Here is a 72089-nt window from a genome sequence, read left to right as displayed (position 1 = left end):
ATGCAAAGGATGACAAATGAGGCGCAGAGTTACGGTCGCGTTTTTCGAATATGGTTGACACTTCTGCCGTACGTTGTGCTCGTCGAGCCGAATGACATCCAAATGGTGCTCAGCAGCATGAAGCACACGCGGAAGATATTTTTCTACAAGCTGCTCGATAACTTTTTGGGCAAAGGTCTAGTTACGCGGGATGTCGACAAGTGGAAGGTACATCGGAGAATCTTGCAACCGGCCTTCCATCGCCACGTACTCGAGAGATTCGCTGGAACGTTCAGCGAGTGCGCCGATCGCTTAGTCGACAAGCTGCTCGAGAAGGACGGGAAAGATATAAACGTCACCGTGTTCGTCAATAACTCGGTCTATGATATACTGATCGGTACGTGATGTAAATTGCTTGTACATACACGAGGATAGATTTTAATGGTCACAAACTGAAAAACTTGGGTTTTATTATCTAAGAATTTCATCTTCGTACGATTACTCAAAAAAACGCTTACTTAGTTAAAAGTAGAAAATTCTTCTGCGTTTTATTTGTAAAATACTTGGAACGATGTATAGCATAGAAATGCTAATTGGCACTTACTTATTAGAATTAATTAATATTTCCAGCCTTTTCCCACTTTCGAAAAGAAGTGTATTTGACTTGCAAAACGAGTTAAAAGTCGAGTTAAAAGACCTTGTCGATTATATTTATATCTTTTGTTTTATAAATTGCAAACATGGAGTAAAGAAAAATTGATAACTGTGCGATAGTATACAAATTAGGATGTATGGTCCAATGCAATAATGAAAATGAGTGCATCACGCAATGAAAGTGTAAAACGCTTTCACTGATGGTATGCCGCGTAGAAATCGACGCGTACCTTAAATGGTGTATGCTAAAATACTTCATATTTTCATAAACACGGCGAATTAGCATGAGAATCCACGTCGAGACTTGTCAAAGTAGTAGCCTATAGTAGCGCGCATTCGTATATACTATGCCTTTGTTGATCTTCAGTATTTGCATAACGTTAATACGCCTTTAAAGAGATTAAACGCTCTTTCTCTCATAATCATACGTTTCGACATCTCGAAGGCAGCGGTACTTATCCCAAATATTAGCCACCTGACATAATAACGCTCACTTCAGAGACGATTCTGGGCACATCGGCGAGTCAAAGAAGCAACGACAGTGAAGACGACACGCCATTCAGAAAGTAAGTACAATCCAAAACGATACCAAACAGTAGTCGACCTCATTAGCAAACTTTGTTATCTCAAATTCCAAAATATTTAAAAAATAGAAAATTGTGTTTTAAAAATTGTAATAAAAACTACCATGTTTTATACTCTATAAATTATTCTAATAAATTATTTTTTATTGATATTTTAATCTTTACAAAATTATTTATATCTGAATTAAATTAAACTTGGCTCTTCAAAACTTCTTAACTTGTGCCATCGGTGACTTTGTAATTATCAATACATTAAGTAGTTTTACATTAAAAATTTTCCTGCCGAAGAATGATGCGTTTGCTCTTCATTTCCTTTCTAGAAAACTATGTATACTGCAACGGATATAACGGTAATTACTAACATCGATGTATCTTGGGAACAGGGGCCAAGTTATGGTGCCGTATAGATTTGCACGACCGTGGTTGCTAATCGACTGGATTTACCGATTGACAGCAGCTGGGAAATCGGAGGAACAACAGCAGAAGGATCTGTTCGACTTTTGCTTCCAAAAAATGAAGGAGAAGCGCGAGTTCCTGCAAAAGAACGGTTCCCTTATCACTGACAGCACGCCTAGAAAGACATCCCTGCTTGAGTACATGGTCGAGATCAATGAAAAGAATCCTCGGTTCACTGAGCGAGATATTATCGAGGAATGTTGCACTTTCATGCTGGCAGGCCAGGACTCGGTCGGCACCGCTACCGCGATGACGCTTTTCCTTCTGGCGAATAATCCCAAATGGCAGGAAAGATGCGTCGCGGAATTGAATGAGATTTTTGGCGACGACAGAAGATCACCAACCATGCAAGATCTCAAAGAGATGAAATGTTTGGACATGTGTATCAAGGAATCTCTGAGGTTGTATCCTAGCGTGCCGCTTTTCGCCAGGACACTCGGGGAGGACGTGAGATTAGGTGAGATCTAAAGAGAAAAAACTTCCACGATAATTATTTTATTCGATCCTGTGAATACCATTCAGTTTTACACACAATTTCTTTATAATTGTATTACTTAGTTATTTATATGTAATTACTTTTTAGTTAGAATAAACTAAAAATTTTTTTAATATTGTTTTTTAATATCGGATAATACGTCTTCAACGTGAATATTCAGTAGAATGTAGATAAAAGAACATCCGCGTCAGTAAAGATATTCATCATATAAATATATAAAAAAAATTGCTCTCAATCATTCTCGGAATAATTGCAAAATAAAAACGTTTAAATTAAAAATTATATAACGTTAAAATTATAACTTTTTGTCATGCAGGAAAGCATGTAATACCAGCTGGTTGTGGCGTGTTTATAGCGCCATATTGTACGCACCGCTTGCCTCATCATTTTCCTGATCCCCACGATTTTAAACCGGACCGTTTTAGCCCTGAAAACTCCGAGAGAAGACATCCCTACGCTTACATACCATTTAGCGCCGGACCTCGCAATTGCATCGGTGAGAAGAACAAATATAAATCAGTCCGATATATAAGAAAAAAAAAGAAAAATTCGAAAAAAGGAAAATAAAGATATTTTAGATTTGTTTACGTTCTTAAATAAAGGCACTAAAAGCTTCTTCAATATTACACAAGATAGATTTAACTTTTTTTTTAAAGAAAAATACCGTGTGACATATCGTCTCTTTTCCGTACCTTTTTAGGAAACAAATTCGCTACACTCGAGATGAAATCGGTCATCAGCGCCATTCTAAAGAAGTGTCGATTAGAGCCGATTCTTGGCAAAGAGAAGGTGATAGCCAAATTTCGAATGACGGTCAGAGCACACGGTGGACTTTGGGTCAAAGTGAGAGCGCGTGATAAGCAATATGAATCGAAACAATTGAATTAATTAACTATTTCCGGTCTTACGAACTACAAATAGCGATTATAATAATGATATTTCAAAGATTAATAATAATTTAATGGAAACAAAAAGTAACTATAACTATAACTATATTTCTATACTTTAATATAGAAATTTCAACACTTACATCCTGTTGAGGCTCAATTGCTCTTTTTTCCTTGACTGATTATTAATTTTATGAGCCTATTGACACATATAAATATAACTGTGTTACTTCAGCGTTGAAGAAAAACGAAATTTGTCAATGCATTTAGCGTTTCTAGCATAGAAATACTTTGATAGCGCGGTTTAAATAAGTCATATAAGAATCCTTTTTCTGTATAAGCAAAAAATGAAAAGAAAACATTGCAAACACTATGTTACAAATCATAAAAATCGCTTTTCGACTATCATTGTTCTAAATTGTTGGAACGAATAAGTTTACAGATGACTGAAACTACGAGAATATCATATCATTAAATTAATCTTTTTTTTAGTGTTTGTTAACTCTTTTAAATAGATATAGATGTAAACATTAAGAAATGCGACAAACATGTGTACCAACATGTAAAACTTTGCAGCAAACATCTTAAAATTGCGTTAAATAAAAAGTACGTATAATTATGTATATGTACAATTACAAAAAAATCCCGTTTCTCTATAAAAGAAAAATCATTTTGTTTTTAATATTTTTTATACGTTAATATTTTTACATGTTAAGAGTAACTTACAAGGGGACTTACAAGGACTTGGGGTTACCGACCCATACAGCACATAATATCATTCGAATGTTCTATACTTGTTCTGTAAATATACGTACCGTATATAATATACTTCAAACATTTCTATAACATCTCTAGTAGTATATTATTTCTCAGAAATTCTCAGGACGTAGGGGAGACCGGGGCGAAGTCGTCATTGCAATTATCTCGAAATCTGTATGTTGTGTGAATTCGCCATTAATACTGTAAACGCGGCTTATAGTGCCCACGTGACCAACGGAGTTTAGTGAGGTTATGTGCCATGTTGTGATTCTTATGGAGGTAAACGTGTTTTCGGAGGTTAAAAGTAAAATTTTTTGCGTGTCAAAAATTTGTAATATCTTAAATATTATAAAAATAATATATATATAAATATTATATATTAAATAGTGTCTCCGAATCTCTCTCAAAGTAAGTGATTCTAAAGAGTAATGCATGCTGAAAATGAATCCAGTGAAGTTTTTTTATTTTCATTAATTTTTAATATTTTATGAACGACTAAACTTGAAACTTGTGTCCGGGGCGAAGTCGTCACCAAGCCATATCATGGAGGCTTCCGAAGAAAATCAAAGTCAAAGAAGCAGCAATGGTCGGATTCCGGCAATGACTTGGATAATATGTGCTGAGTGTGCTCAGAGATGACAGAATAGAGCTGACGAGAAACGTGCAAGCGTAGGGCACATAAGTGTGTGCGCTTTTCTTGTAATTATTTTGTAATTATCTTGTAATTATTCGCCATCGTGTTTTTAATTAATGTTTTTATTTTTCTATCAAAAAATAATTAATAAAATGTATTCTATCATTTTTCATGATCTGAATTATGAATTTTCATTTAAAATTTAGTCCCAAAATGAAGCGACGACTACGCCCCGGCAATTTTGACATTTCAATTTTTGCACCTTTGTCGTTTTCACTTTATACCTGTTGAACAAAGCGACGTAGACCAAAAATGTCCGTATAAATTTTATAACTAAGGGTTCACTTTTTACAACAATATACCACATTTTACTAAAATTATTTGTTTTGTTGTCAAAAATCAGCACCGAAAAAATAGTAGCGACTTCGCCCCGGTCTCCTCTACTTGTAATATCTCACAGTAGTATATTATTTGTAAATTCAAAAATCCAACCTAAGTGGTATTTTTATTGGTTACATGTCTAAACATCCCGGACATAATATCCTAGCTGTAATATCCCTGAGACTAAATATACCGTGACAGTATACCGCATGACAAAATATCCCTTGGCAATATATCTCATGACAAAATATCCCAAAAATGCAGAAATCTAATCAATTTTAAACTTATGCACAAAAACTTATAATTTAGTAGAGCAATAACAGTTACATACATAAATACACATTAATCATTGAAATACAAATATAAATACACATTAATCATTCATTATTCATTAATGTTATATATAATATTCTCAAACAATAATTTAATTATAATTATATTGCATAATCTTAAATCTTACCTTGTTAAAAACTTCATTACCAAAGAGTTCGCCATACTCCAAAGTAAAGTCTTACAATTAGTGTAACAAAATTCAAATAGTTAGTATCTAAATAGAGAGAATCGTGTATGCACTCAATCACGAGAAAATCCATTATCTACTAGTCTTCAAATATTAGCAGAAAAAATCCTCTGATGACAACAAATATAAAAATTCGAGGTAAAGTTTGCATTAAAAATATAAACTGGTTTGTTCACTTCCAAAAACTTTGCTATTATAATTTATTATGTGTGATAGATATATTTAGATTAAATATATTAATTAATCCTTTTAGAGTCTAATCTTTTTTGTGTGTGAGAAGAACATATATAATTTAATTATTTTTTAAAATGTTAGAGATTGCTGAATATGAATATAAAATTTACCAAAATTTATTTTGTTGTTATTGCTTTCGTGAATAATTACTATTTCCAAACCCTAAGATATCAAGAGACACGGTAGTGTTTCGCGCCAAGTACGCGCGGAGCGAGACGCACCGTGACTCTTTTACGCGAACGCACGAGTTGCGAATACCCGAGATTTTGAGATCTCAATAACAAGTGAACGGATCAAGTTCTAAGTAGGTTTGATCGATAGCTTGGGTCGATTTACAAATAAGAGTGTTTTTATTTTTCCGCTACGAGCGGAGATATTACGATGCAAAGTCTGAAATGGTTTACAATTGAGAAACGTCGTCGTCGTCGTCGTCGTCCTACGGTTGTTTTTTTCTTGATAGATGGCATTTGAGAATATGTCTAACGTTCCCCCGGGTCTCCTTCATGACAGTGTTGATACACTGAAAAGAGGCGGCATATACGCGTACGTGTGCGCTTGTCGCTCAGTGTGTTCGCGCGGACAGCGTGCTGTCAGTCAGTTATCATAACCTAGTAATACATATCGCGTTCGCGGGCCGCAGGGGGAAGTGATCCGCGCAATTCCTTGGGCCTAACGCACCTACGGCATCCCGAGTCCCGAGTTCACCACATCGCGGACATAAACACACAGTTACACTTACACTTAAGTAACGCTTGTAAAATAGTATAGGTTAGGTTACCGGTTTCTTACCAAATTTTACATAAAACGCGAGATTCATTTATGTATGCAAGTTTAATGCCTATTGAGTTAATATGTAATAATTTTTTTGTGTAAAAATAACACGATGTTATATATGCAATTTGGCGTAAATATATACAGGGTGTCCCTGAATGTTTAATACTTTGCTGGTATCCAGATAGAGCGGACCAAACTGAGTCGAAAAGTCATGTACCATTTTGCAATTTTCGCAATAGTTGATGAGTTATTAATGATTAAAAATCGCCGAATTAGCCCGGCCCACCGTCGAATGCAAGCGCGCGGCGAGATGCGGCCGCCCGGCCGCCCCGCGATCGGCGCGCGGGCAATTGTTTATTACAAGCGGCGATGGCTACGCACGAGCAGCGCGTAACGCTGGACTCCCGTCCTGAGCGATGATAGTTTCTCGCCTTTTTTAAATAAAAATAAAATTTTCTAACAGCATAGAAAAATTGTTTGTGCGTACGTATATATGTACATACGTGTGTACATATGCATACACAGAAAGATATCAATTCTACTGCTTAAAAAAGCGATTACTCAATTTACTTTTTTTCTTTTAGTAAGTAACGGTTGTCTTTAAGAAAGAATATTTTTTGATAATAGTCTTAAAATGTATTCGTTACAAATTTTAGAAGAAGTCATTATCATGTACTCGAAAGAAGAATTTATACTTATTTAAAGAACATTATAATATTTTATCGAAGAAAAGTCAAAATAATAAGCAAATCAACTTTTTGTTTTAATTTTATATTTTTAATTGAAGAATTGAATAATTAGAATTCAGAATATTATTTATTTTAAGTAATATTATCAAAAAAACATTCTTTGTAAAGATCATCGTTACTTAAAAAAAGAGAAAACTGAGTAATTGGTTTTCTTAGCACTAGAATGATATTTTTTTTGCGTGTGCGTATACGGCACGCCGTTTTGCTATTTAATACCATCATAAAAATTTTACCAAATTAAATTGATAATAAAAAAAAAAAAAAAATTATTATTATGTCTAGACATACTTATAATTCATCGAATTATTATTAAGCTATAATTGAAAATGCAGAATTAAAATTATGTCTAAACAAAATATCAATTCTGAATTTATTTTATGTTATAACATAAAAAATTTTTGTACATTTTTATGTACATAATCGTAATTCCCGAATTTTACTTATGTACGCAATTTTAATTCTTGAATTTCTATTATGTATTGTCACGACTTTTTGCACTCCCGGACCGCTCCGGGACGTGAGCCGGATCAAAAGGACTTAGGAGAGCGGGATGGATGGCCTCTCCAGTGATTTCCTCGCACCTCCGATACTCCACGAAATGTTCCGAATGTTAGACGCGTACCTTCGCGTCCACGAAATCGCGAAAACCTAAACGAGACGCGAAACGAAGTGTGGAGGTGCGTGGAATCGGCTAGCTTGACCTAATCACGGGCGGGGTTAATGAAGGGCGGCACGGCACTCGGCGGGGTGACACGTTAATTTCATACTCAGTCAGATAACAAAGAATATAATATTTATTGAGTACTGGTTGTCGGGAAAATAACAACGTTTATCCATCCGGCTTCGATCAAACATAAGATAATTTCGATAAATAAATCAAGAATAGCCGGTGGCGGGGTGTCGAGATTCATTTAACAGAACTAATTTTTCTGCGGACGCGAGACACCCACGGAGTATTAATTGGGCCTCTAATAAACCCGCTGAAGGTTCTATTCTCAAACAATTAATAATATGATATGAATAATATGAATAATAATAAGACGTTTAATATCACTCACGAGAGTGAGGTTCAACACAAAATGTCGCGAAATAAGGGTACGTCACGCTTGGATTGCGTGGAAACCACGTCCGGGACCGTACGAAAACTCTGTCGCAATAATCTTAACTTAACGCGAGATATTCGACTCGGGCGCAACGGGGAGGCGCCGAGTCATTCAACCAAGCGAGTCGCGATATCGCTAATAATGTTGGGCGCCAGGTGTGGAGAAGGCCACACCACCTTTGACTCGAAGTGCTCTTCTAATATCCACGGAACGCCAGGAAGAACTACGCAATTAACATCTAAACGCACGAAGCGTGTGAACGCCGGTAATTTCTTAACGCGAGTATAGGACGCAACGCAAGTAATACCGGACGCAAAGTTTCTCAACGCGAGAGCACAATTATCAACCCGTAATAACGAAATTCGAACACCGATCGATACGCTAACATCGACGCTCGAACATCAGAATTTCCCGACGCGAAGAAACGGAACGCAATTGACGAACTACCGGCCCGTATGCGGCCGTATACCAAGGTCGCGAGGACAACGCAATATACTCGCGATACCGAACTCATTAACGCCTATCGCGATCTCCAGGGATTCGCCACAACGCTGGTACCACGGTTCCGCGGCCACGATACCATCCCGAGGCCCTTCGCTCTCGTTATCGATCGCGAAATTACACTCAATCTTAACGTACGTTATCCCGAGCGAGAGCGTGTACCGGAGGGCGGTGTCGTGGCTTTACATATCGCGATTTACGGGCAACCTCACCGGGAATACGCCTCCTCCTGGGCTCCTCGCCGTCGCCTTCCACCACGATCCTCGATCCTCCAGACGAATATCGAAATACCCGACTCGGGGTGGCTATCGCGTATCTTACAAAACGATTCTCGCCGACGGACGACCAGAGAGAGTGAGAACGCTAGACCCGCTCGATTGCGGAATCGATACGGTACCCCCTCCTGAGGGGCGCGCGAGCCAATCGGGCGCGAGCTTGCAAGCCCGCGGTGTCCCGGCGCAGTGCTGTCGATCCGAGATCCTTCGGGGGCGTGCAACGGTCCCTCGGCGGCGTGCGACTTCTCAATTCTGTCCTTAGCAGCGGACGGAATTCGGTTATCGCCGGTGTGTCTCCGGTTGGACCCTGGGGCGGTAATCAGTCACCCCGTAGGTCGATGTTTTGTAGAGATCCTTTGCTGAAGCCGGGTGTTCACCCATGCTCTTGGGGCCCCGCTATCGGCGGCCTCGTCCGTCGCTGCCGTACGTGCCGCCCGCCTGCCGCGCTGCTCTCGCCAGCCCGCGATCTCTGCTGCTTCCGCGTTTGCCACCCCTCCCGGGTCATCGATCGTCCTTGATTTTCCTCGCCACGTACTCCCTCGACGGTGTGCCGTGGTGTGGGTGAGGTGCCGCGCGTATTACATTGCAAAAAAAAAAGGAACGTCATCAGAACGTGGAAACGCAATTAATTATGACCCCTGGAGATCTCGCCGTTGCCTCCCTGGTCCGTCCCTGGGCGCGAAATTCCGCGTCTTGTGACGGCGGCGGGGCGCCGCGACGATGCGGCGAGCCGCAACGTCACAACACCCCACCCCAAGAAGAAGCATACCGGGCGCGGCTGCCCCGTTTAGCCACTCGCCCCCCGGGGGTGACCATAGGAACGCCACGCAATCGAGATCTCCAGCTCCGGGCCTCAGGACAACGGAACGAACACAAGTAGGACATCACAACAGAACTAAACAAAAAAAAAAAACTGTCGCTGGAAAAAAAGAAATTAATAGCTAATTCTATCCTAATAACCCTTCGGCCCACCCCCACGCATTGTAGAACCTCGGAAATCGCAATCCGGGAACGCAATCCATTATCTCCCCGTCACCCCGTTTCGGACCTGTCCACGCGGCGCGGTCGGACTCCTGTACGACAGCCTACGACGGCGAAATGCCTCCCGCTTGTTGTCGACCGTCTATCCAAAACCAAACCTAACACCAAGGCGGAGGAGTTACCCCCCTTTTGGTCGAGTAAGCCGGCAGTACTCGGCCATAACTGGCCGGGTCGTCTTTGACCAGCGGCCCTAGTTTTTGCTACGCCGCCCTCGGCGAGCATTCCAAAACCAACCTAACGCGAAATGACGTGTCGACCGCAGAACGAGAGCGCGAATATGTTCCATCGTGGCCCTATTACGTACGGTCGGACCGGCGCGGTATCTCGGACGCGACGACCGTTCACGGCGGGTTTCCCGCGATATGGAAATTGACGAAGGACGGAGGTGTTTGGGTGGGTTACGAACTTCGCTTACAGCTTGCTTACAGCGATTTATTTACACACAAAAGACTATTACGGCACTAGGTATCGCCAAAGGAAGATTATTCTCCCCCCCGACGCAACAAAAAAGAAAAGTCGGGTCTCTTGGTGTCGATAAAAAAAAGGAACGAGGACGAAGAAAGAAAAAAAAGGAACATGGAAAACTTTACATCTCGCGGTATCGCGAGTTTTGGGGCTCAGTAGCGCGGTGTTCCGGGAGGGGGTCCGCGCTTCCTCGGAGCCTCCTGGCCCAGGTCGTGGCCTTTGCCCTCTTTGTAGGGGCCTTCCAGCCTCCAGGCTGCGCCGCACTCAGGGCAGGAGCGCACCGTATAGCCTTTCTGGCCGCACCGAAAGCAGTATCCGGGTTTCCGGGGCAAGGGGCAGTCGTAAGCGAAATGGGAGGGAGATTCGCAATTCCAGCAAGCCTCCCTCGGGCTCGGGTCCCTCGGAGTAGACGGCCAGTCGACAGCCTCCATCGCCGGGCGGTCCGGGGACGACGTGGATCGGACGCCTTTCCACCCGGGGGACTGTTTTATCCACCAGAGCATCTCGCCACTGGAGGATCCTTCGTCCGAGTCGGAGTCCTGAACGATCCGCCCGCTTTTGGCTTGGGTCTCGACCTCCCTGGTCTCGGGCGCGGCCTGGGTGTCCACCTCCGTGGTCTCGATGACGGTCGGGGTAGCCGCCTCGGAGTGGCTTTGCTCCCCGTCGCCTCCCCCGTGTAGACGGGTGTGCCGACATATGTAGCAATCGCGCAGCCGGTCGATCCACTTACTCAACCACGGGTCGCGGGGATCCATCATAAGAGGAAACTAACTCTCTTTCGGGGTCTCTCCTTACCTCAGAGCCCGTTCGGTAGCCTACGGAAAGACACTTAAAAGCGTGAGCCCCAAAACACTAACAAAGGAAGAGCGCGAATATTATTCATAATAAGGTTTTAGATCCTTAATATGAATTTTTCCGATCGAGTTGCCTAATGAATCGGCAAGCTCGTATACAACTGGCGACAGAATTTTTCGTACGGAAAAGGGGCCATGGAATTTGGTAGACAATTTCGCGGAAACGTGCTGAGCGGCGGACGATAAGACGTGCTGTCGTTTCAATACGCGGTCGCCCACCACGAACTGGCGATCTCGCCTACGCAAATTATAATATTGGGTTTGTTTCATTCGAGCCGTCTCTAAATTTTCGACAATCCATGTCCGTAACTGTTGGATCTTCTCCATTCTTTCCCTCCAAAGGGTAGGATCAGAGGTCTCCACCGCGACAGCTTCGGCTTCCCGTCCGCGAGATAGATTAACAGGTTGAGGTTCCCTCCCGAAATTCAGAAAAGCGGGTGTCGCCTGCAGCGAAGTATGGTGTGCGGAATTGTACGCGAAACGAAACTCGCTAATATGTTGGTCCCATTCGCGGTGGTCCCGTTCCAAGTAAGCGGTAATCATCGTTTTCAATACGCGATTGACTCGTTCGACAGGGTTCGCTTGTGGGTGATACGGCGGTACCGTTGTGTGTTGAATGCCGTACTGTTCCGCTAACGTGTGCAATTCTCGATTCAAAAACTCGGTGCCGTTGTCAGTTAACAGGACGCGCGGGGCTCCCCAACGAAAAATAACGAGGTCTTCGAGAGCCTCTCTGATTTTCTTGCCGGTAGCCTTACGTAACGGGCAACACTCGATCCACTTCGTGAAAAGATCCTGCGCCACGAGAAGATATGCGTGCCCTGATTTACTGGGCGGGAGTGGCCCCATTATATCCGCGGCAACGACCGTCCACGGAGCCTCTATTACGCGTTGACCCATTAACCCCGCGGGAACATCTTGCTCTACTTTAGTCCGCTGACAAGTGTCACACCGGCGCACGTACTGGGCGATCTCTCTATACATCCGCGGCCAATAATATCTTGTCGCGACACGGCGGTACGTCTTCTCGACGCCCAAGTGTCCGGCCTGAGGCGGATCGTGGTTTTCCCGAATAACATCCCCCCGCGAGTCCTTCGGCACGACTAATTTCCATCGATTAAGGTCCTCCACGGTTTCGTTTATTACGGGGTGAGGTCGGTGAAAGTATAGCTGATCTTCCTCTACTTTCCATCCCGGGAATCTACGCGGTTTCTCGAGAACTTCTCGGAATCGCCTAACATACCAGTCATCGTCAACCGCGGCGACAGCGCACACCTCGACATCCTGCTCATATATTCGCGAAAGCGCATCCGGCACGTGGTGCATCGCACCTTTCCTATGTTCGATACTGTAGTCGTACTCGAGAAGTTTGAGGGCCCATCTGGCTAGACGTCCGGTAGGATTCTTTAGGTTATGGAGCCAGCGTAGACTGCTATGGTCCGTAATAACCGTGAAGCGATAGCCCTCGAGGTAGGGTCGGAATTTCTTAATGGCCCACACGACCGCTAGGCATTCCTGCTCGGTTGTCGAGTACTTTTTCTCCGCGTCGGACAGGGCTCTACTCGCGAAAGCCACCACATGCTCGCGACCGTCAATCTGCTGTGTTAGCACAGCGCCTAGACCCACGGAGCTTGCATCGGTTTGCAGCACAAACGGCACGCTAAAGTCCGGACACGATAGGGTTGGCGGGGATGTCAGACACTCCTTTATTGCGTCGAAAGCGGACCCTTGGTCTTCGCCCCATTCCCACACCTGATTCTTTTTAAGTAACCGCGTTAACGGTTCGAGAAGAGTAGCACACTGCGGGATGAAACGACGGTACCAAGAGGCCATACCGATAAAGCGGCGTAACTGTCGGAGGTTACGCGGCGCGGGATATTCCCTAATCGCAACAGTCTTGTCGGGATCAACCTTCAAACCCTCCCGTTGGACTAAAAATCCGAGGTACTTTACTTGTGAGCGACAGAATTTACTTTTCTCAGGATTAATCGTTAAGCCCGCCTCGCGAATACGCGCGAAAACTCGTCCCAACCACTCGAGATGCTCTTCGAAAGTTTCGGTAGCCACGACGATATCATCCAGATACGCGAACGCGTAAGGATCCATTTCTGGTCCAATTAAGCGATCTAATAACCTCTGAAAGGTGGCGGGGGCTCCCGTTAAGCCAAACGGCATTCGCTTAAAATGAAATAAGCCTTTTCCCGGTACCGCAAAGGCCGTGATTTCCTTGCTCTTTTTTGATAGCGGGATCTGGAAGTAAGCCTGGCTGAGGTCGATGGTCGAAATATATCGTGCCTTACGCAATTTGTCTAAGATCGCGTTCATATACGGTAGTGGGTACGCGTCCTTTTTCGAGACATTGTTCACGAGTCGGAAATTTAAACAGAAGCGATACGTCCCGTTAGGCTTTTTAATCATGACGATAGGTGTCGACCACTCGCTCTGCGACGGCTCTATTATACCGGTCTTTAGTAGGCGATCTACTTCCTCGTAAATGGCCTCCTTTATTTTCGGTGACACGGGGTAACAACGTTGCCGAATTGGAGGGTGGTCCCCTACATCGATACTATGCTCGGTCAACGTGGTGGCGCCGAGTTCCTCTGTACTTCCCGCAATTTGTGACTTTAGGAACGATTGTAACTGTTTTTCTTGTTCGGGAGTTAACTCGCTTAGTCCGCAGCAAACGAGAGGCGACGCTTCTGGCTTTCGCGTCCCTTCTCCCTCCCCCGTTTGACCTAGCTCGATATCCACGCTGTCATCTCCGGCCACTATCACTCGAACGCTCGCGAGAGAGCTAGAAGATCCCTTCTCGAAAGGGTAAGATCGCGAGGAATCCTCAACGAAATTCCAAGTACCGTTCGCGAAATTGATATTTACTCCGAATGCCGTCAGGAAATCCACACCCAAGATACACGGTAACGCTAATGTCGGTAGTGAATAAACTCTCATGTTCAATGTTTTACCGTGTACGCTAATCGGGACCCTCACTTCCCCCTTTACTCTCGCCGTCTGATTGGTCGCGGTCGTCACGCGCCTGCCGCCGGCCGGATTGAACTTGAAACCGAGCTGCTTAATTAAGGCGATAATTTCCGGACCCGCGAACGTACGGCTAGAACCCGAGTCTACTAAAGCGCTGATCTCAAATCCCTTGATTTGGATGCGCAGAAACTTGAGAGAGGCCGAGCCTCCCTGTTCGCTAAACGCGCTATACGCGGCATCGCGGTGCTCTATCGGTAACGACTTTTTAGGGGCGGAGGGGTTAGGAGTCGGGTCGCCCCTGGTTTGCGACTCCCTTACTCGTTTCCCGAACACGTCGGGCAAGTGCGGGTGGTGTATTCGGCCCTTCCACACCGATAACAGTGTTTACGCGGCGGGGCCGTGCAATCACGCGCGAAATGCCCAGTCGAATCGCAATTCCAACATTTTGCGGCCTGCGTCGCGTTTGCGGTGACCGATGAGGTGCTCGGCGCATTCGCCGCAGATGCGGCAGTCACGGCCGGGGTATTCTCTGTCGGCCCGCGGGCATTGGCCCTCCTCGCGCCCGCCCCTGCTCCGCTCAAATTTGCGTTAGTCACGCCGAGAGCAGCCACGGAATCGCGATGTTGCCCGCCCCCCTGTCGGTTCGCGCCCTTCGGCGCTCGGTAAGCGAGATCTGGGAAGAAGGACCGTTCCGGCGGAGGCGGAGCACGATAATTCTGTGCGGCGCGGTAGCTAGCTTCCGCACGCGCAGCCCATTGCTCAAGCGCGTCCATATTGTCTACCGCGTCCCGAGGTATTAAGGTCTGCAACCGGGGCAGCATGTGTCGGTGCGCGTACCCGACCTTCTCCTCCTCGCGCCACGGCGGCGATAACCGATCGTAAAGGGTGTTTAAGCAAGTCAGGAAGTCCGTTACGGACTCCTGTTCCCCTTGTGTTCGCCGCATAATTTCGTCGCGAAGGGCGAACTGAAAATCTGGGTTTCCGAAACGTGTACGCCACGCGGTTTTAAACGCGGCCCATGTCGTCAGCCGTTCTCTCTTCCCGCGGAACCAATAAAGCGCTATACCTGAGAGAAAGAACGGGAGACATCGTAAAATATCCTCATCAGCGACCGGAATCAACTCGCGGCCCTCCTCCATACGCAACAGAAAAGTCTCGGCATCCTCTCCGCGCGCGCCCGAAAACTTTAAGTCCCATTTCCGCATGATATTATAAATGGTCGTCGCGGAGTTTTCGCCCGCCTCGCGAGAGGTTCGATGCACGTGATCCCGGGAAACGCCCGAGTGATCGAGGTGCGAAGACGCAACCAACCCCGCGGACGGACTATCCGGGCGGGTGTCCCCCACAGGAATCTCAAGGTATCCTGCATTAACCGGGTAATTCGCATCGGCCCCCGTCAGCTGTATTAATTCGACGTTCGTCGCGCGGTTCGATTCGGAGTCGGCCACCCGGTTCGACTCGGATGCCCTTTCGGAGCCGCCGCCGCGACGCGCGGTCGTCAGCAAGCGTAACAGGCGAAGCGCCAGCTCGGGATCGGACCCGTCGGTGGCTAATCCGCGTCGACCCAATTCGGCGATCCGTTCCTCGCGCGTAGCGTGGAGGATCCACTCATCGGTAAGCTCGGTGGAATTCATTTCGTCGTTCGAAATTATTCCCGAAAGCGAAATCTATATTCCGCGCGAAAGCTACGGAATGTTACCGTATTTCCGAAAGAGAATAACACGCGAACAATAATACACGAACAATAACACTCGCGAAAGGAATGTAACGGTAACGCGAAATAGGCAAACAGTTTTTCTGACGCGATAGTCCGCTCGATGTAAACACCGAATTCCGGTGTTATCGCGATCGCACTTTCACCAAATTCCAACGCGTCTCACGGCACCGAATAATATCTCCGATTTACCGAGTAACCCACCCGAATACATTTACTTCAATAATCAATTTTCGAATAATATTTTACACCAAGCTGCAAGAAAGAGGTTAGACAAAACATAATATGGCACAAACCAATTAAATAATATCGCAATCAGAAATATATCATATATAATATCGCATCAAAACATGAAATAAGGAAAGGATTAATTCTTTATTCCGACAAACACAAGGAAACGAAATCAGCAAGTAATCCGCGAGACTCTTGTCACCCGCGCGAAAATATCGTAGCGCCGTACCGAGCCCTTTACGTGCCTTTCGGCGATCTTTCGGCAGCCCCACGTTGGGCGCCAAATTTTGTCACGACTTTTTGCACTCCCGGACCGCTCCGGGACGTGAGCCGGATCAAAAGGACTTAGGAGAGCGGGATGGATGGCCTCTCCAGTGATTTCCTCGCACCTCCGATACTCCACGAAATGTTCCGAATGTTAGACGCGTACCTTCGCGTCCACGAAATCGCGAAAACCTAAACGAGACGCGAAACGAAGTGTGGAGGTGCGTGGAATCGGCTAGCTTGACCTAATCACGGGCGGGGTTAATGAAGGGCGGCACGGCACTCGGCGGGGTGACACGTTAATTTCATACTCAGTCAGATAACAAAGAATATAATATTTATTGAGTACTGGTTGTCGGGAAAATAACAACGTTTATCCATCCGGCTTCGATCAAACATAAGATAATTTCGATAAATAAATCAAGAATAGCCGGTGGCGGGGTGTCGAGATTCATTTAACAGAACTAATTTTTCTGCGGACGCGAGACACCCACGGAGTATTAATTGGGCCTCTAATAAACCCGCTGAAGGTTCTATTCTCAAACAATTAATAATATGATATGAATAATATGAATAATAATAAGACGTTTAATATCACTCACGAGAGTGAGGTTCAACACAAAATGTCGCGAAATAAGGGTACGTCACGCTTGGATTGCGTGGAAACCACGTCCGGGACCGTACGAAAACTCTGTCGCAATAATCTTAACTTAACGCGAGATATTCGACTCGGGCGCAACGGGGAGGCGCCGAGTCATTCAACCAAGCGAGTCGCGATATCGCTAATAATGTTGGGCGCCAGGTGTGGAGAAGGCCACACCACCTTTGACTCGAAGTGCTCTTCTAATATCCACGGAACGCCAGGAAGAACTACGCAATTAACATCTAAACGCACGAAGCGTGTGAACGCCGGTAATTTCTTAACGCGAGTATAGGACGCAACGCAAGTAATACCGGACGCAAAGTTTCTCAACGCGAGAGCACAATTATCAACCCGTAATAACGAAATTCGAACACCGATCGATACGCTAACATCGACGCTCGAACATCAGAATTTCCCGACGCGAAGAAACGGAACGCAATTGACGAACTACCGGCCCGTATGCGGCCGTATACCAAGGTCGCGAGGACAACGCAATATACTCGCGATACCGAACTCATTAACGCCTATCGCGATCTCCAGGGATTCGCCACAACGCTGGTACCACGGTTCCGCGGCCACGATACCATCCCGAGGCCCTTCGCTCTCGTTATCGATCGCGAAATTACACTCAATCTTAACGTACGTTATCCCGAGCGAGAGCGTGTACCGGAGGGCGGTGTCGTGGCTTTACATATCGCGATTTACGGGCAACCTCACCGGGAATACGCCTCCTCCTGGGCTCCTCGCCGTCGCCTTCCACCACGATCCTCGATCCTCCAGACGAATATCGAAATACCCGACTCGGGGTGGCTATCGCGTATCTTACAAAACGATTCTCGCCGACGGACGACCAGAGAGAGTGAGAACGCTAGACCCGCTCGATTGCGGAATCGATACGGTACCCCCTCCTGAGGGGCGCGCGAGCCAATCGGGCGCGAGCTTGCAAGCCCGCGGTGTCCCGGCGCAGTGCTGTCGATCCGAGATCCTTCGGGGGCGTGCAACGGTCCCTCGGCGGCGTGCGACTTCTCAATTCTGTCCTTAGCAGCGGACGGAATTCGGTTATCGCCGGTGTGTCTCCGGTTGGACCCTGGGGCGGTAATCAGTCACCCCGTAGGTCGATGTTTTGTAGAGATCCTTTGCTGAAGCCGGGTGTTCACCCATGCTCTTGGGGCCCCGCTATCGGCGGCCTCGTCCGTCGCTGCCGTACGTGCCGCCCGCCTGCCGCGCTGCTCTCGCCAGCCCGCGATCTCTGCTGCTTCCGCGTTTGCCACCCCTCCCGGGTCATCGATCGTCCTTGATTTTCCTCGCCACGTACTCCCTCGACGGTGTGCCGTGGTGTGGGTGAGGTGCCGCGCGTATTACATTGCAAAAAAAAAAGGAACGTCATCAGAACGTGGAAACGCAATTAATTATGACCCCTGGAGATCTCGCCGTTGCCTCCCTGGTCCGTCCCTGGGCGCGAAATTCCGCGTCTTGTGACGGCGGCGGGGCGCCGCGACGATGCGGCGAGCCGCAACGTCACAGTATACATAATTGTAATTCTTGAATTACTCTTTTCATTTTAGTAAGTAACGGTTATCTTTAACAAAGAATATTTTCTTGATAATAATCTTAAAGATGTATGTGTCATACAGTCTTTGCTGAAAGTTCAACTTTCAATAAAAGAAGATTTTGCATGTGTCAAACAACTTAAAATTTTTTATATGTTAGAAGGGATTACCGTTAACAATTTGAGTATGATTTTTTGTTATTTAAATAATTAGTATTGTTTAAACAATTAAAGAAATTTTTTTGCGGCAAAAAATTTTGAAACTAAAAATACAATACCAATGATGTATGTTTTACACATAAAAAAAGTTTAAGAAATATCTTAATGGTTTATTTATATTTTATCAAGAGACACGGTAGTGTCTCGCGCCAAGTACACGCGGAGCGAGACCGACCGTGACTCTTTTACGCGACGCGACGGGTTGCGAGTACCCGAGATGTTGAGATCTCGATAACGAGTGAACGGATCAAGTTCTAAGTAGGCTTGATCGATAGCTTGGGGTCCAATTAGGGGGGGGTTTCTCTCATAATATTCCGCTACGTGCCTTACGAGCGGAGATATTGCGACGCAAAGTCCAAATGTGAAAATTTATTTTTAAGATACTCCTCCTCCTCCTCCTCCTCCTCCTCCTCCTAACGCCGCGATCTATCAGAGAAACGTCACTTTCACTTTTTCGACGCTGGCGGCGCAGGTATCGCCAGTTTCGATATCGCGCGCGTATTTCAAAATTAGGTCGATAAACTTATCGGTCAGGAGGAAGATTTCTATTTAAGTAAAAATTAGGTATATATATAATAAATATTGAGTCAACGGAAAAGTAGGTTCTTTATGCTTGGCAGAAAGTGCCGCTAGGGAATTTTTAAGTCGATTCTTATGAATCAAGCTTGAATTTGATGTCTATGTATCCCAGGTTGCCGATGACAAGGTCCAGATAGTGCGCTTTATAGTTTTCGGTGTCCAGGTGTAATAATACGTTGAATTCGATGTCTACGTGTCCCAGGTTGCCGATGACGAGGTCCACATAGTGCGCTCCGTAGTTTTTGGTATCTACGTGTATTAATATCTTGAATTCGATGTCCACGTGTCCCAGGTTGCCGATGACGAGGTCCACATAGTGCGCTCCGTAGTTTTCGGTGTCTACGTGTATTAATACCTTGAATTCGATGTCCACGTGTCCCAGGTTGCCGATGACGAGGTCCACACAGTGCGCTTCATAGTTTTCGGTGTCCAGGTGTAATAATACGTTGAATTCGATGTCCACGTGTCCCAGGTTGCCGATGACGAGGTCCACACAGTGCGCTTCGTAGTTTTCGGTGTCCAGGTGTAATAATACGTTAAATGCGATGTCTACGTGTCCCAGGTTGCCGATGACGAGGTCCACATAGTGCGCTCCGTAGTTTTTGGTGTCTACGTGTATTAATATCTTGAATTCGATGTCCACGTGTCCCAGGTTGCCGATGACAAGATCCAGATAGTGCGCTTCATAGTTTTCGGTGTCCAGGTGTAAACGTACGTTGAATTCGATGTCTAGGTGTCCCAGGTTGCCGATGACGAGGTCCACATAGTGCGCTCCGTAGTTTTCGGTGTCTACGTGTATTAATACTTTGAATTCGATGTCCACGTGTCCCAGGTTGCCGATGACGAGGTCCACATAGTGCGCTTCGTAGTTTTCGGTGTCCAGGTGTAATAATACGTTGAATGCGATGTCTACGTGTCCCAGGTTGCCGATGACGAGGTCCACACAGTGCGCTCCATAGTTTTTGGTGTCTACGTGTATTAATATCTTGAATTCGATGTCCACGTGTCTCAGGTTGCCGATGACGGGATCCAGATAATGCGCTTCATAGATTTCGGTGTCCAGGTGTAATAATACGTTGAATTCGATGTCTACGTGTCCCAGGTTGCCGATGACGAGGTCCACATAGTGCGCTCCGTAGTTTTCGGTGTCTACGTGTATTAATACTTTGAATTCGATGTCCACGTGTCCCAGGTTGCCGATGACGAGGTCCACATAGTGCGCTTCGTAGTTTTCGGTGTCCAGGTGTAATAATACGTTGAATGCGATGTCTACGTGTCCCAGGTTGCCGATGACGAGGTCCACACAGTGCGCTCCATAGTTTTTGGTGTCTACGTGTATTAATATCTTGAATTCGATGTCCACGTGTCTCAGGTTGCCGATGACGGGATCCAGATAATGCGCTTCATAGATTTCGGTGTCCAGGTGTAATAATACGTTGAATTCGATGTCTACGTGTCCCAGGTTGCCGATGACGAGGTCCACATAGTGCGCTCCGTAGTTTTTGGTGTCTACGTGTATTAATATCTTGAATTCGATGTCCACGAGTCCCAGGTTGCCGATGACGGGATCCAGATAATGCGCTTCATAGTTTTCGGTGTCCAGGTGTAATCGTACGTTGAATTCGATGTCTAGGTATCCCAGGTTGCCGATGACAAGGTCCACATAGTGCGCTCCGTAGTTTTCGGTGTCCACGTGTCCCAGGTTGCCGATGACGAGGTCCAGATATCGCGCTCCGTATTTTTCGGTGTCTAGGTGTAATAATACCTCGAATTTGATGTTCACGTGTCCCAGGTTGCCGATGACGAGATCCAGATAGTGCGCTTCATAGTTTTCGGTGTCCAGGTGTAATTGTACGTTGAATTCGATGTCTAGGTGTCCCAGGTTGCCGATGACAAGATCCACATAGTGCGCTCCGTAGTTTTCGGTGTCTACGTGTATTAATATTTTGAATTCGATGTCCACGTATCCCAGGTTGCCGATGACGGGATCCAGATAGTGCGCTTCATAGTTTCCGGTGTCCAGGTGTAATCGTACGTTGAATTTGATGTCTACGTGTCCCAGGTTGCCGATGACGAGGTCCACTTAGTGCGCTTCGTAGTTTTCGGTGTCCAGGTGTAATAATATGTTGAATTCAATGTTTAGGTGTCCCAGGTTGCCGATGACAAGGTCCACATATTGCGCTCCGTAGTTTTCGGTGTCTACGTGTATTAATACCTTGAAATTGATGTCTAGGTGTCCCAGGTTGCTGATGACGAGGTCCACATAATGCGCTTCATAGTTTTTGGTGTCTAGGTGTATTAATAACTTTAAATCTGAATGGGTGCGTTCAGCCGATACTCCGCTAGCCTAGCAATCGTGGGCAGTTGCTCGTTTTTGCTCGTTTCTTCTCTTTTTAATCCAGTAAGTCAAAAAAGAGGAAACGAGCGAAAACGAGCGACTGCTCACGATTGCTAGGCTAGCAAAGTATCGGCTGAACGCACCCAATGTAGGACACGTAGATATCGAATTCGAGGTATTAATACATGTAGACACCGAAAACTACGAAGCGCACTATGTGGACCTCGTCATCGGCAACTTGGAACACGTGGCCATCAAATTCAAGGTATTAATACACCTGGACACCGAAAACTATAGAGCGCGCTATGTGGACCTCGTCATCGGCAACCTGGGACACCTAAACATTGAATTCAAGCTTGATTCATAAAAATCGACTTAAAATTTCCTTAGCGGCAGAATTAAAATTATGTCATGACATAATAAAAATCGCTGAATTAAAATTATGTCTAGACATAATAAAAATTGGACAAAAATTATGTTTAGACATAATAAAAATTGGATGAATTAAAATTATATCTGACGTAAAAATAATTATCAAAAATATCGATACCTGAAGATATCGGTACATATACAGTTGCGAACAACATTCAGTAAGACACGCAAATAAAAATAAATAAAGAATTTTACAGTTAACGACTTATTAACATTAATCATGCTTTATTGCGATTATGTTTTATGTTGAAATTGAAAAATATATACAAGGTGTACAACTAAAAGGGTTACAGATTATTATTTTTAAAAAACTGAGCAAAATATTAAATTGTTGTTTTCTTTAAAAATAATAGTCCGTAACACTTTTAGCTTCATACCTTGTATTATATACGGTTTATGAAATTATAAGATATATTGTTTATAAGATTAAGTTGCGTAACACTACAAAAAGGCGTGATATCCGCACAAAATTACCTTTTTTAAAAAAAGGTAAAAAAAGGCGCCAAGTACACGTCTAGTAGTGTATATGTTGTTACCTAAAAAAAAAAAAAGTGGTAGTATTATACCTCGAAAAAACCTAAGTAACAAGTGGTAGATCTTTATATCTCGAAAAATCTCGAAAAAATCTAAGCAGTAGTATCTTTATTTCCGAAAAATTATAACCCAAGTGATACACGTCACAAAATTATGTTACCTTATCAAAAAGAAGAGTCGCGCTTCAAGTGATCTATTACAATTACAAAAAAGAAATGATATCTCTTTAAGTTAGAGCGCCAATTACAGAGAAAACATGTATATTGCCTCAAAAAATAATTGTTGCACTACATTAAAAAATCTTTACATTGTGTCAATTAGAAAAGAATGTATAATAACAATTTTATAAGATTAAAAAATTTTATTTAAATTTAACAAGGGAATACAAGATATTTAAATACAAAGTTATTTACATGTGTATTTTTTAATGGCCACAAAGAATTACAGAAGTAACAGTACAAAATAAAAATATTTTATTAAAATACATAAATTTTTCTTGTAAAAAAACTTGGCGCTGCTAGACCTCGAAATTTTAAATAAATAAATAAACTTATTCTATACTTAATTATAAGCCGCATTATCCGCCGTCCGCGTAGTCACGCACACCCATATCACTCACTCCCACATCCACGCTGATAATCATTTAATATTACTCCCATTGTATTCTTCTCTGAATTATTTTTATTTATTGTTGTTTTTATTTATTTAAAAGGTCTAGCAGCGCCAAGTTTTTTTACAAGAAAAATTTATGTATTTTAATAAAATATTTTTATTTTGTACTGTTACTTCTGTAATTCTTTGTGGCCATTAAAAAATACACATGTAAATAACTTTGTATTTAAATATCTTGTATTCCCTTGTTAAATTTAAATAAAATTTTTTAATCTTATAAAATTGTTATTATACATTCTTTTCTAATTGACACAATGTAAAGATTTTTTAATGTAGTGCAACAATTATTTTTTGAGGCAATATACATGTTTTCTCTGTAATTGGCGCTCTAACTTAAAGAGATATCATTTCTTTTTTGTAATTGTAATAGATCACTTGAAGCGCGACTCTTCTTTTTGATAAGGTAACATAATTTTGTGACGTGTATCACTTGGGTTATAATTTTTCGGAAATAAAGATACTACTGCTTAGATTTTTTCGAGATTTTTCGAGATATAAAGATCTACCACTTGTTACTTAGGTTTTTTCGAGGTATAATACTACCACTTTTTTTTTTTTTAGGTAACATTTATATTTACAGCAAAAATGTCGATTCTCTATAAGGGATAATGTTAATTTTATCAACTTTAAACTTAAATAACTCTTAAATAACTTCAAAATTTTACAGAGTATTTTTAATTTAATTTAGAAACAATTTACAGCACTTTCTGTATATATTTGAAATACCTAAATACATCCTTAATTACAATAACTTTTAAACCAGTAAGAAAATTGTGCTAAAATTTTACACAGTTACTTAGACGTAATAATAGAACAATCTATGAAATTTTTAGATTTTTGGTAATGCTTTGAGATGTCACCCATACATCCTTAAAATGTACTCATCACAAATTTTAGAAAAAGTCTTTATCATGTACTCGAAAAAAAAAATTTATACTCTTTTAAAGCACATTATAATTGTAACGGCCTGACTTTATTGAACGCGGACTAGTTTGCTGGATCGGGAGTTCGATGAAAGGCCTAGAGACAGTAGTGTTACGTACGGAAATTTTATATTTCCGACGACGCACGTTAAAAGTCTTGAAGGCTTAGACGACGCACGCTAGGCTCGGAATTCCGAGGAAACGGCCGGGGTTAGTGTAAATGTTTAGATTATCTTATCGGAGTCCGTTGAAGGGCTGGGGGCCAGATGGGCCCGAAACTACGCTTCTAGAATGTTCTAGAAGCTTCTAGAATACCTCCCCCCTTAAGACGCGTAAGAAAAAGGCGGGAATCTCGCGCGGGAGATTCCGGTTTTTTACGGGTATAAATAGGGCGGAAAAACGCCGCGGAAAGCAGATAAGTTTTAACTTCGGTCTTGACTAGACGTAATTCTTAGACTCTCTCCTAACCCTATTCGATTTCCTACGTTCCGCTATACGCTAAGTTCGAGCATTCGCGCTCAATTCTGGGACTTAGTCCCTACACTATCATACCTCATAAGACCGCGCTTCACGCACAAGTTGTATCGAGATTTATATAGAATAAAGGTAAGATAAGTTAAAAAGAAACAAGTGTAAAAATCTGGAATCTCATTTCGTAATCAAAAATCGATCACTTCCAAGACTCGACTCGCAGTTGTCGCTGACAAAGTGTGGCGATCTGTGCTGGGGCGCTGACGAAGAGTGTGGCGATCCAGTGCTTTCGCTGCCGAAAGCGTGGCGATTACGGGGTTGATTCTTGGAGGTCGTAATAATCACTGTCACTTCTGGGATTCCGACTCGCAGTTTCCGCTGACAAAGCGTGGCGATCTGTGCTGGGGCGCTGACGAAGAGTGTGGCGATCCAGTACTTTCGCTGCCGAAAGCGTGGCGATTACGGAGTTGGTTCCCAGAAACAGACAATAATCTTGACAAATTCCCGAAAGTGAATTTGACCTCTACGCTGACGATCTGAGCGCTGACGAAGAGTGTGGCGAGCAGAGGGTGTGGCGGATTGGTTTTGAGCGCTGCCGAAGAGTGTGGCGAGCTTAAAATTCATTTTCGTGAACGCGGCTGAATGACGAAGAAAGGAGGTAGGCGCGTTTGTATTAAACAAATCAGATTCCAGATTAAGCAAGCAGTCATTTCTAATCAAGATCCTCTCCCCTTCCTCCAACAATTGCAACAATTAGAAAACGCACCCCCCTTTTAACCTATTCCTGTCAATTTTGACGTTGATTATCCTAATTATAACCAAATAAATAAAGCTGATCCTCGTTACCATACGTATAAACTCAGATATCTTTTCGGTCCCGAATAATAAAAATAATAATAATATCCTTCACACGACTTGTCCAAATCCCTGGTAAATTGCTTAAATGCATTGACCAAAAAACGGACGAACTATAACAGTCAGAACGTGACAGTAGTCAATTTATAGTACACACGTATTAGTTATTTTATTTAGTTCAGAATCCGGGATTACACGTAGATCGTAGGGGAACGCGGTATATTCCAAGCAGCAATGCATGTGCACCGTGTGTGATGTGCACTTGGCGCGATATGTACGCGGATAGGATATTGCCACGCGGTATATTACAAACGGTAGTGCATGTGCACTAGGGAGGTATACCAAACGCGGGGGTTACAGAAATAGCGCAGCGCGGTATATTACAAACGGTAGTGCATGTGCACTCGGGAGGTATACTAAACGCGGGTTTTACCGAAAGAGCGCAACGCGGTATATTACAAACGGTAGTGCATGTGCACTCGGGAGGTATACTGAACGCGGGTTTCACCGAAAGAGCGCAACGCGGTATATTACCAACGGTAGTGCATGTGCACTCGGGAGGTATACTGAACGCGGGGGTTACAGAAATAGCGCAACGCGGTAGATTGCAAACGGTAGTGCATGTGCACTCGGGAGGTATACTGAGCGCGGATTTTACCGCGTATCTAGCGCAGCGCGGGACATTAATAACGCGTTAATTTACAGCGGTAGGAAATGGGCCCTCGGGCGGTGTATGAATAAGGGCCGAGACCGTGGGTGGGAGCGCGATATGTCCTGGATTGCGGAGTCCCGGGGTTACGGTCGTGAGAACTCTCGCTACGAGGCCGAGCAGCTCGACCTCGCGGTGCCGTAGCTGTCGGGAGTAAATGCGATGGAGTTTCGGAGACACTTTGAGAACACTCAGTAGAGGCTCACACCCTGAACCTCGTTTTGCGCGTCGCCTAGGATATGGAAGGTAGGCTTGGGTAGGTTTCGCCAGGAGCAGCGGAAAGCTGTAGCGTAGACGAAGTGTCTCTTTGTCGAGCGCGCCGGCTTTTTATACCGCTCGGCGCGGTGAGCTTGGCAGGAGGGAGGCCGATCGTCAGGCGCTGACGTGGTGGTGGGAGCGGCGCGCTCCCGTGTGCTTGCTTCGGCGAGGATCGGCTCGCTTCGGCGCTCGTCGGCGTCGTGCGGGAAGGCACCGGTGCGGCGGCTTTCCCGCACACACGTTGCGTTTCAAAAGATTAAAAGCTGTAGGCGCACCGCGCCCTGTCCTTGCCCGACGGAGGATCGGTCGGGCGGCATTCGGCGGGTGGTGGCCGGGGACGATGCCTTGGCGTAAGGGGCGCATCGTTACATAATATTTTATCAAAGAAAAGTTAAAATAAAAAGCAAATCGAATTTTTGTTTTAATTTTATATTCTTAGTAGTTATACAAGGCGGGTTCTAACCCGGAAGCTCCGAGGGGGGGGTGAGGAAGGGGGGTATCGGATTACGCGGGGGGGTGAGGGGGTGAGGGAGGGGGGTATCGGAATTCCCCCGGGGGGGGTGAGGGGGAGAGGGGGTATCGGGTTACACAGGGGTATTAGGTTACAAGGAGATAACGCGGGGGTGAGGGGAGGGGGAGGTGTCGGGTTACACAGGGGTATTAGATTACAAGGAGATAACGCGGGGGTGAGGGGAGGGGGGGTGTCGGGTTACACAGGGGTATCGAATTTCGCGGGGGTGAAGGGGAGGGGGGGTATCGGGTTACACAGGGGAATCGGATTACAAGGGGAAGGGGTGACCTTGGCATACCACCGGGATGACTCACCTGGATGACTCACCGGGATGACTCACCCGCGCCGCTGGAATGCGCCGCTAGTTCGCGCGGGGGGAGGGGGTCCGCGTTCGCGTTTGCGGTCGCGCCGCGGGTCCGCGTGGGGGTCCGCGAGGGTCCGCGGGGGCCGCGTGGAGGTCCGCGGTTGCGCCGCGGGGTCCGTCGGGTCGCGGGGGTCTCGTTCGCAACGACGCCGCTAGGCGGCGTACAATGGGTAAGACTAACTCGATAGCGCACTGCGTAGGGAGCGTGTTTTGTCCATGACGCATCGAATCTGTCGGGACATGTTCGTCGTAAACAACATTTTTCTAGGAAAAAGGGGGTGTTATCTCATAGACTAAACAATTTCGCGCTATTTTTTACGACGCAGTACGTAAAAAAACAAAGGAAGAAATGACGTCATCGGGACGATGATCGATCCGATAACGCATCGAACCTGTTGGAACATGTTCGTCGTAAACAACATTTTCGAGGAAAGGGAGGTGTTATCTCGTAGACTAAACAATTTTGCGCTATTTTTTACGACGCAGTACGTAAAAAAACAAAGGAAGAAATGACGTCATCGGGACGATGATCGATCCCGATAACGCATCGAACCTGTTGGAACATGTTCGTCGTAAACAACATTTTCGAGGAAAAGGGGGTGTTATCTCATAGACTAAACAATTTCGCGCTATTTTTTACGACGCAGTACGTAAAAAAACAAAGGAAGAAATGACGTCATCGGGACAATGAGCGATCCGATAACGCATCGAACCTGTTGGAACATGTTCGTCGTAAACAACATTTTCGAGGAAAAGGGGGAGGTGTTATCTCGTAGACTAAACAATTTCGCGCTATTTTTTACGACGCAGTACGTAAAAGACAAAGGAAGAAATGATCTTTCAAGATTCAATTGGAGCGAGAGAGAGGGCAAAGGGTATATAACGAGGGATGAAGCGCGTCGAGCCGCATTAGTATACGATTTGAGAGCGATACATCGGTCAAAAAGAGTATCGAGATTTATTGTGTGGTTAAACACGTTATCACATGCAAGTGCTGTGAAGTGATATAATAAAAGAACTGGTGCGAAAGTGATGAAACATGGATCAATTCGAGCAAACCGAACGCGATCTATTGGAGCTATCCGACCAAGTAGCTACCGTGGGTCAATATTTCACATGGACACTGCAATGCGCGGAATTCGTCGAGCAGCTCGAGACACGCTGTTGTGCCAAACGTCAGCGGCTCTCCGACAATCCAACGATCGGGCAGAGACAATCGTTGGTTGCCCGAATCGTGCGACTCGAGGGTGTGAAGTCGCGATTGAAAAGACAATTTATCCATAGCGGTGGTAATTATGCGAATGCAGGCACCAGTGGCGACACGCGCGCGGCAGAACTCGTATGGCGAGAAATTGACGCCGGTTTCGAAACGCGAATAATGACCGGTGCGGTAATTAATACAGACCATATAGAACCGCGACAGTTTTTGGAAGACGCCTGCAGCGTAGTGTGCAAGCGAGTACGAGACATTATAAAAACACATAACTGTGTCAAAGTGAACACCGCGTTCAACGGGGAGTTTGTGGCGGGTGATAAACGTGCCAATAAGAGTATATGTACAAATAACATAGAACTCTGTGATACATCGCACTTGCGTGATTGGTATGAGCTGCACGTTATCGAGCCCACACTAGCGAAACTCGAGGAGTTCCAGGAACGCGACAGTGGGTGGGCGTTGACTCGAATCCTCAATTTGACGGTGAGCGTCAACAAATACAATCTTTTGCGCGCGGGGTGTCACTTGAAATTGCCTAAAGACATTAAAGTGAAGCGAGCTGTGATCAATGTGCTGTCTATGGACAATGCGTGTTTTGCATGGTCAGTGGTCGCCGCCTTACATCCAGCCGATAGACATCCAGAACGGGAATCTTTATACCCGCATTATTCAACGGTACTGAATTTACAAAACATTGAGTTCCCAATGACGTTGAGTCAAATTAAACAGTTCGAACGACTCAACGATATATCCGTCAATGTCTATATCATCGAGGGACAGAAGACTTCAAACGTTTTCCCGATACGGCTTACCGATCGCACGAGTGTTAAAAAACATGTGAATCTGCTGTACGTGCAGGATCCGCGAGACAACAATGTTGGACATTTCGCGTGGATTAAGGATCTATCCCGTCTCGTGAGCTCACAATTGAGCAAGAAGAAGAACAAAAAATACTTTTGCGATCGGTAAGTACTTATATTTTTAATAATATATATATCATTTTTATATTTTGTGTATAAAAAATTTATATTTTATGATTCTTTTTTTGCAGATGTCTTCACTACTTTAGTTCGAGCGACAAGTTGCAGTCTCACACTGTAGACTGCCGAAAGGTAAACGATTGCGCTATCAAACTACCGAGTGAAGACAACAAGTGGCTGTGCTTCAAGAACCACAGCAGGAAAGAGCGACTTCCCTTCGTGGTATACGCCGATCTGGAGTGTGTGCTGCAGAAGACACAACCGGAGACGGAACACGCGTCATACGCCTATCAACATCATCGAGTATGTAGTATAGCATACTACGTACAGTGCTCGCATGATGAAACGTTATCAGCGTATCGATTTCGTCGCGATAACGACTGCGTCGCGTGGTTCGTCGAGGAACTCAAAGGATTGGCGCATCGAGTAAAGAACGTCTTGTCCGACATTGTATGCATGGTAGACCTAACGCGAGACGAGTGGGAGACATTTCATAGCGCGACGAAATGTCACATATGCGAACAACAGTTCGCATCTGATGATAATCGTGTACGCGATCATTGCTACCTGACCGAGCGTTACAGAGGTCCAGCACACTCGACGTGCAATCTGAATTATAAGGAATCTCATTTCATCCCAGTAATATTCCACAATCTGTCAGGCTATGACGCGCACTTTATTATCAAGGAGATAGCTGCCGCGTTCGAAGGCTCAATCGATGTACTGCCTATAACAAAAGAAAAGTACATCTCATTTACTAAACACGTGAAAGACACCGCGGAAAGATCTGATTTGCGAAGCGATATAAAATTAAGATTTATCGACTCGTACAAATTTCTGAGCGCGAGTCTCGCAAAATTGGCATCCTTCCTCGATAAAGATAAATTGAAAATTATACATTCAAAATTTTCCGCGTTATCCGACGACGATTTCGAATTATTCACGCGAAAAGGTGTCTGTTGAAATATAGTATACATTTGCCTGTATTCACTTAGGAGACACACTGTAAGTCTCCCCTCTCACAGTATGTACGTGAGTATCACGTGACTGCGAGGGCCACCGAAATATGCGAGGCTCTCGCGTCGAGCACTCCGGCTTGAACCGTTGCTTACGAATTCAAGACGGACAGTCATGTAATAAGGTCGTAAATAAACTCTTTAGTGTTATTAGAAAATAAAGTCCTCTCTGCTAAACCTCAATTTCTTAGCATGGTAGCAGAGCGTGGTTGCAGCAAAAGTGTCCCGTAATTCTCACGTGCCCTGTGTATAATATAAAATACCGCGTTAAGTTCGGAAGTGAAAACGAGTCGAAAGCACGAAGGAACGCTTGAGACAAAAGAAGACGGCGTTGGTAAAATCCGAACACGAAGAAACGTTCGAGATTGAACCAGAAGAGAAAATGGCGGGCAAGTGTGAGATTACGATACCAGTGTTCGATGGACAGGAGTATGGTATGTGGAAAAAGAGGATTATTATGTACCTGAAATTCAAGAAATGCGACCTGGTAATAACAAGACAAAAAGTAGCTACAGACAAAGAAGATTGGGACGAAAAAGAATTAAAGGCAATAAACTACATATATAGTGCAATTTCGAACAAGCAGCTAGAATTCGTGTGCGAGGAAGAAACAGCCTACAAAGTAATGAAAAAGTTAGACAGTATGTATTTGAAGGAGTCAACGGCGCTACAGATCGTGTGCAGAAACCGATTGGAAAAAATGAGATTAAACAATTACAGCGATACTGAGACATTTTTCAGTGAGTTCGAGAAGACGGTTAATGATCTAAGGAGCGCGGGTGCAAATATAAGTGAAAAAGAATAATTAAACTATATGATCAACACGTTGCCAGAGTCATATAGTTATATAGGTGACTTAATCGATACACTAAAAGAGGAAGACCAAACTGCTGAGTACATAAGAAATAAAATCAAGCTAGCTGAAATGAAGAATCAAAAGGATCATAGTGAGAAAACAGCAAACGCATTTACAGCGAACAAGGATGGATGCCACAAATGCGGAAGAAAAGGACATTTCGCACGAGAGTGTCAAGACGGCGGCCAAGCGGGACGCAACGACGGATCGTGGCGAGGTTCAACACGAGGTCGGGGACGAGGCAGAACCGCAAGAGGCTATGGCAGAGGACGTGGCAGAGGACAACCATGGTGGAAATATACATGGTGTGCTCAGTATTGGTCTGTCTTTTTCTAAAATCTCCCGGCTCTCTCTTTTCTTGTCGCCGAAAAACACAGGCTTCCATCAACAAAATATCCCTAGAATAGTGGGTATTTTGTGTTGTTACGATGCAGAATTCGACCCTCTTCCTGTGATTTTAATTTCGTGTAAAATAAAGGTAAGATGTTTTTTTTAATTAAAACTAAAATATTTGGCCATTATTCGTAACAGTAATAAATATAATATGCAATAAATTTATATAATAATGAAAGTAAAAAACAGGAAAAAAAGATTTATTTTAATATACTGTCGATTAATTTTTCATATCTATTTTTTTTAAATAAAGACTATTTTTTTTTATAAAGACTATTGTTTATTAAAGACATTGTAAATTATTCATCATAGATGATCCACAATGTCTCGGTAGCTTCCTCTTCGAATGTAGGCTTGCATTATTCATATTACATGTGTACGTTAAATTTTTTTTTATTTACTTGTTTTCACGATTGTTTTGTGATTAATTTATATAATTAATAATACTTTTTAAATAATTTTTCTTCACTTACAACTAATTATTAGATAACTTAATCAATGTGATAAACTGGCTTCTAGTACTTTCTGTTATATTTACTAAATAAAAAATCATTCTTTTCTATGTTTAGACCGAATTCATTCAAGCTGTTGAATTGGAACAAGTGGATAAGAAAATCAATATTATCAGTCCAGAATGTGATACGCAAAATGCTTGTCTATCAGCAAAACCGAAGCTGCCAAAGATATTGCATATTGACTGTCACATATTTGCTACCAGGTCGAGGTATATTAATGAACTTGCAGGAGTTAAGGATTAATAAAAGGTATCTCTAAAAGTAAAGTTGACAGAAGATTAAGGTTTATTTAATATATACACAAAGACAATGTTTATTTAATATATACACAAAGACAAGGTAACAATCATATTAAACAAGTTTCTTTTATTTATGTACATTTTCTTCTTGTCGGAAGAACGTTCATTTTTTTTAATTTCTTATCTTTTCTTTTTTTTTCCTTTCTTGCGTGTGTCTTTTTGCCAATTTCTTTAACTCGAATGTATGTGCGAGTTCTAACAAGGCATTTTAACACCTCCTCGGGTACCCAATTGACGTTGTATCCAGAGTTCTTAACAAGAGTGACCACTTTTTTGACGACATACTCTTCTTTTAAAAAACTGTCCCCATGAAAAGCTACAAAACAATCCTCCACAACTTTACTAAGCTTCATCAACTGTTATGCTTTTAAAACGTAAACTTAAGTCACTTTTTTTAAACTGATGATAAATAATGAATATCAATGCAATTACAAATTAATCATTACTACATATATTGCACCATAAATAGGCAGTAAAGTATTTCACTCACCGACGTTGACGTTTCAATGGTGGACTTCCTTGTTCACTATTATATGCTGCCTCGTGAACTTTCGTCTTCGAAGTAAACCATTTACTCCTCGATCGTACTGTACTACACTTATGTAGTACTACCTTCTTCTTTTTGGATCTACAAAATATACATATATAAGGTCATTAAAGAATTTCCTAACTTGTCACTGTAAAACTTAATTATTGTATTGTTAAAACTAAACAAGAATTAACAGATATAAACAAATTGTGCAACGCATTGAAATGGACTTGCTGAAAAATTTGTTAAAAATTTTCCATCTATGCGTACGAGTGTGTTACATCACGAATAAATTTTACTAACCTTGTTGGAAAACTCTCACTGCGCAACAGTTCATAGGATACTTCCTGAACATCGTTGTCACTGTTAGTTGGTTCCTGGCAACGATTACTGAAAAAACATATAGAAAATAATGTTACAATTAATGTACACCGAACTTATAGTGATGACACATGGAAAAAAACCTGTGCACATTGCATTTCAAAAGAATCAAAATATCTTTAAATGACTCACTTAAGTCGAATGTATATTACACAACTGTAGGAATTACATTATTTATTGTGGAAAAAAATAACTTGAATACAAGATATATCCTCAAAATGTGGTACTTGTATTTTAATACATACCTAGTAGATACTAATGTTAAATCTTGTAAGTGCTCAGTGACTCCTACGGGGGATGGTACTGGGGTCGAAGATCGTATCGGAGTATTTGTGTTCGTAGATGGGCAAACCAAATGAAACTCCCGCCGTATCACCTTCATATTATTTTCTTCAGGAGATGCTCTAAAAGAAGAACAAAGTTATTGTAATTTCATATACATACTACAGAAAGACTACAATTGCTAGCTTTGTAATTTTAATAAATATCAGAGCAATGAAAATGATTGTTATATCTCGTCTAATAATTCATAAATAACATATGATAGCACTATATATTATTAACGATATGGAGCTATGGTTACAAAAGGACTATATTGATTTTTCCTTGTTAACTTACTGTTCATTTAATGGCTGCAGATGCAATGTAGGTACAGCGGATGGCAAAAAACTCCGCCTTTTTGAAATTTTTTCTGCAGCTCTCTTCCTCTTCGGCTGAACAAATGACTCTGGCGTAAAGTGCATTGAACAAATTCTTGCTGTAATAACAAAAAATCGTAATGTATTTTGTTGATGTATCAACATCACCTTTAATTTACTTCTGGATGAATGTTATTACTAATGTTATAACATTTTTAACTAACGCTCGAAGTCAATTGAATAAAAAAAATGTTCCTTCAAATTAGCTAACTGACGTTTATTTATGTATATTTTCTTAAAAATTAATTTCTATCAAATTTACCTAAAAACAAAATGAAAACAGCAGTTTATCACTATTAATTTCTCATTTCTTATTAAATAATTTGATAAAATAAGCATAGACATAAGCAAACAATATAAAGCATTATATTTATTATTATTAAGACTTACCGTTCACCGTATTGGAAGGAAGGACAACTTCTCCGATATTTTTGTACCATCCTTCACGCATGATTTGGTTTTCCGGTATTTTGTGGAAACTGACTTCCTCCGGAGTACATGTTGTATTGGTGTTTTTACAATTTTTGACAATACACCGCACCATTTTTGCGTTCTCCAAGCTCCTGAAATCAATTTTCAAAATTAAACAAACGTTGTCTAGTAAGTGGAGGTTAAAAATACACACAGACACTTTACCTGAAAGAGACAGACGACGACAGAGGAGTACGAGATACACACACGATTCACGTGCAAGAGAGACGCTACTAGTACAGTAGTGCCAAACTTCCAACGCTAAACATTTTGTTTCTCACAGTTGCCCACCCTGTGTTTTTCGGTGACATTCACGTTGAAAAGGGGCGTGGTTTACGAGTTCTGAGCACACAATGTATATTTCCACCATGAGGACAACGTAGTCAACATGGAGCAAGTACGAGCGAGCAGAGCAGCATGGACGCGAGCGCTTGGGTAGCGACAACGGCGTACGCAGCACACACCGAAGAAACAAACAGGTTACGTAATTGCGAAATAAAGTGGCTACTTGATAGCGGGTGTTCCGATCACATTGTCATCAATGAAAATTATTTTGAAAAATGTATAGAACTAAAAGAGCCAGTAAATATTTATTTAGGTGATAATAGATCAGTAAAAGCTACCAAGATAGGAAATGTAGTAACGTACTTTAAAGCGTTTGGAAAAGTAAATCAAGTAAATATAAAAAACGTATTTTACGCAAAAGATATGAATGCAAATTTAATAAGCTACGGAAAATTAACTGATAAAAATACTATTATGTCTAAAGGAAAGTTTGCAAAGATTATTGATGAGAATAATAAAGTCGTAGCGGTAGCGGTCAAAGAGAATAGAGTTTATAAAATGAAAAGTAAATTGAAGGAGACTTGTGTAAACAGTGCCGAGCGGAATAACAATATGAGTCAAAAGGAAAGGTGGCACAGAATGTTAGGTCACATAAATTTCGGTTATCTTAATACGCTGAGTAAACAACAGCTACTAGTAAGAATTCCAAACGAGTTTGAGTCGGAATTGATGAAGTGTAAAACTTGTATAGAAAATAAAATGAGAAATTTACCGTTTGAAAATAATAGGCATAGGGCGAAAGATATTTTAGAAATTGTACACACCGATGTATGTGGTCCTTTCAAAACTACCGGGTTTAATGGAGAAAAATATTTCGTTTCATTTATCGATGATTACAGCAAGATTGCCAAAGTTTACTGCATTAAAACTAAAGACGAAGTTTTTGATTGCTTAATTAGATTTGTTAGGGAATGTAAAAATATAACTGAAAAGAAAGTAAAAACTTTAAGATGCGATAATGGAAAGGAATATTTAAACAATCGTTTCTATACATTTGCAAAAGAACAAGGCATTAGATTAAATAATTGCCCAGCGTACGTACATGAGTTAAACGGTACCGCGGAACGATTTAACAGATCAATAATGGATATGACACGCTGCTTACTAACAGAGGCAAATGTACACAAACGATTTTGGCCCAAAATAATTTGCGCGGCGACATACTTGAAAAATAGAACTCTAGCGAACACGATAGAAAGAAAAACACCTTACGAAATATTCTTTAGGAAAAGACCAAATGTAAAAAATTTACGTTTATATGGTAGTAGAGTTTTCGTAAGAATACCCGAACAAAAAAGAGTATCAAAATGGGATAAGAAGGCAGATATAGGAATTTTATTAGGATATAGTGTAGTAGGCTATAGAGTATTAATAAATAATAAAATAGTAGTTACTAGACATGTAGATATTATAGAAAAAGATGTAAAATGCATTGGCATGGACGAATGTGAGAGCGATAATGAAAGCGACGTAAGTATGGATGATGAACAAATTGAGGATGAGGTTTTTGAAAGCGATGATGAATCCGAAAATAAAAAAATAGAAGAAAAAGAAAATGAAAATGAACAAAGAACTCCTCGCAGGTCAACGCGTGAGAGGAAAAATACTGTAAGGTACCCAGAACCGGAAAATTATAGTATTTTTGTAAATTTTAGTAGAGTAGATACGCCTAGTACGTTTGAGGAGGCAATAAGTAGTAACGATAAAAATAATTGGGAAGAAGCAATGGATCAAGAAATAAGATGCATAAGTAAAAACAAAACTTGGAAATTAGTAGATAGAATAGAGAGTAAAAAAGTCTTAGACGTGAAATGGGTGTATACAAGGAAGTCAGATAACCGATATAAAGCTCGATTAGTTGTAAGAGGTTTTCAACAAACTGATGTAATTGATGATATATACTCTCCAGTCGCGAAAAATCAAACAGTAAAAATCTTACTTTCTTATTGTTGCCAAAATAGCTTAATCATTGAACAAATGGACGTAGAGACCGCCTTTTTAAATGGCAAAGTGACCACGGAGGTATATATTAATCAACCTAAAGGGTATGAGGATGGAACAAATAGAGTGTATAAATTATTAAAAGCTCTTTACGGATTGCGAGAAAGTCCTAGGGACTGGTATGAGTGTTTCGATGAGTATGTTACGAAATTAGGATTTAAGAAAAGTAATGTAGAACTATGTTTGTATGTCTTTGGAGAAGGTGAAGATATTATTTACCTTTTAATATATGTGGATAATTTATTAATTTGTGGAAGAGATAAAGAGAAAATACAAAAAATAAAGAAGTTATTATCAGATAGATTTAAGATGAAAGATTTAGGCGAAATAAAGGAGTATCTTGGATTAAATATAAATTACAATTATCTAAAAGGGGAACTCACTCTAAGTCAAGAAAAATACATAGAGTCATTAGCTGATAAATATAAAGTTCAAAATAGTAGAATGTACAGTACTCCTATGGAGACAAACTTGAAACTTGAAAAGGCTGAAAGTTGTGAGTCAAGTATAAAGTATAGAAATTTAATAGGTGCTTTGTTATACATTAGTTCAAATACGAGACCAGATATAAGTTTCAGCGTTAATTATCTTAGTAGATATCAAAATAGCTATAGCGAAACGCATTGGAAATATGCATTGCAAATTTTGAAATACCTGTACTCAACAAAAGACTTAACCTTACATTACAAAAAAAATGAAGACTGCGATATTATGGATTGCTATGTTGATGCCGATTGGGCAGGTGATAATATCGATCGAAAATCCACGTCAGGATATGTAATAAAAATGTTTGGAAACGTAGTTGATTGGAAATCTAGAAAACAAAAATGTATAACCAAAGCCTCGACATTTGCAGAGTATGTAGCATTATCTGAAGCAGTGAGCGAGATAAAATATGTAAGAGAATTAGTAAAAATATTCGGCATAAATGTTAGTGAACCAATAAAAGTTTTTGAAGATAACTCAGGAGCAATAAATATTGCTAAAAATGGTAACTTTACGAAAAATTCTAAACACATTGAAATACACTATCATTTTGTACACGACAGTGTAAAAGATAAACTGATTGATGTTTGTAAAATCAGCTCAATTGAAAATGTCGCGGATATTTTTACTAAAGCTTTGTGTAAAGAGAAGTTCGAAAAATACAGAAAGCAATTGAATGTAATTTAAGATAAGTAACTAAAGAATACAGTACAAATGTAAGGAGGCGAGTTGAAATATAGTATACATTTGCCTGTATTCACTTAGGAGACACACTGTAAGTCTCCCCTCTCACAGTATGTACGTGAGTATCACGTGACTGCGAGGGCCACCGAAATATGCGAGGCTCTCGCGTCGAGCACTCCGGCTTGAACCGTTGCTTACGAATTCAAGACGGACAGTCATGTAATAAGGTCGTAAATAAACTCTTTAGTGTTATTAGAAAATAAAGTCCTCTCTGCTAAACCTCAATTTCTTAACAGTGTCTTTCCATACGAATACGTGGACAGCGTCGAAAAGCTGGAGGATACGTGTTTACCGCCGCGCAATTCATTTTGCAGTTTCTTGACCGGTGACACCGTATCCGAGAGCGATTACGCGCACGCCGCGAACGTATGGCAGCGATTCTCCATTCGAACTCTGGGCGAATACAGCGATCTATACCTGAAAACCGATGTCTTGCTGTTGGCCGACGTGTTCGAAAATTTCCGCGATAGCTGCGTCGCGAGTTACGGACTTGATCCTGCGTACTACTACACTTTACCAGGCTTTACGTGGGACGCGATGTTGAAACATACATGTATCAATTTTGAACTACTGACCGACGTTGACATGGTCATGTTTATCGAACGTGATATACGCGGCGGCCTGAGTCAATGTTCCGGCAGATACGCGAAGGCCAACAACAAGTATATGGAGTCATACGATTCATCGAAACCGTCATCGTACCTAATGTACTTCGATGTCAACAACTTATACGGCTGGGCGATGTGTAAGCCACTGCCCTACGCGGAGTTTCGATGGGTCAAAGACGCGTCAAATTTCGACGTTAACGCGATCGCTTTGGATTCGCCTACGGGCTATATTCTCGAAGTCGATCTTGAGTATCCGCAGGATAAACACGACGCGCACACTGACCTACCGTTCTGTCCGATGCGCGATAAACCGCCCGGCAAACGGCAGGACAAATTCTCGCCACGCTGCACGATAAGAAGCGTTATGTCATCCATTATCGCAATCTGCAACAGTGCACGCGCTATGGCATTTGCATCACTAAAATACATTGCGTATTACAATTCGCTCAATCTGAGTGGCTCCGCTCTTACATCGAACTCAATACAAAATTCAGAACACAAGCCAAAAATGAGTTCGAAAAAACGTTATATAAATTAATGAATAACGCTGTTTTTGGGAAAACAATGGAGAATGTACGAAATCACGTCGATGTAAAATTAGTGACGAAGTGGAAGGGTAGATACGGTGCAGAGGCAATGATCGCGCGACCGAATTTTCACAGCAGTAGCGTGTTTTCAGAAAATCTGGTAGTCATCGAACTGCGCAAACTCGAGGTGAAATTCGACAAACCGATCTACGTCGGCATGTGCATCCTCGACTTGTCGAAGGTGTGCCTATACGAATTTCACCACGAATACATGTCTCCCTTGTACTGCGACTCGTGTAGAATCATGTATACCGACACGGACAGTTTGATTTATCATATCAAGTGCGACGACGCGTACGAGAACATGAAACATGATATAGTCAGGTTCGACACAAGTGACTATGCGGTAGATAACGCTTATGATATGCCTCTCGTCAATAAAAAAGTGCCGGGCCTGATGAAAGATGAAAACAACGGGGTCATTATGACTGAATTCGTTGGACTTAGGGCAAAAATGTACGCCTTGCGAGTCGGTGGCAAAAAAGACTGTAAAAAAGCGAAAGGTGTTAAAAGCAACGTCATCGCGCGTACCATCACATTCGACGACTACACGCGGTGTCTGAACGATGAGATTGAAATGACTCGACCGCAGTCGTGTATAAGATCGAAAATGCACGAAGTGTATACTATTAGCGAGACGAAAATCGCTCTTAATCCGTACGACGATAAGCGATATATCGTGCCGGATTCGACCGATACGTTGCCGTGGGGACATTATCGCATACCTTTATCATAGTAGTTATTATAATAAGGAACAGTAAAGATTCATGTATGTATGTAATATAATGTATGTATGCATGTATGTACGTAATGTATGCAATACATGTAATAAAATGTATGTATGTATGTAATGTATGTAGTATAACATATATGTATGTATGTAAGAAATAGTCCTCGAGTAAATATCGTATTATATATGAGAAGGGATATTAATAAGGATATCGCACATGTATTTAGTATTTAATATTTTTTATTATATACTGTATATGTATCACATATTTCAAACATTTTACGCTGTTTTTGAACCGTTTGACAACCGTCCGACAAGCGTTCTCGAACCGCTAGGCAGCCGTCCGACAACCGTTCTCGAGTCGTTCGTTGCCGTTCCTCGTCGTCGTTAATGAACCGTTGCTTCTCTTCACTCGACGCCTTTCGATAGTCGTTTCTGCTGAACCGTTTGTCCATTCTTGTTCGTTGTCGCGTCCGATTCAACGGTAGTCGAATGGCGAAGCTTGTTTATCGCAGTCCGTAACGCTTGCAGATCTTTCTCGAACGCAGTCAGCTTCTCGTCTGATTCTTTTCGTTGATTGTTCAATATTTTAAAGAATTGATCAACGTACAGTTTGTTAACCGCGTCACCGTCAGTCTCAGGTTGCGCTACGCGACGAATCTTGCGCGACTTTGCGTCAAAGTCCGTGGCGGCGCGACACAGAGCGTTATTGCGCACGAAATTTCTCATTAATCCGCTCCACCGATGGTACGAAATGGCGTTCGTCGCGTCTCCGCTGTGCTCGAACAATCCAAATTTGTTGATCGGCATTTCGACGCTGATTGAACGGATCGCCGTCGCATGGTTTAATTTATAATAAGCCCGGCTTCGCGAAGTTCCTCGATGATCGACATGATCTCGTTGTCGTGGGCATTGTTGCCAGCTTGACGCGAAGCGTCGAGCAATCGCAGACGATCCACCAGCTCGTTGGGGTCGTCCCAGTGCACGTAGTCGATCTTATTGTCGGTTAGCGTCATCGCGCGAGGCATGGATAATCCCTTTCCAGATTTTTTCTTCTTGGATTCGGTAGACATCAACGGTGAGATTACAAATCGATACTTGAATCCCACGTTGCCCTTTAGTCGCCCGAGAGGATCGTGCTTGTATTTATGAGCACTCGTTGCCAACAATATGCTCCTGTACTTGATCTTATCGTCCTCCGTGTAGATCGCGTCATCGGGTATTTTTTTGAAGATCAACTCGTAAATACCGGGTGTGCCGGCGTATCGTACGCCGTCGATATAAATGTTATCCGCTTTGTCCACGTCAAAACTTTTATTACCGAGCATCAATTTATTATTGCCGAGATAAACGCCGTACGCTATGTCCATCGATGGACAGGCGCCCAAAACATCTGCGATGTAAATTCGGCTCAGTGGACCCAAGTGATCTTCCAACGATTCTATAAACCATTTTCGACCCTCCGACGTTTGCAACCGATTATGAACGGTCGTCCTGATCGAGTCGTCCGTGGTTTCGAAAACATTCGCGGTTTCAAGAAATTCGGGACTTGTACGTTGCACGGTTCGCGTCGGTGTAGAGGTTATCGGTGTAGAGGTTATCGGTCGTTTCGATTGATCAGATTTACACGGTGTCGATGACAGATCCGGCCAGGAGTCTGATCGTTTCTTCTTTCTTTTCGGTGTAACATCCTCCTCCTCCTCCCCGCGCTGTTGAACGGATAGCGGTTCGATTTTCGCGTCAGCGTCGCTCTCCGTCGGCTCCTCTTTTTTCACCGCGATCAAGCTCGAGTTGTCAACGATCTTTTTCAACGGCCCGATGAGAGGTTTAAAGTGCGTGTCCAACTCAATGTCCTTCTCGATCTTACCGGTCTTCAAAGCGCGAAGTTTCTTGCGAATCGAATTACTCGTCTTTGCAATCTCTTTCACGACCTTCTCGCGTTCGCGAATCGTCTCGCTTTCGTCGATCGCAGCCATCGCGGAAAAAAAAGCAGAGTGTCGATCTCTCTCTCTGTAATAACGCTAATGTTTCACCTCCGACGAGGTATCGGCAACGACTGATCGCTTTTACGGTATCGCGAACACGTTAAATCCTTTTCTGTATCGGCCGTTCGAAAGCGCGCTGTCCTTGTCTATCACTACGAATCCGTACTTTTGTTGCCAACAATCGTGGCACAACGAGCAAAATTTATCGTACGACATGTCGGTATTCACGTGATCGTTGTACACGTGTTTCAAATTGGTACCATCCTGTTTGAACAGGATCAGCAGATTCGCGTTGTCCCGTATCAGATGTTTAGGTATTCTCGCGTACGTCTGACAGAGATAGAAGGAGTCGACGCTCGAGTGCCTGCCCATTGAGAAATACTCTCTCACAGCGTCTTGCTTATCGCACGCCACGTCATCGAAGACGAAGATCGAGTTTGGACGTGCGTCGCTCGGTGGAATGACGTCACTGTTATTGGAGAACGTAAAATAGCCGATTTCGTCGATCGATGTCAACAAATTCTCCAAATATCGATATTTCGGCTGTTGCAGCGATTTCGAGTACACGTACACGTTTTCGAAACGTACACCGTGCGGACTTTCCAGCAAGCTGATCAGAACGTTGGTTTTACCGCAATTCGAAGGGCCGCAAATGATCGCGCGTATAGTAGTCGGTAACATCGTACCGTGCTTGCGTTTCTCCACGTTGCCCCCCATCGACCGTGATCTGTCGTCGCAATTCGTCACGCGAATCGCCAACGGTTGTCGCACGAATCTCATTTCTTTCCACACTGCCGACTTTCTGGCTGACTCGAACGCCTATTTATAGGCGAGCGGAACCGCGAATCGCTCAGTAGCAAAAATGTTCGTCCTACTGTCGAGATCTTCCGATATTCGCGACTTGAGCGCCGAACAGCTGCAATTTGTGCCGAAAGCCGTTCTGCTGCAAACGTGCGGCGATCACGTCCACTACGTGTGGGACAAGCTTCCGGAACATTTAAAGGCGGATTTGGAGGTTCAGACATATCGTCGCTGTTACGAACATTACAATCGACCGTGGCAGCGAACGCACATCGACGGTCCCGCGCCAATGATAAAGGATTGCGGCGAATGTCAACGAAAAAAAATGGTGGAGGCCTGTTAAATCGCGCGATAAACGCACTTCCGTTCGAATTACACATTCCCAGCTATCAATTTTGCGGTCCGGGAACTCGTTTACAAGAACGATTGGCGAGAGGCGATCAAGGTATTAATCCATTGGACGCGGCGTGTCGCGAGCACGACATAGCCTATTCGCGTAACCGCGATCTCACCGAGAGACACGCGGCGGACGAGATACTCGCTGCGGAAGCGCGAAAACGCATTACCGCGAGAGATTCGACTCTCGGAGAGAGAGCTGCCGCTACAGCCGTTTGGGCGACCATGAAGGCTAAGACGAAGCTCGGAATGGGTTTGAAAACGAAAAAATCGAAAACTGCGAAGAAAAAAAATCTAACGAAAAAACGGATACTTCCGACAGCGAAACGAGGCGGCGTATTGCCGATTCTACCGTTGTTGGGAGTTCTCGGCTCTCTGGCCGGCGGAGCGGCGGGAGTCGTAAAGGCCGTGAACGATAACAAAGCCGCGCGGCGTCAGCTGGAAGAGATGCAACGTCACAATCGCGCCGCGGAAGGTCGCGGACTTTATCTCGCTCCGTACAAATACGGACGAGGGTTGTATCTCGGCCCGCACAAACGCGGGCGAGGAGTAGCGTCGAAAATAAAAAAAAAAACGTCAAAAAGACGTTAAATATGCCCGCGGGTATTACGACTAACGTACAATTGAATCGATTGGCAAGGCGTATGCGCGTACCGTTCTTCAGAGGTGTCTTCATGCGTGATTCGTTACCGATCGGCGGTGTACGTCGAAACGAGAGCGGTATCGTGAATTTGGACGACGCAGCGGGTCCCGGTACTCATTGGGTAGCGTACGCGAAGAGGGAAGATCGAGTCGTATATTTCGACAGCTTCGGCAATCTTCGACCACCGAAAGAATTGGTGCGATATTTCGGGCCGAGCGTGACGAAGATCGAGTACAATTGCACGTCTTATCAGCGATACGATCAGAACATTTGTGGACAATTGTGCCTGCGATTTCTCCGGACGATCGACGCAAATTTAAAGCCCGACGGTGCGCCGTGGTGACTCAGTATTCGTTAACGGTTTCCGCCGACATGTCTATAACGTTCACGCTGACCGGGAAGAGCAGCATCCTCGCGGAGCACTATTTTCCCGCCGTGGATCTGAGCGACGGTGACTACGAACTCGGTCTAACGTGCTTTGAGACTTATCACACGATTCCGAACGTGAATTCTTCGAACAATAAATTTTATTTCGACGAGGATGACACGGAAATTACGATTCCCGAGGGATCGTACGAGATACGAGCCATAAATGAGTTTTTGAAACGCGAAATTTCACGAAAACGCCCGCGACGCGTAAATCGTTCCAACGATGATCGTACGTCGGTCGCGAATATCGCGCGAGAGGCGACCGCTCGCGCGAACGGCTACGAAGACGAGGCCGCGGAATACCCGATAGTGCTCCGCGCAAATTACAATACGATGAAGAGCGAGATCAAGTGCGCTTTCAGAGTGAACTTTAACAAACCGAACAACGTTGGATCGCTGCTGGGATTCTCGTCGAAGCGTATATTGCAGCCGAGACAGTGGCACGAGTCGGACGCGTCGATTAATATTATCAACGTAAACATTATCCGCGTGGAGTGTAACGTAACCGCGGGTGCGTACAGCAACGGCAAACGTGTTCACACGATACACGAATTTTCACCGAGCGTACCACCGGGATATAAGATATCGGAAACGCCGGCGCAGATCATTTATCTGCCGATCATCGCGCGAAGCGTTACGGATCTAACGATACGCGTCACGGATCAAGACGGACGATTGCTCGATTTTCGAGGAGAAGAGATCACCGTCAGATTGCACGTACGACGGCTACAGCGATAACGCGCGACGTGTGACATGCTCGTGTTGAACGACTCGGAGCACGCGACAAATAAGAATATCTTTACGACTGCGACGATCGACGATATCATCAAATCGACATTCGGTAGCGTTAAAACTGAGACGAAAACAGAGACGAGAAAGAAGCTCAACGCATCGAACGTTAAATTTTTACAATCTCTGGGATTCGCGGTACGAAACATCTGAACGATGACTGAAATTCTTAACATCGGAGGCGAGCCGGTCTTTGACGATCGCATCGTCAAGATCGAGACTCACACGTACAACCCGTACGCCAACACAACGTTCGAGTATAGCGACGAGATACGAATACCCATACAACAGCAGGATCTGTATACGTTGCCGTGCGAAAGTTTTCTCTACGTCGAAGGAACATTGACGGTGACCAGAGCAGCCGGCCAAGCCGATGACGTGGTATTGGGGAATAATTGCGTCGCGTTCATGTTCGATGAAATTCGATACGAGCTCGACGGTGTGGAGATTGATCATTGCAGAAACGTAGGAATAACCAGCACGCTCAAGAACTACGTAACGGTATCGTCCGACAGAAGCGTGATCCTGCGAAACGCGGGCTGGGAACCGCATAATAACGCGAACGGATACTTCAATTTCTGCGTACCGCTCAACCTGTTACTGGGATTTTGCGAGGATTACAAACGCGTGGTGATCAACGCTCGTCACGAATTAATCTTGATACGATCGCGCACCGACAACAATTGTCTGATGGGAAGTCTCGCGTTGGAGCCTACTGTCAAACTAGTCAAGATACAGTGGCGAATGCCTCACGTGGTATTGAGCGAGGTCAACAAGCTGTCGATGCTGCGCACCTTGGAAAACGGACGATATCTAAGTATGGGTTTCCGTTCGTGGGATCTGTACGAGTATCCCCTGTTGCAGAACACGACCAAGCACTCGTGGGCCATTAAAACCGCGACTCAGCTCGAGAAACCGCGATACGTCGTCTTCGCTCTGCAAACGGGTCGGAAGAACGTCATGTCCGCGGACACGAGCCGATTCGACGACTGCAAATTGACCAACGTGAAACTCTACCTAAACTCGGAAGTCTATCCGTACGACGATTTGAATTTGGACTTTGGTAAACACAGATGGGCGATTCTGTACGATATGTACGCGCGTTTCTGCAAGGGCTATTACGGATACGAATATCTCGAGCCGAGTCTCACCGTTTCGACTTTTCTACGTAACGGCCCGTTCGTGATCATCGATTGCTCTCGACAAAACGAATCCGTCAAAAACGCCACCGTGGATGTCAGACTAGAATTCGATTGCATGGAGAACGTACCGCCGAATACCTCCGCGTACTGTCTCATCATACACGATCGCGTGATCGAGTACAATCCGTTGACCAACGTAGTGCGCAAAATAGTCTGAGTGTTCGCGGCAACGTCGACGAAAATTTTGTCTCTCTTTAACCTCCGATACAAATTTATGCGAGGGGAAAAAGGGGAGCAGGATATAAAAATCAGAGTGTCGCGAAACGCGCGTCATTCCTCTCGATTCACGCATCGAAGAAAGAGAGATATCTCTTCATGTCCGCACCAACGTTCGTCGACCTGCAAGGTTTCGTCGTCGGGATGAAATTTGTCGTAAAGGAGGCGGCGGTGCTGAAAAACGGGGCCGTTCTGGCGCATTACATCTTTACATGCCCCATGCCGTGGAATCTCCTCACAAAATCCGACAAATCGTGCGCTTCCTGGTTGATTCGCAATCACCATGGATTACGATGGGAAGACGGAAACGTGCCGTACAGCAAGGTGAAGCGTTTAATTACATCGGCCGTGCTCGGTGAGGAAAAGGACGACAACGATGACGACGACGACGACGATGACGACAAGATGCCGACTCTCGTGTACGTCAAGGGATGCCAGAAACGAGAATGGCTGGTGGATCTGCTTGAGAATAAAGCGAGAAACCTAAACATCGAGACTCTGGATGCGGATTACGAAGATATCGAATCTTTAAATATTCTAGATGCTACCAATACTATGCGATGTGGAAAACACGTTAAGAATTGCGCGTTGCAAAATGTATTAAAAATATTTAACTGGTGGTCGAAACGCCAGAAAGAATTGTCATCTTTTTAAAAAATAAATTTTATATGTATGTGTAAATTTTACAATGTTTTATTTCCTTTCCCCCATTAGTCGATAGTGTACAAAAATTAAAGAATAAGTAGGTATCGTGACGAATTCTAACTCGATAGCTTCGAAGGGGGTATCAGTTTTAGACGAACATGTTTGAACATGTTTCGCGGTTGATGTCATGTGGAGGGGGAGGGGGGATATACGTCTTAATAAAGAAAAAAACATCTTACCTTAATCCCCTCTCCTAAAATTCAGAGCGCTAATTGGGCGTTCCAGAAACATTAATCTTCCCCTCCTTCATCATAGTTTTGTAAGTTGCCGCGTATATTCGATTAATTTTATACGACTAGTCTCGTATCGACTGCTTGTGCGAACGGTGTTCACTTCTCATAACCGAGAGAAAGAATGTATTCCGCTGAAGGAAGCAACGGCGGTAACAGCAGTGGCAGTAGACGTATGAATTATTACGTGCCGATTCCCGATGTTGAAACTCCAACGTGTGAAAACAAGTAAGTTTTGTATAATTTATAGAGCTTTATATTTTTTTATATCTTTTTTGCGAATTGTATTATTTTGAAAGTAATCTCATTATTTTTTTCTATAGCATTTCGTTGGAGCGTCGCGCGGTTCGTATACTAGGCAGACGATACGCATTGACAGCAACAGCTTATAAATATTTGGATATTGGGATCAACGTGGGACCTATGTCCTCTGTGGATATACATATTGGCGATAACCGAGGCAATCGGATAATTCTGCCTCATGCAACGTGGGTGACGTTCATCGAAAGACGTGCGGATATTCAGCAACTCGTGCAGTCACCATCGCATGCAGGACCATCATCGCTAGCGTTTCGAGATCTGGAACTCGTTAAAATACGCGACGCAGATATTGTAAAATTGGCCTCGTGCGACACCAGCTTGTACATGAAACCGTCAACCGTACTCTTCTTGTTCGAACTAGAACATTGCGTCGAGAATGTGTATTTTCAACTGTGCCAAAATGTTCATGGCGTAAGTGAAAAATTTAAACAATTTGTAATCATTTTACGTCAAAATTGTATCACCGATAAATGTAATGCAGTTAGAATCTTGCGTGAATTTTATGATAAGAATTCAATTATTGATTGTGAACTGTTGGCGTATGCTGCAGATAATATTGTACATGATGCATTACATGAGAAATAAATGTATATATATATTAAAATGCATATCACTGTATCTAAAATTATCTTTCCTTCTCTCAATTATTTATTATAATGAAAAGAAACGCGCGAACGGGGGGCCGGGAGCGAGCGCGCGAGAGAGAACGCAAACGAGAGGACGGTCCTTTTCGAGAGAGACTGCGCGCGAGAGACAACGCGAACGTGGGACGGGAGCGAGAGAGAACGCGCGCGAGAGAGAACGCAAACGAGAGGATGGTCCTTTTCGAGAGAGACTGCGCGCGAGAGAGAACGCGAACGAGAAGACGGTCCTTTTTCGAGAGGAAGACGAAAAAAAGAAGGAAAAAAAGAAATAACGCGCAACGTCATAATCGAATGGCGCCGCAAAAAACGTGATCCAATGAACCTGTGACCCACATGTTCACCAAAAAAACCTCAATAAATTGCCCTAAAAGACATGTCTGAAAAGGACATTGCGGCGGTATACATGCACAGCGGGGGTCTCCGAGAGACTCCCAGGCCAACTTTTTTTTCCGGCGTTTTTCATTGTTTCTCTTTATTTTTTAGTGCGCTACCGTAGTACGTAAAAACAAAAAATATGTAAAAGAAGAAGAATAAAAAAATGTATTTTTTAAAATATAAATCATGACTTAATTTCTTCACACGCATTATCATTCGAGCAGTATATGCGACGTTCGACTCGAAACACTCGAGCCGTCCTATCGTAAACTATGAAGCCATGCTCCGGCGACGCTCGCTTTTGTAGTGTGAAATGACATCTGTTTATAATACTATCCCCCCTGAGATCCTCGCCTAGAACTCTTATTGACATCACTACTCACGACGGAAAAAAAGTGGCATTCTGACTGCAGTCGCAGAGCAGTGCGCGACGAGTCCGCATTTTTTGTGATTTTTAAAATTATTTTTTGTAATGCCTCCATACGATCTTCCTCCGTATAACGCGAAATACGTAAAAATCAGTGAAATTTTAAACGATCCTAACGATTTTGATTTCGAGGACTTTGTTGGTGCTGGTGATCAGGAGGAGAGGCCCGCTGCTCTCCCGCGTCTCCCGCGTTTCCCGCGTATCCCGCGGACGGTCGGTGTTGGACGCGGCCGGCTTTTCCCCCGCGGGCGGCGTGTGTTAAACGTTAGTATCGGGGAATTTTTTAATTCCGATATCGATATTGACAATTTAGAGGACAGTAGTGATAGTGATAGTGATAGTGAAGAAGAGAGGTCCGCTGCTCCCCCGCGTCAGCCACCCGCGCCCCGGCTCCCAACAGCTCAGGTGGGCACGCCACCCGGGATTTCACGCGGGCGAGCGCTGAGGAACGCTCTCGGCCTCCCGGCTGTCGGACGCGGGCGGACACAAATAAGTGACATTCGAGAGGAGAGGTCCGCTGCTCCCCCGCGTCAGCCACCCGCGCCCTTGCTCCCAACAGCTCAAGTGGGCACGCCACCCGTGATTTCACGCGGGCGAGCGCTGAGGAACGCTCTCGTCCTCCCGGCTCTCGGACGCGGGCGGGCGCAATCTTACGCCGATTCCCTCGCGCAGGGTCTCGTGTATCGCCCAACGCCAGAGGACGAGAGATTGGCGGACGAGCTGGTGTTCGACGTGGTTCGAATTGTGCACATCGCGGGTTCTCCTCCTCCTCCCGTCAACCGCCCTGGCCGCCAAAATCCACGGGAGGCACTATCGGCAGCATTCAGACGGATGTCGGTGGGCCGCGGCCATGGAGCCCTCCCTCGTCGAGATTAAGGTGTGTTTTTTTTTTACCTAAAAATTAATAATGTAAGAGCGAGAGAGAGACCGCGCGCGAAAAAGAGATAACGTGAACGGGGGGGATGGGAGCGAGAGAGACAGCGGCTCTTCCTAGAAAAAAAAAAACATGAAGAGGACTCCGCAATGATCTCACCGATGAAATTCCAGCAGCCGAACGGCGCCTTTGTAATACCCCCGCGCCGATAAAGTGACGACACCCCCCCCTTGGCGGTGCCCCTTGTCAATACGATATGTTTATTAATTTTTAATAAACATGTCTTGACACGCTCGCCGACCCCCCCCCCCGCTCCCCCTCACCAACGAGTCGTCTTCCCCCTCTCCCCCTTTCCCCTCACTAACGAGTCGTCCCCCCCCGGCAGACCCCTCGCCCTCGAGTCCTTCCCCCCGCCCCGCTCCCCCCTCGGAGCTCCCGGGGTAGATCTGTCACTGTTTTATCTACTGTGGTATAGCCGGCGCGTGCTAACGGCAACGCCGCGCCGGCAACGTCACAGCTCAAGAGAGAAGAAGACAGCATATCGTATGTCTGTCCTTCTCTCCCCGCTCGAAGCTTGCCGATTGCCGAGCGTACACGGACAGAAGAGGAGCTTGCGCGACCAGCATTGCATATCCCCTCCATCTGAGTAGTTCGGACACGAACCATAGCACGGACACGAACCATGTGTGTACCGTTACCGAGCGTAACGACGTAGTTGACGTCCACTTTCTCAGGCACGCGTCAGTATACGTCCGCTGGAACGGAATAATCCCGGTGGCCGCTCTCAGGTTTCTCTCTGCTACGCACGAGCGGCGCGTAACGCTGGACCCCCGTTCTGAGCGATGATAGTTTCTCGCCTTTTTTAAATAAAAATAAAATTTTCTAACAGCATAGAAAAATTGTTTGTGCTTACGTATGTACATACGTGTGTACATACATGCATACACAGAAAGATATCAATTCTACTGTTTAAAAAAGCGATTACTCAATTTACTTTTTTTCTTTTAGTAAGTAACGGTTGTCTTTAAGAATAGTATATTGTGCACTAAGGGGCGAAAGTAGCGTTTTTCAGACGAATATGAAGTTTGTTGCCCGAGCCTTTGGCTCGGGCGGCAAATCGCACGAGTCTGAAAAAGCTTTCGACTCGAGGTGCACACGATATTTTTCACAACACCTCTTTACGGAAATGTTCGACTTTTGAATGCCTGTAGAGTGTATGCGTTTGATGTTCCATTCATACAGTTTATACGCGCGTGTAGTTAAATAAAAAAAGAAAAAGAGAGTGATGTGGGGTCCAGAGACAAAGCCCTGGTGGGGGCCAGGAGTAAAGCCCTCGGTGGGGTCCAAGGGTAAAGCCTGGGAGGGGGGGGTGTGTGGAGGGCAAAAAGCCCCCACATAAAAAAATTAAATTAAAATAAAATTTAAAAAAATATATAAATAATTTTAATTTTAAAATAACAATAAAATTTCCAAAAAATGTAAAAAATATAATTTCTTGAATATAAATATATCATTAGACCCGTGAAAATGTCAATAAATTAATAGACGGCGATACGAGTCAAACGCGGTACGTGGTGCCCAAATAAAGAATTAAAAGTTACAGAAGTAACGAATTAAAATGTATATACGTATATACATATATTCCAACTTAATAAACTGATTATTTGTCCGACTTGAAACACAGCTATCGTTGGAACATTAATACCCTTCCCTCCCCAGAATTAAATCTACACGATTTAATTATTTAAAAAACTGTAAAAATATTATTGCGAAAAATATTAATGTTCCAACGATAGCTGTGTTTCAAGTCCAATAAATAATTGGCGCTCAGTTTATTAAGTTCTGTAGCGGCGGTAACCGCGAACGAAATATTACCGACCTCTTATCGTTTGCTCCGCGAAGCGACACTTCTCCCCCGGCTGCCGTGCGAGGCACACACTCGACGAAACGAAGTGTCTAATCGTCATACCACGAAATAAATAGTACTGTGTGGAAAAGTGTGCATCGAGTGTCTCTCTTTTCCCGCATCCATCTCCCCGTTCGGACATAACAAATTGGCGACGAGGATTCGAGACGAAGTCACGCACAAGCAAGGGAACGACACGTGGCATGGAGGCCGGCGTTCACCAGCGGCAACAGGTGTGTCAGTAGACAAAATCCTACGAAATTCGGCGTGGAGTAGCGACGGATCGAGAGGACGGCACCGATACAAGACGGAGAAACCCGCGGAGGGTGAGATGAATCGTAAAATATCTTTATTCGCATTCATTTTTGACGCCTCGGAGAGTCGGACGAGTCCATTTCCTCGGAATTAAGGGAAGACAAGTACAAAGTTTCGGACGAGTCCAAGTAGAAAAAGGGGGAGTCGTACCGGCGGTAAACGTGGACGAATTCATCACGCACGCCGGATCACGTGAGAGTCAGGCGTTTCGCGCACCGTCACGATGCCGACAACAAATACCACCACACCGTCTACGGCCACGGGGGCCACAACCACTACCGTACAGAGCGTGTTCACGATCGAAACGTTCGACAATTCAAAATTCCAATGAGACCGATGGGTGGAGCGATTGGAAGGAGCTTTCACCATTTTCAACGTGGCTGAGAATCGACACCGACTGTACTACTTGCTTCATTTCATGGGACCGGAAGCTTACGACACGCTGTGCGATAAGGTTGCCCCAGCGCCCCTGAAGATCGCCGAGAATTTCCGCTTCCATATCAACGAAGACAACATGAGGGTGAAAGCGTTCGAGATTTTCTAACGGGATTACAAAAATTAGCGATCCACTGTAAATTCGGGGAATATTTAAAAACTGCTTTACGAAATTAATTCGTTTTCGGTCTGTCTAGCGAGAAAATACAGAATAGACTACTAGAATCAAAAGATCTGAATTTGGATCGCGCTTTTGAGATCGTTGTGGCGATGGAGCTTTCTGCTAGAGACGCAGCGGAACTGCATCACAGCGGGGTTGTACACGCGCTAAACGTAAGAACAAAAAACAAACAATATACGAAAATGCCGCAAAATGCGAACAAACAAAACTCCACGGCCGAGCGATCCCAAAAACACTCGGGGAAATTGCTATCGGTGCGGGAGTTCTAGTCATTACGCTCACAATTGTGATAAAAAAGATGAAATTTGTTCTTTTTGCAGTATTAGGGGTCATATTCGAAAAGTTTGCAACAAAGCAAAACGAGCCGCTCAAACAAATCAACTCACGAAGGAATCGGATGTGGATGAGATCGTGGCGTTGGACGAGTTCGCGGAACTCGGAGAGGTCGCAGAGACTTTTCAAGCGGAACACACACAACATTGAGCAAAATTTTTCACTACGCTATGCGTAAATCGCTCAGAAATTAAATTCGAGGTCGACAGCGGCGCGACGGTTACAGTCATGAGTCAAGAAGATTACGCAAAGTGGTTCCCAAGTTCTACCGTGCTGCCGACGTCGTTGAAATTAGTATCGTATTGCAAAATTCAAAATCGATTTTAAAAGTTCGCGGATTCGCTCTGGTTAAGGTCGTATATTAGAATCGCGACATTGAACTCAATATTTACGTGATCGAAAACGAGCGAGCGCCCTTCTTAGGTAGAAAATGAATCCGACAGTTGCACCTAGATATTTGGGAGGAGGAAAAAGAACAGATAAATCACTTCGATACCGAGGGAGTAGTTAAAAGTTCAGTCGCGGACTTCCCAGCCGCGTTCGGAAAAGGCATCGGTAAATCGAGGGGATAGCTGCAAGATTATATTTGAAAGAAGATGCGAGGCCCGTGTTCAGAAAAGCCAGGTAAGTACCTGGCGCGCTACCTTTCGCGCTGAAACCAAAGATCGAAGAAACTTTGCGAAATTTAGAAGCACAGGGAGTCTTGACAAAAGTAGACACCTCAGAATGGGCCACGCCCATCGTACCGGTTCAAAAAAAAAAATGGGGATTTGAGAATCTGCGGGGACTTTAAAATAACAGTTAACCTGAACCTACACATTGACGAGCACCCCCTACCAACAATCGACGAACTGTTTGCGTCCACGGCAGGAGGAAAAAATTTCTCGAAATCCATCCCGACGACCGCCACCTACTAACCTTGAACACACATCGGGGACTGTATCGGTATCGAAGCAACCGACTCATGTTTGGCGTCGCATCCGCCCCCGCGATTTGGCAACGCGAAATAAAAAAAATATGGGGGGATTTCCGGGGTTACAGTGTTGCTAGATGACATTCGAGTCACAGGGGAAACCGACGAAATACACCTGAAAAACCTTAGAGAAGTAGTGTCAAGACTCGCGAAACACCATCTGCACATAAATGTAGAGAAGTCGCAATTTTTCATGGACGAAATCGAGTACTGCGGGTATAGAATCGACAAAACCGGCATCCACAAAACCATCGCAAAAATTGACGCGGTACAAAACGCCCCACGACCGACAGACAAAACTCAGGTACGATCGTTTATCGGACTAGTGAATTACTACGGGCGGTTTTTTAGAAATCTAAGTACGCTGCTGTACCCGTTACATCAGCCGCTACACGACGATACGGAGTTCGTGTGGACAGACGAATGCAAGAAAGCTTTCCGTGCAATAAAAGAGAGAATACAATCGACCGACTGTTTGGTACATTTTGACCCGCAATTACCGATCATATTAGCGACGGACGCATCCCAGTACGGAGTGGGGGCAGTACTGTCACACATCTACGATGACAAGACAAGAACGCCCCATACAATTCGCGTCACAGACACTCTCCAAAACACAGCGTAAATATTCGCAAATCGACAAAGAGGCGTAAGTACGCGATCATTTTCGGAGTACGAAAATTTTACCAGTACCTGTACGGACGACATTTTACCTTGTACACTGATCATAAACCTCTGGTAAAATTTTCAACCCAAATAAGGAATTGCCGATCCTCACCACAACACGCATGGAACACTACGCGATATATTTACAAGCGTTTACGTACGACATTAAATACAAAGATTCGAAATCTAATGCAAACGCGGATGCAATATCGCGTTTACCGATCGCCTCGGAGAAATTCGCGGTTTGCGACAAACCCGACGTTCTGGAAATTGCTCAAATAGAGACCCTACCGATTACCGTGTCAAAATTAGCTAGCAAAACTGTTAGAAAAGTTGTATTTAGCGTCTCTCCGCGATTAACTATCAAAAGTTTATTTATCGCATTCCGGGTATATAAAATAGAACCGTGAACTATGTTCGTAATTGTCTTTTGTTTGTAACATCTCATCTGTCTGTCTTTAACGTCCTGTGTGTGTAAAACGTTTATTTGAAATAAACTGATGGTTCTTTGTATTTTCTAGCTAAACTGTGTGGACGCTTTGTGCATATTTCATCAGGTTATGGGCCCAGGACGCGAAACCGAAAATACGAATATTTAAAAAGCAGTAAAACCGGTTAATTTATCGATTGTGTTTGCCGATTTGTGTTTGAATATGACGGAGAATATTTCAAACGATCGTAGCGGTTTTACCAAGCATGGATTTCGCTTGCTGAATTCGACGAATTATGATCATTGGCGACAAAAGTTGTTCTTTCTTTTCTGTAAGGAAGATCTGTGGGAAGTCACTGAAAAGGCAATGCCCATAGAGGAAACTCCAAATTGTCAACCTATGTCGACCATCGGTTTAGGAATCGAGGATGCTCAACTTAAGCACGTCGTAGGACTTCGTACTGCACACGAAATGTGGACTGTCTTCGAAAAGATATATTCGACCGTTAACGTAAGTTCTCGACATCATCTTCATAGAAAATTTACACAATCAAAGTGAACATCCGGAACCATGGCCGAGTACATAGATCAGATGCAAAATCTAGTTTTTCGAATTCAACGCGCCGGGGGAGAAGTACGAGATGAAGAGTTCGTCTGTCACATTATTGGAGCAATGCCGGATTCCTGAGAAACTTTTATTTCAGGTTTAGAATCAAGTCCACCTGAAATTTTGACACCTGATTACGTAATTCAGAAGCTTAAGTCCGAGTATGAGCGACGTCAGGATCGAAAAAAAGCTTCAAGTACAGATATATTGGAAGTAGCTGCTGTGGCCAAGTCTAATCAAGGGGCAATCAGTAAGTCAAATAATCAAAAAACATATAATAATAATAATAATAATGTTACGCCCGTGCTGGACACTGAGTAGAGAAGACGGGGAAAGCTGTGAAGCGCGCTCCTTGACAACGGGAGTTTGTTTATGGATTTATTGATTTTCTGTCTGGCGGATTTTTGGAATCCGCACGCGTTCTGTTTTACGAGCTTAGAATAAACGCATTTCTTAAGTTCTTTTGAGTTCTCTTTCCTTTTGCGAGTTTCGCAAAATACGTGCGCAAGTGTGGAGTGCGCGATAGTGTTACGGCGGCAAGCTTACTCGACAAGCGTAACATTTTGGGGGCTCGTCCGGGATACGAGGCAACGAACGCAGTATCCCGAACAGGATGATGACCACGCACACCCCGCCGAGGACCCGTTCGCAGGCCGCGGCGTCGGCAACAACGGAAGCGGGCGCAATCCATCCGCAGGATGCGGGGGCGACGGAGGCATAGGCGGGTGCTTTCGAAGCTGTCTACTTGGAGCTTCAAAAGCTGCACCAGGAGCGGCGGCTGGAGCAGCAGGAGCAACAGCTTTTCCGCAGCGAGTTGGAGGCTCGCCTGAAGGAACGCGATGCTGCGGTGGCACGTCTTCAGGAGCAACTCGCCGTACATCAGCTAAGTCCCTCCAATAATGTTTTTCGCGGCGAAATTTCGAGTGAAGCGACGCGTGAGATAGGCGCGGGTGGGGGCGCGTGTGCGGGGCGCGCCGCGTGTGGAGGTTTGACTGAGACGGCGCTCGGTTATAAATTAAAGCCCGACACGTTCGACGGGACTGTTCCTCTGCGCGAATATTTAGCACAGTTCAATTTAATTGCGCAAGCGAATAGCTGGGTGGAATCTCCACTGATTCGGAAAAAATTAAATCCGTTCAAGAGTGGCCTATTTCTCAAAATAAGAAGCAAGTGCGAAGCTTCTTGGGACTCTGCTCTTATTATAGGAAATTTGTGAAGGAATTTTCTCTTATTGCTAAGCCATTATTTTTTTTAACTGAGAATCTTAGAAAATTTGTGTGGGATAGGCGTTGTCAGGAAGCTTTTGAGAAGCTTAAACAAAACTTAATTTCTCCTCCTATTTTAGCTTTCCCAATAGAAAAAGGGGAATTTATTCTTGATACTGACGCTTCAAATCACGGCTTGGGCGCGGTACTTTCTCAGATTCAGGATGGTAGGGAGAGGGTCTTAGCTTATTATAGTCGGGTTTTGAGCAAGTCTGAAAGAAACTATTGCGTAACTCGTCGAGAGCTGTTAGCTTTGGTGGAGGCTTTGAAGACCTTCCATCACTATTTATATGGACGTGAATTCTCGGTTAGAACGAATCATATTTCGTTACGCTGGTTGATGTCTTTTGAAAATCTAGAAGGGCAGTTAGCACGTTGGATGGAACGCCTACAACAATTTAATTTCGTAGTCAAGCACCGAGCAGGAAAGGTGCAAGCAAACGCTGACGCGTTGTCTAGGCGTCCATGTGCGGAAGAAAACTGCAGATATTGTGATAAAGTGGAGATGAGGGAAGAAAGTATTGTAAGGGGACATGTTAGAAAAATAATCTTCAAAGAAATTGAATCTGCGGACTGGAAAAGAATGCAATTGGAGAACCCTTCAATTGTAGAAATTCGTGGAAAAGAGAAGAATAGGCGATCTCTTTGTCAAGAAATAGCTCAAAGAGATTCGACTGCTAAGGACTATTGGCTCCAATGGGATTCCCTGATGATTAAAGACGGGATTTTGTGTAAGAAATGGGAGTCTCCAAATTTATGTTCCGTTGTTTTTCAAACTATAGTTCCTCGAGGAATGATTTCGCGAATTTTAGAAGAAGCTCATGATTCTTTCACAGGTGGCCATTTTGGTGTCAATAAGACCTTAGAAAAGATCCGGAAACATTTTTATTGTGCTTTCTGTAAGCAGGATGTCGAACATTGGTGTAGGACTTGTAAAGTTTGCGTTTTAAAGAGAGGGCCATCTGATAAAGGAAAGTCTTCTATGCAAATTTATAATGTCAGGGCGCCTTTTGAAAAAATTTAAATAGATGTTCTTGGTCCCCTTCCAACTTCTTCTTCGGGAAATAAATATCTGTTGGTGGTTACGGACTGTTTCACAAAATGGGTGGAAGCTTTTCCGCTTGGAAATATTAGGGCTAAAACGATTGCGGAAGTTTTCTTGAGTCAAGTGGTTTCCAGATACGGCATTCCTTCGGAATTACATGCTGACTAAAGAAGAAATTTTGAATCTCGATTATTCTTGGAACTAACTCAGTTATTGGGAATTAAAAAAAATAAGAACTACTCGATTTCACCATCAATCCAATGGTCAGGTGGAACGTCAACATCAGTCGTTGTTGAATTATCTGGCAAAGTTTGTTGCTGAAAATCAACGAGATTGGGATCGTTGGATTCCATTAGGGTTGTTGGCGTATAGGTCTTCTAAACATGAAACTACTGGTTTCACTCCTTCTGAATTGCATTTAGGTCGGGAGTTAAGATTACCCTTGGATCTACTTCGCGGACATCCTCCTGGTTCTGAGACTATTCATTCGGAAAGAGAATATTTCCGTCACTTGAAAAGAAAAATGAATCTTATTCATAACATTGTACGTCAACGTATAGAAATTAAGTTTCAAAAAGCCAAAGCGCTTTATGATCGGAAGAATAGACAATTATGCTATGAGCCTGGGCAAAAAGTTTGGTTATTTAATCCTCGAAGAAAAATAGGAATAACTCCTAAGTTACAAAGTAATTGGGAAGGTCCTTTTGAAGTCGTTAAAAGAATAAATGATGTAGTTTATTGCATTCGTAGGTCTAAACGGCATAAGAACAAAGTTGTTCATTTAGACAGATTAGCTACTTTTTATGAGAGGTAATTCCTTTCGAATTATAATTTTCATCCGGAGCGCGGAGCCCGAAAAATTTCAATTAATTTAATTAGTTTTTAGGTTTTTTTTTTTTAAGAAAAAGATATTTTTTTTGTTGTTACTTTCAGTTACTTCTCCGGGAAGATGGTGCCGAACAACATCAGGCGAAGATATTAGCTGAAAGAAGACCGCCTTGCCCACGGTTTTTGATCGTGGTTTTTCCGTGGGATTTAGGGCAAATGCCAAGGCGGGGACTGAGGAGTCTTGCAAGACGCAGGGTCCACGAAAGCTTCCCCCTCTAGTCCGAAGACTCTCAAAAGGACAGCGCTGGTAGCAGAAAGAAAGCCGACGTTGAAGAGGTTCACACGTGGAAAGAAGCCTTTTTTGATTGAGGGAAGAAACGAAGCTCGTTAACTCGCAGCTTAGCTCGAGGTAGAGCAGGAAGCGTTTCAAGTTCCCGGAAATCTAACAGAAAGAAACTGCTTGTAACTTTCCTCTAGTTGTCGGGACGACAACTTAAGAAGAGGGGGACAATGTTACGCCCGTGCTGGACACTGAGTAGAGAAGTCGGGGAAAGCTGTGAAGCGCGCTCCTTGACAACGGGAGTTTGTTTATGGATTTATTGATTTTCTGTCTGGCGGATTTTTAGAATCCGCACGCGTTTTGTTTTACGAGCTTGGAATAAACGCATTTCTTAAGTTCTTTTGAGTTCTCTTTCCTTTTGCGAGTTTCGCAAAATACGTGCGTGAGTGTGGAGTGCGCGATAGTGTTACGGCGGCGAGCTTACTCGACGAGCGTAACAATAATCGTAACCAGGAGACGCGTACTTGTTATAATTGTAGTAAACGAGGACATTAAGCAGCAAAATGTCGAGCCCCGAAGAAAGACAAGGACAAAGACAAGGCGGATTCAGCTTTTCATGCAGTAGTTCACAACGAGAAATCACTTCGAACTCACCCTAAGAATCTCAAGATTGACTCAGTTGCATGGTGTTTGGATTCAGGAGCGACGAAACATATGACAAATGATCGTAACTTCTTTTCTTTTTTCCAGAAGTTAAAAGGTACTATGTCTAATGCTGACGGACATTGTGCGAAGATTGCCGGAATTGGTTCTGGTATTATCAGTCATCGTTTAAAATCTGGAGAAATTAAACGACTACAGCTAAATGACGTACTTTATGTACATACTTTGGTGGAGAATCTTTTATCGGTTTCGCGAGCATTGAAGAGCAATTTGGCAGTTCATTTCGAAGATGAAGTTGCTATTGTGGCTACTAAGAGAGATGACGGACCACCTTAAGTAATTATTCAAGCCAATCTGGATGAAAATCTCTTCAAGTTTCGAGCTTTATCCAAACAAGAGATTGCACGTGTTACGAAGATTTCCTGTTCGTTACATCGATAGCATCGTCGTTTCGGTCATCGAGATCCTGCTGCAATTCGGAAGTTAATTCGCAGAAAACTTGTCACTGGTTTGGAATTTCGAGCAGACGATAATCTCAATGGAATCTGTAAGTGTTGTATTCAAGGAAAGTTAATTACTAAATTATTTCCAAACAGTCAAAGCACTACAGAAAAACAGCTTGAATTAATACATAGTGACCTCTGTAATCCTTTTCCGGTGACATCTGCAGGAGGTAATCGATATATTTTGACGTTCATTGATGACTATTCACGCTATACAGTAGTTAGACTTTTAAAACAAAAGAATGAAGTGTCACTAGAGCTGTTAAGGATTATGTCAATTGCATGAAGACATATTTTGAACGTGAAATTAAAGTCATTCGCACACAGATAATGGACGTGAATATGTCAACAGAAAACTTCGAGATTTTCTGAGAGAACGTGGCATTAAACATCAATTCACCGTTGCTTATACTCCACAGCAAAATGGTGTTGCGGAATGCAAGAACCGAAGTTTGGTGGAAATGGCTCGTTGTATGCTGATCGACGCAAAGATGGCTAAGAGATTCTGGAGCAAAGCTGTTTTGTGGGCTACTTATCTTCAGAATAGATTGCCAACAGCATGCGTTGATAAAACTCCCTTTAAACTTTTTAAAGGAAAGAAGCCTGATGTCAGTCACCTTCGAGTCTTCGGAGCCAAGGTATTTTAGTCCTGTGCCATGAAAACATCGTCAAAAATTGGATAACAAGACTGTGGAAAGAATCTTGGTCGGATATGGAGACGATGTAAAAGGATATCGAATTTTAAACCCAAAGACTAATAAAATATAGTATAGTCATACTGTTAGAATTGTTGAGGATTCTACTGAGCAGGAAAAATCGATCGAAGAACCAGAGGGAGATTGGCATCCTGGTATGAACAACAAAGATTATAATCACAAATCTCGAAGCAAGTCAAAAACAGAGGGAGGTGGTTGGCATCCTGATAAGGATAATGACGATGATGATGGACCATCGAAAACTACAATTCCTACTCAACCATAATTAAATTCAGGCGACGATGATGATGATGATAGCGATAAAGAATATAATAGTGTTGAATCTCATGTTCCTGAAGAAGATGATGAAGAAGACAATCATGAAGAAGATCCTGAAGAAGATAATCATGTTCCTGAAGAAAACATTCCTAATTATGTTCCTGAAGAAGATGTTTTTGTTCAAAATGTTCAAGATGTTCCTGAAGAAGACGTTTCTGTTCAAAATGTCCCTGTTATTGAGAAGAAGATTGAAAATGTTCCTGACAAGATTCAAGATGAGGCATCTTCTTCCTCTTCAACACAAGAATTGCGACGTTCTAAACGGACTACAGCTGGACAACCACCCAAACGATATGGATCAGCAAAATTGGTGTCAGCTGTTAATGCTGAGCCTAGTAATTGGAAAGAGGTTCAGCATTTACCACACTGCCAGAGGGAACTTTGGACAAAAGCTGCAGAACAAGAGATAAAGCTGCTCAACAAATATCAAGTTTGGGATCTTGTTGATCTTCCACCTAAGCGAAAAACCGTCTCGTGTCGATGGGTGTTCAAGACAAAACTCGATGCAGATGGCCGCCCTCATACTTACAAAGCTCGTTTAGTCGCACGAGGTTTCTCACAAAAGTTTGACGAGGATTATGACGAAACCTATGCATCTGTTGTCAGGTATGATACAGTTCAAGTTTTATTAGCTACCGCTGCCAGAAAGAAGATGTATATTCAACAACTCGATGTACAAAGTGCCTATCTCAACGGCGTTTTAGAAGAAGAAATCTTCATGGAACAACCACCAGGATTTATTCAAAAGGGTCAGGAAAATAAAGTGTGTAATCTTCGAAAAAGTTTATATGGTCTTAAACAATCCGCACTTGCTTGGAATCGTCGAGCAACAGATGTATTAACAAAGCTTAATTTTCAGCGTAGTACAGCGGATGCATGTTTATATACACGTGTAGAGAAAGATAAATGGATTACTTATATTCTTTTCTACGTTGATGATTTGTTAATAGCTGGAAAGACTGCTAACATTACTAGAGAAATAAGCAAGAAATTAAGCAGTCATTTCGAAATTCGTGATCTAGGCAAGGTATCATATTATCTTGGCATCAAGGTGGAACATAATAAGAATGGAGATATCTTATTAAGTCAAGAAGCCAAGATTGAACAATTACTTCAACTTTATCAATTGAATGAAGCAAAACCGGCTAGAACTCCGATGGAAACGGGTTTTTTAGCTGGAGATACTGAGAATAGTCCATTATTGTCGAACAATCATCAATATCGATAAGCAATTGGATCTCTTCTGTATTTAGCTACTATTTCACGACCTGATGTGGCTGCTGCTGTCGGTTTTCTAGCTAGAAGAGTAGAGACTCCAACTCAAATGGACTGGAATGCAGTCAAAAGAATAATTCGATATCTCGCCGGCACTAAGAATTACAAACTTCATCTATCTTCAACCAGTGATGATATGGATGCTGATTGGGCCGGTGATAAACAAGATCGAAAATCAACATCCGGATATATCTTTAAACTTGGATCAAGTGCTATTGCCTGGAGCAGTCATAAGCAAACCTCGGTATCGATGTCGTCAACCGAAGCAGAGTACGTGGCCGCTTCTCATGCAGTCAAGGAACTTCAATGGTTACGTTGTAACCGGACGGTACTACTGGAGGCACGAATCAACGCTACGTGTCCTTAGAAATCAACGGTCGCCACTCGGTTTGACCTTTGAACCACCGAGAAAGTAAGTATTAAACGATATCTCGAACAATCAATTAGACTAATTCTCTTCTTTTTTTCAGGTTCCTGCCACCGCTGGATCATCGCCGTCATCGATCAGGATCGTCGCTGCCACCGGAATCCAGGATCAACGAGGGACTTCGAGTGATCGACGCCAATAGATCAGGTCGTCAGAAGGTAAGTCCAATTTAATAAATTTTCGATATTTTTTATAAAAATGTCGTTTAATTTATTCAATTATATTGATTTCCAGTGTTGGTTGTTCACAAAGTTTCAAGTCACAAAAAATGTCGGACGCTCGTATACGTAGGCACACACGCCCCGTTTATCTACGACGCACGAAGCTAATTCGGTCTAAAAAGGCCGTTCGTCAGTGTAAAGACGACAATTAACGCGTTCCGCGGGCGTTCCCGGTTGTTACGAATGTTGGCGAGCCGTAATTATCGAACTCGTATGACGATTGCGGTGACTTAGCGCGACGACGCAGAGCGAAGCTTAATACGTGTTACACGCTCGAACATCCCCGAGAGACTGCCTCGAGTTGTTTGTCTCATTCGAGCTCCCCACCATCGGTATCGTATACCCCCACTCCGACGTATATCCCGCTTTCTCTCGCCGTTACCTGCGCGTTGGCCGCCGGTAATTTTCCACGCGGGTGTTTACGCCGATCGCGCCGGACCCCGTGGAAATTTTTACGCTTATTGCGCTCACGCGGTCGCTCCGTCCTGACAACAGGGTAGCTGTTTTCCACTTTTGAAAATTTCGCTCGGCCGTTGACGCCGACCCGTGCGCCAGGTCTATTACCCCCTCTACGATCTCCATCCGGGCGATTTCCCTGGAGAAGACGTCCGGGTGCAGAGCACCGGGCTCGCCGACGACGCCGACCCCTCTCGGCGCTTATTCCGGACCTGGTAACACGATTCCCGCGGTTTCTCCCCGCAGAAGATGTCCAGGTCGCGAAATGGCGGACGGTTTTCTAACTTCGTTCTCGGTCGTCAGATTTTGACGGCGACCGGATCTGAACGTTCGCGAGGACGTCCCCGTCAATCGGGAACGTCTTTTCCTCGTAGATGACGCACCTAGTGCGAGTTCCCGGACGGTCCGCGATTTTGTTACCCGGCCGACTGATCTCGACGGGATCCGGTTTCGTGGGCTCGGCGAAGTGCCCCTTGACGTCGGGAGTACTCAACTCCCGTAGCCGACGCACCTAATGCGAGTTCCCGGACGGTCCGCCATTTTGCTATCCGGCCGACGGATCTCGACGGGACCCGGCCTCTTGGGCTCGGCGAAGTGCCCCTAGACGTCGGGAGTATCCAACTCCCGTAGACGACGCACCTAGTGCAAGTTCCCGGACGGTCCGCCATTTTACTTCCGCGCGCCATTTCCGCCCTCTCGGCCCTCGGACACCCGCCGAGACTCCACCCTCGCTGCTCCGCGGTCGCGGTCCATCAGTTCGCTGCGCATGGCCATCCTCCCGTTCCGCGGACTATCTCGGCACGTACGCCGTACCCGCATCGCTCGCTGTGAACGGCCCCAGGAACCTGAAACGAAATAACGGGCGACTGCCCGAAGGCGAATTCCGCGTCTAAAACGCCATATCGTTCCCATACAGTCCGGCCCCTTCGCCTCCTCCTTCCTGGTCCCTGCCGGTGATGCGTGCGGCTGCAACGTCAGCTACTCATTGATGTGAACGTACTTCCTGAAGGTGCTACTCCAGTATTTGAGGATAATTAGGGATGTATAAAATTTAACGCTCAAACTAAACATATTGATGTTTGTTATCATCAGCTTCGACATCTTCGTGAGAAAGGTATAATTGACGTTCGTTATTGTCCTTCAGAACAGATGATGGCAGATATCCTAACAAAACCATTACCACAAGTCCAGTTCAACAAGCTTTCTACAGCAATCGGAATTAAGATTTAATTATTATTTATTAAAGTTAATGCGCGGATCGTCGAGAGGGAGTGTTAAAAAACTTGTATTTAGCGTCTCTCTCCGCGATTAACTATCAAATATATAAAATAGAACCGTGAACTATGTTCGTAATTGTCTTGTGTTTGTAACATCTCATCTATCTATCTTTAACGTCCTGTGTGTGTAAAACGTTTATTTGAAATAAACTGATGGTTCTTTGTATTTTCTAGCTAAACTGTGTGGACGCTTTGTGCATATTTCATCAGAAACCAGTAACGAATCGAGGCTTTATAAGCCCTGTTCCAGGCTCTTCAAGCAGGCAAAATAATACTGAAAGAACTTCGTTTCAACATTCCCCAAATCGAATTTTCCGTTCAACACTGGTGTTTACTTCGAGGGCAAAGGGTGGTGATACCGAAAACATTGCAAAACAAGGTCCTAAACGAGCTGCACACAGCGCACTTCGGAGTAAACAAAATGAAGAGATTCGCGAGAAGCTACTGCAGATGGGAAGGAATCGACCGCAATATAGAGAATGTAGCTCATAACTGTGGGGCGTGCAACGCGGAACGGCACGATCCTCCAAAGGTCAACACTCACCCGTGGGAGGAAGCGGAAACACCTTTCGATCTGAAGAAATTTTTATCACAAAGGATATGTCGACAAAAATGACGATTCGGACTTGTAGGGAAACATTCGCGCTTTTCGGGGTTCCGCGCGTTTTAGTCAGCGACAACGGTAGACAGTTCGTATCGCACGAATTCAAGCGTTTTCTGGATCAAAATGGGGTAAAGCACAGGTTGACTGCCCCATACCATCTCGCGACGAACGGCTTAGAGTACAAAAAGAATTCGGCAAACTACACTATAAGATACGGCTCGACGACGGTAGAACCTGGCGACGTCACATTGATCAGTTGCTAACGATCGGTGAGGGTGTGACCGGAACAACGATTGGTGTTGTAAATATTGAAATATAGCCACTTACTACTTGGGCTGAATTATACGGTCGCCACTGTATTTTAAGGCTCAAATACAGAAACCGTTCATTGTTGCTATGTCCCTTTCTTCCTTCCAGTTCGATGGCCGCCGTCTTCTACGCCGCGGACGTGTTCAAGGCCGTCAGCCACGCCCTGTTTTTGCGTCGCGTAATATACGGATTTACGGATAGGAAATCTTATCGGGATCGAGATATAATCACTCTCGTTTTAATATAAACAAATAACAATTTATTAATCACTTCTACAAACATCTCCTTGAACCGGGCTTAATCGTCCGTTCGCGGGTGTATTCTTCTAAACGTCGACTTACACGAATGGATCGTTATCCCGTATCGCGTATCGAGTCGTTACAAATCACACTAATTACGCTAGCGGTCAACGGGACAAGCCACGTCGGCTTCGAATTGTTGCGCGATCACCGTAACGTGTTACCGCTTCAAAGTTTCACGACGAACTGTCCAGGAGGAACGGGTCGAGTCTCCCCAATTTGAGGCAACGCATGCGCCGGAATGCCTATTGAGGCGCGAAGTCCTCCTATTGGTTAGTCGTACCTACGGGTGTAACGCGGTACGACTCCTTTGACACTTTGAGTGTAACCGCCGCGTAGAGTCGGTTTTCCTGCTCTCAACATCTACACCCTCGGGAGAAACTCTCCTCCTAAAGTGCAACGTCGCGAATGGCTATCGCCGTAACGTGATCCGATTCGCGTCGCTGCACCGCGACGATTCGCACGAGCGAATCAAGAGTCACTCGAACGGTATCGAGTGACTCGGAAAAAGTCACACGGACGAATCCTATAGAAGCCAGGTAAGTACTAACGGTCATTAGATCCGTCATTAATTATATTTTTCTTTTACAGGTACCCAGGTTCGGCAGGTTCATCGAAGGAATCGTCCCAACGAAATGCATCGGCGATGCTCAAGCTTGCACCTTTTGGTGTAAATACGGTAAGTATATAAAGTAAATATCGCGTCGACTTAATTCAATCGCGCGCACATAAGAATAATGATAATCAAACATAAAATCGACAGGGAATATCAAATTAATAATGAAATCATGCAAATAAAGTTAATTTGGCCCTAAGCTTGACAAAAGTGTAGAGAGAACACTAAAGTGTAGAAAAGTGTAATTTAAATATACACCAAAATAACATCAAGTGTAATAAGTAATAAATTTTTGCCTGGAATAACTCCATTTTGGCCGTTCTCTCTCTGGTTTGCTGAAATTAATAAGGTTATGCTAAAATATAAAGGTTTCACTCTAAAGTGTATTAAAGTGTATCAAAAGTGTACTAAAAGTGTAAAGCTCACGCTGGCTCGTTCCGCAGACCTATAACAAAGTCGTTTGTACGAAAAGTGTAGAAAAGTGTAAAAGGTGTAGCACCCTTTTATCGTAAGTGAGTTTGTCGGGTGTGTAAGTTCAAAAGTGTAAAAAATGTAACGTTTCGAGTGTAGGTGCTTCAATTCCCTTCGGGATTCTCCGGATTGTTTAAAATTAAGATGTAAAGTGTAAAAAGGATAAATAGTGTACATACTAAGTTCGGATCGGGGAAATTGAGTATCGTAGGTAAAAATATTATTATGGAAACTATCGCGTATGTTGTAAACTTCATTGTATACGTTTTATCTACTCTATGGCATGTAATAAAGTTCTGTAATTGATTTTTGTGAATAGACCAGTAACAATATGCAAATCAAAGATATGGCAAAAACTATGAATATAAATGCTAATACTATTATGCGAAACTTGTCCGGATCCATCTTGGATCGGTAAATCTTGTAATCGGGTAAGTCTGAAATGTCTTTCGTGAAAACTATCTTTATTGTTCAATATTCTGTGTTTTTATATGTATCGAGTGTAATTGTTGCGTGTGTACTTATGTCTCAAATATTGTAACGCATAGGCACTTTGCTTCGCCGCTATGCACATATGGATACTTAAAAGTAATTTCTAAAAGTGTTGCATTTTGCGTGCTAAAAACGCTAATAACTAACTCTAAAGTGTTATAGGGAATACATAATATTTGGAAAATATGCGATCTACGCTCAAATGTACTTAAAATAAAATGAAATCAAAATCACTGAAACCACACAACTAAAATATTAAATGGTATATATAAAAAAAAACAAAATCTTTCTAACGCGCATGCTATTACAGATCGGTGTAACTCTGCGAGCACTGCACGTCATCGGTGTCCATGGTCTGGCTCTCGTTCACGGGTTCGGTCTCCTGTTGCACCTTCTGCTCCTCGGTGGAGAAAATCTGCGACCCGGGCGATGCCGTCTCTCGAATGGGCGTTATGCCCCCGGTCAGTAGTCTCGCTACCTCCTCGTCTGCTAGTTGATCGTAACTCGGTGGCACCGATTGGTCCACCAATGCGTTCGTTTGACTCGGCTGAGTCTGGTCCGGCAGTTGTCCGGCTCGTTCGGGTTGCCCCTTCTGTACCCTCTGCTCTCTGTGCTCTTTTTCGGCTCGTACGGGTTCCTGGGACATAGTGTTGGTCTCCGCGGAAGATTCCCGACTCGCCTGGAGAACGGGCACTTTAGTGTGCGGTCCCAAGGGCACGCCGCCGCAACCACGAATTGACGAATATCCGGAACTCGACACGCACCGCCAACGCCCGACACCCTCAGAAGCATCCGTCGCCCTCGACGCGAGCCCGAGCACCAGCGCGGTGCCGGCACCAAATAACGCCGACACAAACTTAAAAAAAGAGGCAAATCACGAAGACTGCACGAAAAGCAGCTCGCCAAGCAAAGTGCCGGCACGGCGGTGGCCAGAAAGAGTTAGAAAACCGCCAGCAAGACTAACGTACAATCATGAAACAAAATAAAGGGTTAGGCAGAAAGCCCGAAATGTATTTAAAAAAAAAAAAGGAAGAAAAGGGAAACGAGATATATACGTATATGTGTATCTTGTTTTTATTTTTATTTTATTTTTTTTTCTTTTCTCCTCTTTAGTTACTTTTTTCTTTGCTCTCGTTTTCCCCTTTGGTTACCTGATATGAGGGATTTATATACATATATATATATTGTTTTTTTTGTTATTACTTATAAAAATTTTATTTAGTTATTCCATTTACAAAATGAGTAAGGGTAGGCCGACATTATTACTTCGGGAGTAACAAATAAATAAAAAGGGAAACAAAACCCGAAGCACAATATTTAGAGAGAGAGAGAGAGGAGATGTAGCGGCGGTAACCGCGAACGAGATATTACCGACCCCTTATCGTTTGCTCCGCGAAGCGACACTTCTCCCCCGGCTGCCGTGCGAGGCACACGCTCGACGAAACGAAGTATCTAATCGTCATACCACGAAATAAATAGTATTGTGTAGAAAAGTGTGCATCGAGTGTCTCTCTCTTCCCGCACCCATATCCCTGTTCGGACATAACAAGTTGGAATATATGTATATACGTATATACATTTTAATTCGTTACTTCTGTAACTATTAATTCTCTATTTGCGCACCACGTACCGCGCTTGACTCGTATCGCCGTCTATTAAAATTTTTAGAATATAATTTAAAAATATAATTTTTACAAAGAATAAGCATTAATTAGTGAATTTAATATTTACACTACAATTTTGGAATTAAAAGATTGGATTATTTCCTCAATTTTGTATTTTTGATGTTGATTTAAATGTATCTTCAGTCATGATACAGCCAGCAAGCGACACAAGTCGACACAAACGTCGTTTTATCTTTCTTTTTTGGCAATGAGTAACAAAGACAAAACGACACTTGTGTCAACTTGTCACTTGCTGGAAAGCTTCCTATATATGTTTTAAGATTTGCCCGTTACTTTACTTTCCGCCCGCTAAACAGGGAGGAAAGTGACCATTTTCGTCCCTGTCTAGCGGGACGAAAGTGACCATTTTCGTCCCTGTTTGGCGGGAGAAAAGTAACAACTTTATTCCCTGGCGTGAAATTGGCCACTTTCGTCCCTCTCTACAGGCATGGAAAGTCGAACTTTCCGTGGAGGTGTTGTGAAAAGAATATTTTCTTGATAATAGTCTTAAAATGTATTCGTTACAAATTTTAGAAAAAGTCATTATTATGTATTCGAAAAAAGAATTTATACTTATTTAAAAAATATTATAATATGTATGTATGTATATATGTATGTATGTATGTATGTATTTTTTTTTCCGAGGGCAGGTGGAAATAATAATAATAATAATAATAATAATAAACTTTATTAACGGGTAATAAACCCTTTAGCGTACAACGAGAAAAGAAAAAACAAGAACAATAAGATAAAATAAAAATTTTACAACATAATATGGAGAAATTCAGGTTACAAGAGTAGACGAGAAAGTTTTTGTTTAAAAGTTGATACAGAGCCACCAAAAAAGTCAACCCTATTGGAGAAATTACTTGCAGATATTATTAGCCTATTTACACACGAATTTGCGCTATACAAAGTACGGTGATACTCGATGTGGAAGATGGAGTACTGTCTTAATTCTCTATTCGGGATGTTGAAATAGATACGTTCCAACAAAACCGGACAATCAATAGAGTGATTAAGAAGCTTAAAAATAAATGTAAGATCAAAGGTTAGTCTCCTATTTTCTAACGATAGCAGATTTAATCTATCTAATATAGTGCAGTATTCATGGCAAGTAATTGACATGGGATTACCTAGCCGATAAGCAGCCATACGCAGGAATTTGTGCTGCACACGTTCAATCAATAGCTGATGACATTCAAAATACGGAGACCAAACCATGGAACAGTACTCCAACTTGGGGCGAACTAACGTACAGTATAATAATTTTAAAGTGGTTATATTCTTAAAAAATCTACCCCATCGGAGGATGAATCCAAGCGTTCTATAAGCAGATGAAACTATTGATTGTATATGTGCATTAAATGATAAGTCCGCACTGAACAAGACCCCGAGATCTCGAACTTCGCGCACTGCTGAGAGAGGTAAACCATCAAGAGTATAGTTATATAAATATGAGTTACGTCTACGAGAAAAGTGAATAACAAAACATTTAGAGACGTTAAGCCGAAGACAGTTCCTCCTACACCAGGCCTCAAGTTCAAATAAGTCATGTTGTAATAAAAGCGCATCAGCAGGTCCATTAATCCGGCGGTATAATTTAAGGTCATCAGCATACAGTAAGAAAGAGCAGAATTTAATAAAAGCAGCTATGTCATTAATAAATAAAACAAATAAAAGAGGGCCAAGATGTGAGCCCTGCGGCACTCCAGACAAAACATTTATACTTCTAGAGAAGCTATTATTAAACTTTATGACTTGAGACCTGTTTGATAGGAAGCAGGATATCCAACGCAAAAGAGAACCTCCGAACCCTAGAGATCGAAGTTTACACATTAATATTGTATGATTAACTGAGTCGAACGCTTTTCTAAAATCGGTATAAACTGAGTCAACCTGGGATCCACTCTCAACAGTAGAAGTTAAAAAATCATAGTAATTAACAAGATTTGTCGTTGTCGAGCGTCCCGGTACAAATCCATGTTGTTCCTTTATAATAATGTTTTTACATAGGAAGCTAAGTTTTCG

General features: G+C 43.5%; 5 protein-coding genes across 8 annotated transcripts in view; 4 read left to right on the top strand and 1 right to left on the bottom strand.

The window, feature by feature from the left end:
* Cyp4aa1 (Probable cytochrome P450 4aa1) overlaps positions 1-3675 on the top strand; it is a 7311-nt gene extending 3636 nt beyond the window's left edge. For all 3 annotated transcript variants that reach the window (XM_077401499.1, XM_077401498.1, XM_077401500.1), the window contains 5 exons: positions 1-376; positions 1133-1199; positions 1601-2130; positions 2486-2665; positions 2870-3675. The exon at positions 1-376 is cut by the window's left edge and continues 2 nt beyond it. In XM_077401499.1, the coding sequence (XP_077257625.1) occupies positions 1-376; positions 1133-1199; positions 1601-2130; positions 2486-2665; positions 2870-3057 (1341 nt within the window). In that variant the 3' untranslated portion in view covers positions 3058-3675. The remainder of the gene's footprint in view (positions 377-1132; positions 1200-1600; positions 2131-2485; positions 2666-2869) is intronic.
* Positions 3676-32829: 29154 nt separating this feature from the next.
* Positions 32830-35292, bottom strand: LOC143894859 (uncharacterized). Of its 2 annotated transcripts, XM_077401504.1 has the most exons (6): positions 35111-35292; positions 34865-35037; positions 34395-34533; positions 34022-34180; positions 33699-33785; positions 32830-33494 (listed from the first exon to the last, which is right to left on the bottom strand). In XM_077401504.1, exons 2-6 carry the CDS (start codon positions 35016-35018, stop codon positions 33353-33355), a joined length of 681 nt encoding a protein of 226 aa, XP_077257630.1. In that variant the 5' UTR covers positions 35019-35037; positions 35111-35292; the 3' UTR covers positions 32830-33352. The 2 variants fall into 2 exon arrangements, with proteins under 2 accessions (XP_077257630.1, XP_077257629.1); XM_077401503.1 differs by lacking the exon at positions 35111-35292 and having other exon boundaries at positions 34865-35104.
* A 10353-nt stretch (positions 35293-45645) lies between these two features.
* Positions 45646-46848, top strand: LOC143894863 (uncharacterized). Its single transcript, XM_077401509.1, has 2 exons — positions 45646-46085; positions 46188-46848. Exons 1-2 carry the CDS (start codon positions 45646-45648, stop codon positions 46846-46848), a joined length of 1101 nt encoding a protein of 366 aa, XP_077257635.1.
* Positions 46849-47006: 158 nt separating this feature from the next.
* Positions 47007-48759, top strand: LOC143894858 (uncharacterized). The gene is made up of 2 exons (XM_077401502.1): positions 47007-48070; positions 48166-48759. The coding sequence occupies exon 1, from the start codon at positions 47007-47009 to the stop codon at positions 47559-47561; it is 555 nt and encodes a 184-aa protein (XP_077257628.1). The 3' UTR covers positions 47562-48070; positions 48166-48759.
* Positions 48760-61374: 12615 nt separating this feature from the next.
* LOC143894862 (uncharacterized) lies at positions 61375-66219 on the top strand. The gene is made up of 7 exons (XM_077401508.1): positions 61375-61551; positions 61682-61820; positions 61905-62696; positions 62898-63113; positions 63201-63492; positions 63693-63807; positions 65854-66219. Exons 1-7 carry the CDS (start codon positions 61375-61377, stop codon positions 66217-66219), a joined length of 2097 nt encoding a protein of 698 aa, XP_077257634.1.
* Positions 66220-72089: the final 5870 nt, after the last annotated feature.

This window comes from Temnothorax americanus, unplaced genomic scaffold (assembly GCF_048541705.1).
Source record: "Temnothorax americanus isolate GAGA-0224 unplaced genomic scaffold, ASM4854170v1 Scaffold145, whole genome shotgun sequence".
Taxonomy (NCBI): Eukaryota; Metazoa; Arthropoda; class Insecta; order Hymenoptera; family Formicidae; genus Temnothorax; species Temnothorax americanus.
This window is presented reverse-complemented; position numbering and strand designations above follow the sequence as displayed.

What these genes read in the sequence shown, in the direction of transcription:
- LOC143894859 (XM_077401504.1), bottom strand. Translation starts at nt 35,018, where the DNA reads ATGGTGCGGTGTATTGTCAAAAATTGTAAAAACACCAATACAACATGT. An exon ending in TCCTTCCAATACGGTGAACG is followed by an intron (nt 34,534 to 34,864) that starts GTAAGTCTTAAT and finishes TTGTTATTACAG; the next exon opens with CAAGAATTTGTTCAATGCAC. An exon ending in AGTGAGAGTTTTCCAACAAG is followed by an intron (nt 33,495 to 33,698) that starts GTTAGTAAAATT and finishes TATATTTTGTAG; the next exon opens with ATCCAAAAAGAAGAAGGTAG.
- LOC143894863 (XM_077401509.1), top strand. Translation starts at nt 45,646, where the DNA reads ATGACTGAAATTCTTAACATCGGAGGCGAGCCGGTCTTTGACGATCGC. An exon ending in TTCTGCGTACCGCTCAACCT is followed by an intron (nt 46,086 to 46,187) that starts GTTACTGGGATT and finishes TCTGATGGGAAG; the next exon opens with TCTCGCGTTGGAGCCTACTG.
- LOC143894858 (XM_077401502.1), top strand. Translation starts at nt 47,007, where the DNA reads ATGTCCGCACCAACGTTCGTCGACCTGCAAGGTTTCGTCGTCGGGATG.
- LOC143894862 (XM_077401508.1), top strand. Translation starts at nt 61,375, where the DNA reads ATGGCTCGTTGTATGCTGATCGACGCAAAGATGGCTAAGAGATTCTGG. An exon ending in TTCGAGTCTTCGGAGCCAAG is followed by an intron (nt 61,552 to 61,681) that starts GTATTTTAGTCC and finishes AATAAAATATAG; the next exon opens with TATAGTCATACTGTTAGAAT. An exon ending in ATGTCGTCAACCGAAGCAGA is followed by an intron (nt 63,493 to 63,692) that starts GTACGTGGCCGC and finishes TCTTTTTTTCAG; the next exon opens with GTTCCTGCCACCGCTGGATC.